This window comes from Suncus etruscus, chromosome 16, assembly GCF_024139225.1.
Source record: "Suncus etruscus isolate mSunEtr1 chromosome 16, mSunEtr1.pri.cur, whole genome shotgun sequence".
Lineage (NCBI taxonomy): Eukaryota > Metazoa > Chordata > Mammalia > Eulipotyphla > Soricidae > Suncus > Suncus etruscus.
This window is the reverse complement of record NC_064863.1, coordinates 41358085-41430173: the sequence shown is the minus strand read 5'-3', so window position 1 is coordinate 41430173 and position 72089 is coordinate 41358085. Positions and strand designations below refer to the sequence as shown.

The 72089-nt window shown below is 36.6% G+C and overlaps 1 protein-coding gene and 1 non-coding gene across 2 annotated transcripts; one reads left to right on the top strand and one right to left on the bottom strand.

The window, feature by feature from the left end:
* Positions 1–22838: 22838 nt before the first annotated feature.
* Positions 22839–22945, bottom strand: LOC126033011 (U6 spliceosomal RNA). Its single transcript, XR_007504168.1, has one exon. It is a non-coding gene; the product is annotated as a U6 spliceosomal RNA (small nuclear RNA).
* Positions 22946–30415: 7470 nt separating this feature from the next.
* Positions 30416–58484, top strand: CNGA1 (cyclic nucleotide gated channel subunit alpha 1). The gene is made up of 9 exons (XM_049790158.1): positions 30416–30528; positions 33650–33760; positions 34664–34726; positions 38304–38345; positions 38742–38846; positions 39292–39294; positions 41955–42062; positions 54042–54148; positions 57070–58484. Exons 1-9 carry the CDS (start codon positions 30419–30421, stop codon positions 58482–58484), a joined length of 2064 nt encoding a protein of 687 aa, XP_049646115.1. The 5' UTR covers positions 30416–30418.
* The last annotated feature ends 13605 nt before the right edge of the window (positions 58485–72089 follow it).

Sequence of the window (72089 nt, the reverse complement as noted above, 5' to 3'; positions counted from 1 at the left end):
AAGCAAAACTACAATCCTAAGTGGGAGGAGCAGACTGGAGAGACCCAAGCCCTCCTCCCCTCTGCCTGGGGTGTGTTTGACGTCCGTGGTAACCCCCGGACCTCACCCTTTACCCACTTGTTGACGTTGACTACTGGCCGTGAGTCATTAGAAGCAATTTCCGCAGACGAACCCTGGGAATCTCCCACCACCGCACCTAGCATCTCAGCATTATTGGCCCGACCCAGGTGTCCCCGGCCCCTGCCCTCTGCAGAGCCTGGTATATGGTAAAAGCCAATAAACACTTGCTGTTGGACAGGCTGAGTGAATGAATAAATTCAGAAATTAATACATTACACACAGTTCTAGTAAAGCCTCATCAAGTTTTTCCATCCTATAGAATTTGAAGTCAGTGTTACAGAATGCTTCTTTAAGGATGCTCTAATGAAAACTATAGATTTGTATGTCAGATGATACTTCAGAAATTCATATATTTTTCATATATATATAAAACCTAATTGCATGAGTAAATGGTTTAAAAAAAATCTCAACTATCTGGTGTCTGTTCAGATTCTTACCTGGTGGAAACTGCCAGCCATCCTTTGGTTGGGTTCATGAAGAAATGGTTTTAAAAACTGTGCTTTTTATATTCTGTGCTGTCCTTGTGTATCTTATTGATACACATTCACTATTCATTTGATACTTTTAAAACCTGAATTGCCTTTTTGTGTTAAAATGGAAAAAATATAAATCTAAACAAATGTCTTCTCCACAATGAAAAAAGAAAGAAATTAATGCATTAAGAGTGGGTGGGGTGCATCTAGAGTTCGCAGACCGCCTCCCTCTTCTCATCACCACCCAGAAACTTGCTTCCCAGTTTTGGAGGCAGAATCTTACCTTCCTGGCAGGGCTCTCCTGGTGGCAGCTTCACCTGGAACCCCATGGTCCCCAGACGGGGCTTCCAGGGTCCGGGCGCTCACCCTCCTGGATTTCTCCACCGCCCCATGGACCCACGCTCCGGCGCGACTCCCAGTCCCGGATTCGGGCGATCGACTCCGCCCTCTTGACACGCTCGACCAATGAGAACTGTTGGGCCGGGCCTCGGCTCAAGTCCCGCCCCCTGTCCAAAAACTGGGCGTTTAGTCTTTTAGTTTCCAAGTGCCTGCGGCAGGTCCGCGTGGCTCAAGGGATGGGCAGGAACGCCGACTGCCCTTGGGGTCCGGGTCTGAAATGTCACAGGACTCTGCATAGGATAAATACGTCTTTTGGAGAGTAGAGAAGGAAGATAAAACTCTGGGGAAATTTAAGGGTTTATTTATTTTATTTTTTAAAGGATTCTTTTTTAAAATTTATTTTTTTTATTTTTAATTAAATATTCTTTATTTAAACACCGTGATTATAAACATAATTTGAAGTTGGGTTTTAATCAAGATAATAATAGTAATAGTATTAATAATAACAATAATTTAAGGGTTTAAAGGCTGACAGAGACCACTTTCTGGCTACTCTGTGAAAGTGACTCTAGAGCCTTTGTATTCTCAGGGTCCTGCTTTGAAAATTAGGTGACTTGTTTGTTTGTTTTGTTTTTGGGTCACACCCGGCAGTGCTCAGGGCTACTCCTGGTTCTATACTCAGAAATCGCCCCTGGCAGGCCCCAGGGGACCTTATGGGATGTCAGGATTCGAACCACCGTCCTTCTGCATGCAATATGCTATCTCTCTGGCCCCCAAAGTTAGTTGATTTGTAGGGAAGTTATTTGTCACTGAGATTCTAATTTGATTACTATGATAAATTTATTCTGAGGCTTTAGAGCAGACTTTGTAGTTTTTGAGCTTTTATCAGCTTTCCCCATTGTTCCTCAGTTTAAAACACTCCCCCATGCTATAGACAATATAGTTATTGTCAGTTATAGTATAACTTTATGTGTATCAGCTCATTGTATCTTAATTTTTAGTTTTTGTGTCATATATGGCAGTGCTCAGGTCTTCTTGCTCTGTGCTCCTACGATCACTCCTGGTGGTTCTTCGAGATACATTATGGGGTGCTAGGAGCTGAAGTTGGGTTGGTCGAGAGCAAGGCTAATGTCATGCTCACTACTGTCTCTCAATACCCAGTATATTAATTGTTTTTAGTTATTTGAGGTTGATTTTTTATAGTCTAGGTCTAGGTAATAAGGTTATAATAATGTATTTATGATATTTATGTATAAAAGTGTTTCTCACTTATTTAGTATAGAAATAAAAACAACTATGAGATATCTCACATTAGAGAGAATGACCTATATTAAAAAGATTAAAAATAACCAGCAATGAAAGATATGGTGGAAAAGGTGTTGGTGGGAATGTTGCCTGGTCCAACCTCTATGGTAAACACTATAGAGATTCTCCCCAATATGTAAGAATAGAGCTCCCAATATAACCCAGTTCCTCTTGGCAGCTATTTCCCCCACCCCAGACATAAAATCATGAATTTGGAAAGATAGATGCATACTTATGTTTGTAATACTCATAACAATAGCTAGTTTATATATACAAGATATTCACTGACAAATGAATTGATAAAGTTATGTAAATCATATAAGGAAGTCATATAACACAATGGAATACTACTCAATCATAAGATGAAATCTTTTTTTTTTTTTTTTTTTTTTGGTTTTTGGGCCACACCCTGTGACGCTCAGGGGTTACTCCTGGCTATGCGCTCAGAAGTTGCTCCTGGCTTCTTGGGAGACCATATGGGACACCGGGGGATCGAACCGCGGTCCGTCCTAGGCTAGCGCAGGCAAGGCAGGCACCTTACCTCCAGCGCCACCGCCCGGCCCCATAAGATGAAATCTTATAGTTTGCCTCACAGTTGATGGAAGTGAAGGCTATCATGTTAAGCAAAATAAGTTACTGAATTTAAAAACGCTTGCATTTTAAAATAAAATCCCAGTTTACAGTGGAGGGATCAGAATCAAGAATTGACTTAACTCCATGATAGAAGACTTGACAGCAGACCATTGCAGAAAAATGATTATAAATTCTACTAAAACTCTCATGCAGAAATAGAATGTTGTATACTCTACTATTTTAGTATTTAGAAAGTACTCTGCCTGCTCATTTGACCTTGCTTTACATAATCTTGTGAGTAGTGCTTTCACTACCCTAAGAGTTCATAGCAGGAAAAATCTTGATTTTCTTGTTTTGAGGCTGATGAGAGAAGAGTTAAGAACAGTCAATATAATCTGTGGCACAAATGTTCATCTGTGAAGGCTTAGTGGAGGAGTAGCATTGGGAGAGGAATAGGTGAAAGTTGAAAGGGAAGAAGATTAGACTAAATTTAAATAAGCTTTAAAACATATTTTTCAGGGCGGGGAGATAGCATGGAGGTAAGGCGTTTGCCTTTCATGCAGGAGGTCATCAGTTCGAATCCCGGAGTCCCATTTGGTCCCCCGTCCCTGCCAGGAGCAATTTCTGAGCCTGGAGCCAGGAATAACCTCTGAGCACTGCCGGGTGTGACCCCTCCCCCCAAAAAAAACAATCAGTTTTTGGGTCGGTGAGGTGGCCCTAGAGGTAAGGTGTCTGCCTTGCAAGCGCTAGCCAAGGAAAGATCGGCATCCCATATGGTCCCCCCAAGCCAGGGGCAATTTCTGAGCGCTTAGCCAGGAGTAACCCCTGAGCTTCAAATGGGTGTGGCCTGAAAAACAAAAAAAACAAAAACAAAAAAACAACAACAACAAAAAACAAACAAACATATTTTTCATTTAAGATTTTATTTACTATCAGAATGGAACATTTGCCTTTATCAAAGATTGAAGGTAGAAAATGCAATCTAAAGTATTATTTAACAGATACTCACATAGCATGTAGATTGGCAAACACTATCTTTAGCACTTTATATTTACCTTTTAAATTATCACAAATATCTTACAATAAATATTACTAATCCCTAGTTTACCAATAAGGAAAGAAACAGAGATTTATTAACTTGCCTTTGTACATGTAGCTGGTAAGTGGTGGAACTGGGATGATAAGAATTCCTGCTTCAGTCTACTTTTAATTCATTTGCTAACTTTAAAGTGGAAAAAAAGTTTATTTTGAAGGTGTGTTTTGTGAAGTGTATGTGGGCTACCTTCACTTATGCTATTCACTCTGATAATTTCTTATTTTAATGTCTGATATTAATATAGTTAAATCAACTGTTTTGTGATTAGGGTTTATATGTTATATCCTTTCTTGTCCCTTTATTGAATTTTTCATTTAAAACCTTTCTTATTAAGGGCATATAAACGTGTTTCCTTTTTACTATATACGTATGGATAGATATATATTTGTTTGTGATTTGGGGCCATATCTGGTGATGTTAGAGTTTACTCTTGACTGGATATACTAAGGGACATTTCCTGTGATGCTCAGGATCATGTTGTGACAGGCATCAAAATGAATGCAAAGCATTCACTCAACTCATTGATAAATTTCTCCAACCCCTGAACTTCATTTATATTTATTTGGTTTGATTTGGTTTGGGGCTCACAGCCAGCAGTGCTCAGGTCTTACTCTGTCAGGATTGTTGGTATAGCTGGAGAAACCATAAGGAGTGCTGGGGATCAACCTGGGTCAGCCACGAGCAAGGCAAGTGCCCCACCTGCTGAATCATCTCTCTGGCCCTGCACTGAAAATTAAACGTCAATATCTGCTTTTAATTTGCTTGTTTAGTCTGATTACATGTTTTCTAATTATTATTGTGAATGGCTTAAGGGCTAAGTCATTTTAACATTTCTTAGAATATAGATTAGCTACAAATAAGGTCTTTACACTTTTGATTATTTGAAAAATATTCTTAACTTTTTTTTGGTGGGGGGTCACACCTGGTGACTCTCAGGGGTTACTTCTGGCTATGTGCTCAGAAATCGCCCCTGGCTTGCAGGACCTTATGGGACGCCTGGGGATAAAACCACAGTTCGTCCTAGGCTAGCTCTGGCAAGGCACACACCTTACGCCCTGTGCCACTGCTCTGGCCCCAAACTTCTTAATTTTTTAAAGCAATCTTTCCTAGGTCACATGCTCAGTTCTGTTTAGGAACTATTAAAGGAGTTTGAGCCCCAAAATTCTCCTCAGTAGTAGTGCTCATGACATATACGCAGTGCTTGGGATCAACCAAAGTGCTGCATGCCAGGCAAGTGCCTTACCTCAGGTACATATATTTACTAGTGTGAGCTTCCTTATATGAGCTAGTAAGAACAACAGTAGACCCACCCACACATGTGCAATAACAAGTTACAGTTGTCTTTAAAATTTTGCCAAGTTTCAACCATATTTAAAGCAATCATTTTATAGGTCTTTTTCTTTTTGTTTGAAGGCACATTTTTCAAAGTGAGAACAGAATATAAATAATTTATTAGTCATTTAAAAATTTAGGCATGTGGTATGTGTAACTTCTTTTTCTTTTGACCCAGTGTAGATAGGGCTGGGTTCTGTGGAGAAGTGGCAGCAGCAACAAAATAGAATAAACTAGATACTATAGAAGATACTTAAGATCTGAGATATCAGAAGCCAGTCTATTTTTTTTTGGTGGGGAAGAGGTGGTAAGCAATTCTATTTCTTCCTTGTAAAGTCTGCAGAAATTATAAAACATAATTAAGACACAAAGTGTGAAGTATTTTATTTTATTTTGGTTTTGGGGCCACAGCAGCAGCACTCAGGGGTTATTTCTGGCTCCGTGCTCAAAAATCACTCCAGACAGACTTTGGGGGGGGGGCACATGGGATGCCAGGGATCAAACCAAGTCCATTAGTGTGCAAGGAAAAACACCTCTACCTATTGTGCTATCGATCCAGGCCCTTGAAGTATTTTTAAGTGAGTTTTTTCATTCACTACCAAGTTTTTCAGTTTCAGTGTATTTCTGTTTGAAATTTTACTTATATCTACTCTTATATACTTGAGTCTTTTTGTCTGTATATTTCCATGGGTTTCTTTGAGTTCTTAGAAACATCCTCAACATTTCTTCTCTAAAGTCTTTATCAGAGAGGCTTATATATGGTGCCGATACTAGTTGGGCCTTCAGTATTACCACCTTCAATTACTATATGGTGAAATTCTAAATGCGTTTCCCCATTGTGACCTTTGCATTTTTTTTAATTTGTTGTGGTGGGGACTCATTGAATGCAGAGCCAGGAATAATCCCTGAACACTGCTGGGTGTGACTCCAGAAGAGCAACAATAACAACAACAACAGAAACAAATGAGAATGAAGACATAAATTATCTAATTAGTGGGACATAGCAAAACTGATATACAAGGAAAATTCATCAAAAAGGAAGGTAGGGCCTACATAACTAATTAAATGGCACAGCTTAAGAAAATGGAAAATTGGGCCCGGAGAGATAGCACAGTGGCGTTTGCCTTGCAAGCAGCCGATCCAGGACCAAAGGTGGTTGGTTCAAATCCCGGTGTACCATTTGGTCCCCCGTGCCTGCCAGGAGCTATTTCTGAGCAGACAGCCAGGAGTAACTCCTTGGCAACACCGGGTGTGGCCAAACCAAAAAAAAAAATAAAGGGAAAATTTCCAACAACTTGAGCTGAAAAATGGGCAGAAGGAAGAAAATAAAAAATTTAAGCTGGGCACCCCAAAAAGAGAAAAGAAACTTATTAACTGAATCAAAAATTAAAAGTGAGGGGATGTTATTATAGTTACTACAGAAATTCAATGGTAATCAGAGGACTACTTTGAGAATATTTATGCCACAAAACGAAAGAACTTGGAAGGAAATGGATAAATTCTTGGGCTTCTATAGCAATCACACAAGAAAAAGATATCAAGAGCAACTAGAAAGAAAAGGGAAGAAATCAAGCTCTCACTGTTTGCAGATGACATGATACTATATTTAGAAAATACTAGACTACAAAAAAGCTTCTAGAAACAATAGGTTTGTATAATAAGTGGCAGGCTACAGAATTAAGACACAGACATACACACAAATCCATGATTTTTCTATATACAAATAATGAAAGAAAAAAGATATTAAGAATACAATTCCAGGCCCGGAGAGATTGCACAACGGCGTTTGCCTTGCAAGTAGCCGATCCAGAACCAAAGGTGGTTGGTTCGAATCCTGGTGGTCCCATATGGTCCCCCTGTGCTTGCCAGGAGCTATTTCTGAGTCAGACAGCCAGGAGTAACCCCTGAGCAACCGCCGGGTGTGTCCCAAAAAAACATAAAACAAAAACAAAAAAAAAAGAATACAATTCTATTGATAAATTTGTGCCTCAGAAAATCAAGTACCTCTAGAGCTTCCATATGATCCTAGCTCTTCTAGGAATATACCATGGAAGTTCAAAAACAAAATGCAGCAAAGCCCTTTGTATTCTTTCTTTATTTCAGCACTATTAACAATAACTAGAATCTGGAAACAATCCAAGTGTATAAAAAATAGATGAGTGGCTAAAAAATTGTGGTACATCTATGCAATGGAATATTATGTAGCTGTTAGAAAAATGAAGTTCATGATATTTGTTATACATGAATAGATATGGAAATGATGAGTGAAATGAGTTAGAGAGACATAATATGATCACATTCATATGTGGGATATAAAATACTATATAGCATGTTAATAATATCCAGAAACAATAGAGATCTAGGAAGCTTATCACAAATAGTGTGGGAGTACAGTTAGGTCATAGACGAAACCATTATGATAATGATATTGAAAATAATCACTCTGGACAAGAACTGGGTGCTGAAAGAAGATTAAGTGATATGCATAATACCATTCAGTAACAAAAATAATAAAAACAAAAAAGCAATAATGTTTAAAAAGCTATAATTAAAATAATGAATAATACAAAGAAAAATCTAAAATAATCTATGGTTCCATTTTCACTCATTTCCTGCATCTGTCCCCTCAATTAACTAATCTTACTGCTTCTGTTCATAAAAACTTATTCTTGGGACCAAAGAGATAGTACAAACAGATAAGGCTCTGCTAGTTCTTATTTTGATTCTAGGCACCACATAATTTGCTTAACACTGCCAGATGTAGCCCTAAAGACTAGAACCATTAGGGTGCTGTGCACTACTAGGAGCAAGAAGCACAGCAATTTTGGGCTCTGGGCCTCTTAAGTAGGACCATTTCTTCAGTCAAATAAAATATCCTCTTCTTACCAGCTTCATTTCAACTACCCTGGTCTCTATGACTGCCATCTCTTGCTGCATTACTTTAGTAACTTCTAACCTAACCCTTTCCTTTAAGATCTAAATCCTATTCTCTCTTAGCTTCCTTAAATTTTTAGCTATCACAAAGCTCCTGATTCTGAGCTTTTTACATGACTTATTACAAGATAGAATCTTCCCCATAAAGTGGGCATGGCTAGCTCTGCTACTGTATTCAGGTCCCTGCAAAATTTCTCTTGTCTCACCATTCCTAAATAATTTTTCTCCTCACATGAACCAGTCTTGCCTCACCCTCACATCATTTTAAACTTTTGTTAATCATCTGACTTTTTCTATTTCCTATTTTGCTTATATATTTTCTTTTCCATATGAGTTCACGACCTGTGAGGTCAGGAATTTAATATTCTTAATTTTTTTTTTTTTTGATTTTTGGGTCACACCCGGCAGCGCTCAGGGGTCACTCTTGGCTCCACGCTCAGAAATCGCTCCTGGCAGGCACGGGGGACCATATGGGATGCCGGATTCGAACCAATGACCTTCTGCATGAAAGGCAAACACCTCACCTCCATGCTATCTCTCCGGCCCCTAATATTCTTAATTTTTATTCCATGACACTAGAAGCTTAATGGCAAATAAATAGCAAATTTAGCCACTTATTACTATTAAATATTAATATATTAAATAGTGGGTGTTAAAGATGTTGCACCAATTATCCATGGCGTTGAACCAAACAGCACCGATATCTCTAGATACAAAGGTCTGATTTTATCACCCAGGACGAAGCTGAAGTCTTCCATACACCACAAAAGCACCAAGAGGAGAGTAAATGAACCTGACAGGAGTCTATAGTTAATCCCATGATAATATACTTCAAGGTGGAGAAACCCTGTATCTCCTAGGCTGAGGGAATTCCTTTTCGAATGACCCCAATATTTACAGTGCCTGTGCAGGAGGGAAGAAAAAAAAGGCAAAAAAAAAAAAAGAACAAAACAATTTTTTTAGTTATTTATCTAGTGTTTGTTGATTTCTTTGTTTTGGTGTGGTTATTGAAGTTGTTGTCTCCATTTATATTTATTTATTTTTCTTTTCTTTTTTTTTCGTTATGTGCTCTGCCATGTTTTTTATCTCAAGACCATGGCTTTTATGTGGTGCTTATCTTTATTGTTGGAGTGCTCACTGGATATTTTACTTGACACTTCTTTTTGTACAGTTGTGGTGTTTCACCTTCCTTTTCCCCTTCGTCTCTCAAACCTAGGATGAGAGCCTCCAGAAGGACTCTGCCCATTTTCGGCATATTTGATTTTTTTCCTCCAGTTTAGTACCTTTCTCTTCTTCAAACAAAACCACATAACTTGAACTATCTAGTTTCACCTTCCAATTAGAGCGGGAAATAAGGGAGATACCAAGACCAAACAGGTGTAGGACCTTTAATTAGTAAACTAGGCACAGAAGGGACCACTTATTCTAGTTGCCCCGGGGATGAGGGAGGAGAATATGGGAGGTAGGACTGGAACAGAGGTGGAGGGAGGACAATTCAGTGATGGGAACTCCCCTATTTTTATGTTAATATGTACCTAAAATATTATCGTCAATGATATGTAAGCCACTATGATTAAAATAAATATTATATATATAAAAAAGAAAACACAGACACATTCTTTTTCTCTGTAGTTTATAGTTCTTATAGGGGAGTTTACAGTTCTTACATAAAACAATTATAAGGCATTTAATTATTATGTTTTTAAGCTGAGAAAACATCATCAACCACTCTGGCTAAAGGTCTTAATGTATTATTGCAAGAATTATTGCCTATTTAATAACTAAGAGTCAAGAGTTAAAATCTTTCCAATCAGTATCAGATTGGATAAAATAAAATGAAAATAAAAATAAAAAATAAAAATGAAAATATTCAATGTCGTGCAAATGCATACCTGTAGCTAGAGGCTATTTAAACAGGATTATGAGGATTTGTCAAGAGCTGACAAAGCAAGACTGGGAACCAGACTAAAAGTAGCTTATTAAAGAGATAATCCAACTTGATTCTGTTCTTCCCATCAGTCAAGGTTACTGTAAGTATCAGGAAAGAAAGCCAGAGATGGACTGCCTGGACCAAGTTCATCACATGTTGGAGGGAAAAATAAAACAACAAAATCACTCAGGTCTTTAAAAAATTTTGGCCAAATGAGAAGAAAAATATCTTTGTGTATACATTATATATATTAAAAGAAAATTTCTACTTATCTTCAATTTCAGCCAAAAAAAAACTTTTTCCCTGATGATGTTCTCCAATTCAGTTTCTTCTCTCCCCAAATCTTAAGGGTTTTGTATGTATTTTCTTAGTTCTTTATTTTACTATAATATAATATCTCTCTTTTTTTTTAACTTACTTTCCTCCTGTGCACTAAAGAAAATATTTTCTTTAAAAAGTCTTCAAAAGGCTTGTGTGTGTTCTTAGGATAGCACTCAGCAAAGCAGAGGTGATCAGGAGTTAGATACCTAATGAATGTACATGTGAATAAATTCTGTGCTTTTATTAAGGATTGTTATTTTGCATTAAGTAGTTTATACACAGAAAGTAAATATTTCACTAAAAATTGAAATGCATTATTAAACTTGGCCACTTTTTGTGAGAATTATAGTTCATGAGTTATTTAGATAGAAGGGTATAAACAATGACTCTTTATTTTTACACATATTAATTTTTTAATAACCATATATATTTGATCTCAGTAGTCCTATTATAACATATCGAGTACAGGAGAAGCCTCAGCAATGCACTCCAAAACTCTATGCTTGGTGCTGCTTAAAATCTTAAAGGAAAGGGAAAAGAGGAGACAGACAATTACATGTTCTCCTATGTGCCGATGAAGTGTGTATGCCAAGATCTTGCTCCATTTCTATTCATAAGAACCAAATAATGAATTATTATATATATATTATATATATATATTGGGTGTTGCTGTTGTTCTGTGGCCACACCCAGTGACACTCAGGTATTTCTCCTGGCTCTGTGTTCAGAAATCACTTCTGGCTTGGGGGACCATATGGGACACTGAGGGATCGAACTACGGTCTGTCCTAGATTAGTGAGTGCAATGCCCGACCGCTATGCTATTACTCCAGACCCTATCTTTATATTTTTTAAGATGTGAAATTAAGAAAAGGTAAGTCACTTTTCTTCCGAACAGAGAATTAATATTAGTCTAAGGAATTAATTGATAATTATTAATTATAATTTTGGAAAGGAAAAATGCAAGGAGGAAATATGGGAACTAGTGAAGGAAGATGCACCTGTGATAAAATGAGCTGAGTCATTCTGTTTGGTTTTTTTGTTTTGTTTTGTTTTGGTTTTGGTTTTTTTTTTGTTTTTTGTTTTGGGGTCACACCGGCAGCACTCAGGGGTTACTCCTGGCTCTACACTTAGAAATTATTCTTGGCAGGCTCAGGGGACCATATGGGATGCCGGGATACGAACCACCGACCTTCTGCATGTGAGGCAAATGCCTCACCTCCATGCTATCTCTCTGGCCCCAAGCTGAGTCATTCTGAACAGGTAAGAAGTATGTGTTTATGATTTATTACAAAAGGAGCTGTTTTATAATGACAAGCTCTATGAAATCATGGCATTCAGGAATTCAGAGGAAGAAAGTTATTAGAACAATCATTCCAATAACATTATTTAAATAATTTAAGAAATATCCAAATTAAAAACAAACCATAAAAATGAACAGGATGAAAATTTCTTGTTTTGTCTTTTCTTTTTTTTTAATAATTTTTATTGTGACCAAAATAAATTATGAATCTTTCACAGATGTGGTATTTCTCTAACTCATCACTCTTTGTGGTGAGCTTCATGTCGTAAGCTGGAACTTTCAGGCCTCCTCTTTTGTCTCTGAAAATTATTGCAAGAGTGTCTTTCATTTTTCTTAAAACCCATAGATGAGTAAGACCATTCTGCGTCTTTCTCTCTCTCTGACTTATTTCGCTCAGCATAATAGATATCATGTACATCCATGTATAGGAAAATTTCATGACTTCGTCTCTCCTGACAGCTGCATAATATTCCATTGTATATATGTACCACAGTTTTTTAGCCATTCACCTGTTGAGGGGCATCTTGGTTGTTTCCAGAGTCTTGCTACATTGAGAACTATACTAACAATGAAAATATATGAGGGAAATAGAAAGCTTGTCTAGAGTACAGGCGGGGGTGGGGTGGGGAGGAGGGAGATTTGGGACATTGGTGATGGGAATGTTGCACTGGTGATGGGGGGTGTTCTTTACATGACTGAAACCCAACCACAATCATGTTTGTAATTAAGGTGTTTAAATAAAATATTATTTAAGAAAAAGAACAACAACAAAAAAAAGAAAATGAGGGTGGTATTTCTCAAGCTTAGTAATAATTTCAAACAATAGTTGCAAACATATATTTGGCCTAATAAGTCTCCCTGCTGCCATGTTAAATATGTTATAGTTGAGAATTTAGTACATACAAATATGACTTTGATTAAATATCACTTTACCTGGAAAAATCAGCATCAGGAGAAACATAAATATCACTTTGTAATTCTCAAAGTAAAGTTAGTCTTTAAAAGGTACTCTGCTCACTCAGATGAAAGGAAACCTTTGTAGGAACACCTGGAAACTTGTTAATCTTTTAATTTATATCAGAATTGACACCCGAAGTCCAGTCTAGGAGTAAAAACCTTTGAGACGTTAAAGTTTGCCCTTAGATAACAGAGAAGCCTCTGGTTCAATTACCCCTCTGTCTTTTTGTTTATTTTTTGTGCCACACCCAGTGATGCTCAGGGATTACTCGTGGCTATGTGCTCAGAAATTGTTCCTGGTTTGGGGACCATATCGGACGCTGAGGGGTTGAATCGTGGTCTATCCTAGGCTAGCGCCAGCAAGGCAGAAGCCTTACGGCTCCGTGCCACGCTCTGTGCCACTGCTCAGCCCCTCCATCTATCTTTTAATTGGAACTTAACATTCAGGAGATTTGTAACCCACACTAAAAGCCTGTGAATTATCTGTAGTGAAGAATTCTATAGATCAAACAGTATGTACTGTTAAGCTTGGTGCTAACAAGAAAGTACAATTTTTTTTTTTTTTTTTTTTTTTTTTTTTGGTTTTTGGGCCACACCCGTTTGACGCTCAGGGGTTACTCCTGGCTATGTGCTCAGAAATCGCCCCTGGCTTGGGGGGACCATATGGGACGCCGGGGGATCGAACCGCGGTCCTTCTTTGGCTAGCGCTTGCAAGGCAGACACCTTACCTCCAGCGCCACCTACCCGGCCCCGAAAGTACAATTTTTTTAACCTTTCAGGAAAGCGGATGTAGGCAGTCTCTCACACGTAAAATTCATGTTTAAATATACCCCTGTAGCATTCAGTAAACAGACACACCATTATGATCTGCCACAACTAAGTGTCCTTCCTTTGCTGAACCCTGCACCCACTTTCCTGGAGACCCAGAGAACTCCCTGAGGTGTCCAGACATAGAGGCTGTGGCATTAGAGGTGAAGAACATGCTAATAATAAAGTTAATAACAGCTATGGTAACCTTTGGTCACTATGTGAGTAAATAAGTAAATCAATAGATAAATATATTTATAATAAATGATTCATAATTAAAAAGTAAACAAGGAGTTTACAAATGGAACCAGCTTATATATGATCACATAGAATCATATAGAATAGTGGTTTATCATAACAATCATAACAATAGTGATTTTCTGAATATAGCTCTTTGTCACTACTCTTAAGATATGGCTGAAATAGTGGCGGGGCCCGAGTACTCATGGCCCTCTAGTTAAAAGAATCCAAGGCAGTGTTATGCTTTGGATCAGATGCTGAGAGATGGTATTATCACATCAAAAACAGAACACCTCAAAAAAGTAAAAAAAAAAAAAAAAAAGGTCCAGAGAGATAGCATGGAGGTAAGGCATTTGCCTTGCATGCAGAAGGACAATGGTTCGAATTCCGGCATTCCATATGGGCCCCCAAGCCTGCCAGGAGAGATTTCTGAGTGTAGAGCCAGGAGTAAGCCCTGAATGCTGCCGGGTGTGACCCAAAAACCAAAAAAGCAAAACAAACAAACAAACAAAAACAGAACACCTAGAGACTGAGATAGTAAAATGGGTAGGATGCACTCCTTGCATGCACACATCCTAGGTTCAACCCTCAGTACTGCTGAGTGTGGCCCAAATACCAACATCTAAACAATCCCTTACACACAAAGTAACCAGAACATCCAGTTAAATTTTACGTTAAGATAAGCATCAAATAGCATATTAGTATAATTTGATTTATGAATACTTGTAACACTTATGCAGAATTTTTATTTGCCTACAAGGGAAAGCAATAGTACAGTGGGTAAGGTGCTTGCTTTTCATGCACCTGACCTGGGTCTGATCTCCAGCATCTAATCTGGTCCTCCAAGCACCTCCAAGCATCAGAAGTAATTCTTGAGTGCAGAGCCAGGAGTAACTCTTCAGCATTGTTGGCTCTAATTCTCCCCTCCAAAATGAATAAGAACATTCAGGGCTGGATAGATAAATCAGTTGTTATGACACATGTGATGTATGTGACTGACAATGATTTGATCCTAGCACTACATGGTCTCTCTAACAACATCAGACATGCTCTGGAAGCATCTGAGTATTGCTGAGTGTGATCCTGTACACAACAGATATAGTATTAATAATCCTCAATCTATAGACCCTAAACAGAAGCAAATATTAAACCATTAGCAGGAAATCTCTTGGGAGTTTCTCAGTCCCCCATCCCAAAATAATAAGAATATGCATGTAAAATATTTTATACCAGAGAAGAATGTTCAGTATTGAATAATCACTAAACAATTTATGGTATATGGTAGGATATTTGCAATCTAAAAAATAATGCTTTAGGGACCAGACAAATAGCACAGAGGTATGGCATTTGCCTTGCACAAAGCCAACCCAGGAGATGGTGGTTTGATTCCCAGCATCCCACATGATCCCCTGAGCCTGCTGGAGGCGATTTCTGAGCACAGAGCACGAAGTAACCCCTGAGCACCACCGGGTGTGACCCAAAAACAAACAAACAAAAAGCTTTAGAAAACATTTTGTAATATGAATTGCTATTAATGTATTTCTAAGTATAATGGAAATTACTGAATATCATATTGCAATAATGATTCTCTCAGAATGTTCTTTATATTTGTATTCTTTCTGTGATATTTTATAAACATGTTTTATTCTATTATTAGAAAAGTATTTAAAATTCTAGAATCTAGAAATCAAAATTTAAAAGTATTTAGTATACACTAATTTTAGTTGCAAGCTATCTTGCAGAAGATGCTATCTTCTGAAATCCTCTATCTTCATAAGCAGTCAAAATTATTTAACCAATACAGTGAATGTTAACTGGCCTAGTCAACAGCCAATTATTTAGTAGAATAAATAATGGAAGTACTGTATATACTGGAGAAAAAAACAAAGCAGTTTTGGAATTGACTGATTAAAATGAAGGCGGTTTTGCTAAGTAGAGGCAATATTTATTTTATTCCATTTACATTTTCTACCACAAACAAATTTGGTTTATAAAATTTACTCTTTAAGAGGGGCTAGAGTGATAGCACAGCAGGTAGGGCATTTTCCTTGCATGCAGCTGACCAGGTTCGATCCCCAACATCCCATATGGTCCTCCGAGCCTTTTGCACATTTACCAATTAGTCTTTGAAACAAACTAAGCCTTGTTCTATTGTTTCTGGGTACTGGGGAGAACTCCAAGAAGTGTTCAAAGACCCTGAAACACCTCATTGGTGATTCTAGGCTAAATGGGCAGATAGTTTCTGGTAGGGCACCAGGATGTGTTGCTATTTAGGCACTATGGTGCTGGGGTTTTCAGGGCCACTCCAGTGATGCTTAAGACCTCCAGGACAAAAATTAGTAGGGCTTAGTATCCCCCAGAATAGCACCCTGGGATTCTTGGGGAGCATATAGTTCTGATGATTCAACTAGGTTCAGCTGCATACAAAGCATGAATCTTAAGTCTATTATCTTTCAGTCTCTTATTTTATTTCTTGACTAGATATGTTCCAAATAAATGTGAAAATAAAACCCAATTCCCCCTTGGTTCTTATCTTAGTTTAATATATTTGTGTTTTCAAGAAAGGGAAGTCAGTGAATGCAATTTCATGAAAGAGGGATATGATATAAGGGGGATTAGATATAAATCTAATCTTTGTCAAAATCAAAATTTCATTTTTTAAACTAATATATTTTCCCTTTCTTTAAACAAGCACAAATGTTTAGTTTTCTTAATCATCTCAGGGAAAGAAACAGTTCTGTGGCATTTACAAAAAAGGATTTTCATGAGTCCTTCACAAAAGACACAATAGGAACTAGAGAGATATACTGAAGGTAGGGTACTTGCCTTGCATTCATCTAACTGGTTTAGATCTCTGGCATTGAATATCAATCTCAAAGTACAACCAGGATTGATCCTAGAGTACAGAGTCAAAAATAAGCCCTTAGCACTGCTGGGTGTGACTCAAAACAAACAAAACAAATATGAATATGTATATATGTAAATATCCATATAAAGCAAATTAATATATGACTATAATATACAGGATATTTTATTAGTTTAAAATATGATGGCACTGCTTTATTTTTTAATATTTACTTTACTTAAGCACTGTGGTTGCAAAATTGATCATGATTGAGTTTTAGTCATACAATGACACTGCATTTCAAAATTTGTTCAAACCTTTTGTAAAATCCTAGACAGTGCTTTCAAGATTGTAATCTTTGGTAAAATTGACAGCATATGTCGATAATTTCAAAATTAGTGATGCAGTGATATATTTCAATAACTTTACTTTTAAATTTGTGAAGAGGTGGAATTTTGAGAAACCCCTTTATGTCTCTAATGTGCATGCATATTAATAAGTTGAACTCAGGTAAGACCTAATGATTTGGTTGCTGTTATTTGCATCTATTTATAAATCCACAAATCCAATAATGACTCATGAAAATCCTTCTTTGTGAGTGCCACAGAACTGTTTCTTGCCCTGGGATGATTAAGAAAAAGAATTTATGCTTGTTTAAAGAAAAGGAAAATATACTTATTAGTTTAAAAAATGAAATTTGAATTTTGACATATCCCTCTTTAATGAAACTGCATTCACTAACTTCCCTTTCTTGAAGACACAGATATATTAAACTAAGGTAAGAATCCAGTGGGTATTGGATTTTATTTTCACAAATATCTGCTTTGATATACTAATATATAAGCCTTTGCTTGTTTTTCTTGTTATTTTTTTTTAGTTGCAGTTGATTATTGCACTTAATTAACTTTTTTGTAATTTTGGAAGTAAAATGAACAGTTATATTTAGCTATAATATAAATAGCTAAAGCCTTGGAATATTATTATGATGGTTTTTATATTATATCATAATAAATATCACTTTTTGAACACTTTAAATTTACCTTTAGAAGCTGCCAACAATACCTGTGGCAGATAAATCTTGATCCAAAGAATGTATCTCATAATATAAGTTTTTTAATATTTGAAGATAAACACCATCAAATTTCTATAAATCTCAATAAAAAATTAACTTTAAAAAGTTCCAACTCATTGATACATTCTTGTGTTATTCACTTTGTATTATTATAACAAACTTGCATACCTCCTTTTAGAAATGAAAAGGCTGTTGAAAGACTTAGGACAACTTGATTATAATGCAATAGAGCCATCATTTAAAACACCATTTCTCTTTTAATTCTTCATAATAGGCGTGTTAGCACTTTAGGTTTATTTTAACTAAAATGATTAAAAGATATTAATGAAGCACAGTAGTAAAATGCTTACTTTGCATGTAGTTGGGCTGAGTTTGATCTCTGGCACTGCAAATAGTCTTTGGGCTTTCAGAAGTTATTCTACCATAGAGTTGGGGTAAGCCCTGTCTACCATAGAATGCCTCTCCAAAATAAAAAAAAATAATTACTATAATTATTTATTTTATTATTTGTTATTTATTTATTTATTTATTTACATTTTGAACCACACCCTGCTGTGTTTTGGGCTTATTCCTGGCACTCCTGGTGGGCTCAGGGTGCCATATGGAGTCAGGGATCCAACACTCATGCCTGCAGTATGTAAGGCAATCACCTTACTCACTATTCTGTCTCTGTCTCTGTCTCTGTCTCCCCCCCCCCCCCCGCATGGTCACTTTTTAAAATAAGTTTAAAAGTGCTATCAAGTTTTCTTGTGTTAGTGTTACATTATTTTAATACATATTTTAATTATGTATCAGAAAGTTAGATAGTATTAAGATTTTAGGGGCCAGAGCTGTGGCGCTAGAGGTAAGGCATTTGCCTTGCAAGCGTTAGCCTAGGACAGACAGCAGTTCGATTCCCAGGCGTCGCATATGGTCCCCCCACGCCAGTAGCGATCTCTGAGCGCATAGCCAGGAATAACCCCTGAGCATCAACGGGTGTGTCCAAAAATATTTTTTAAAGTCTGGATTAAAACAACTGTTTATATTTAAATTAATAAACTGGATTAGAAAATTAGTAAAGTGGGTAAGGTGCCTGCTTTGCAAATGGCAAAAACAATAATAGTCACAAAAACTCCATTACTTTTAAACCTGCCTGTTTAATTCCCAGAATCTCATTATGGTTCTCTGAACATCACCAGGAATGATCCTTGAGCACAGGAGCAGGAAAAACCTGATGAAGCTGGGTGTGGTTAAAAAGAAAAATGCTCCTCACCAATCTCAGTCATCAAAAACAAATTAGGAGGCCCAGAGTGATAGCACAGCTGGTTGAGTGTTTGCCTGCCTTGCACGCAGCTGACCCGGGTTCGATCTCCAGTATTCTATATGGTGCTCTAAGCACCACCAGCAGTAATTTCTGAGCGTAGAACTAGAAGTACCCCTGAGTACTGCTAGGTGTGGCCCCAAAACAGAAACAAGCAAACAAAAAAAGATAACCACAATTTGAAGAAACTAAAATTCTAAGCAAAAATTTAAAATGTGTTAAAGAAACACCTCAATCCTCCCCCATAATACTTTAACACTTATTTTACTTACAGTTTATTCAACAAATATTGTTAAATACCTGTTAATTTTCAGGCATTGTGTTAGGCAGCAAGTTTTTGTTCCCTCTTATAATTTTATCAGTGGGTTAAAGAATAAATCCATATAATACCAGAGCCTTCCATCTTAACTGGTTTTATGTTACAATGGGACTGCCATAATTTAAATTTTGGCTATGGCACTAATGATAGTATATTCCTATATAGCAGTGAGGAGAAATATAAAATATTTTCTCATTAGCAAACAACTTGTGTATCTTGATTTTGAATTATACTAATATAGGTACTCTATAGTTTGGTTTATATGCATATAATCATGCCAGTCTTAAATATTGTGGCTCAAAAGGTAATCGATAATATTTATCATCTGCTTTTATTTCTTTTTTTTGGAGGTTAGGATGGGAGCTTCAGTAGGGCTGTGTCTGGGCCCACCCTCTCTTCCAGAGATTGTCAACTTTCTGCTGTGTGACTCTTGTACCCATAATTCGTTATGATTTGTATTATATCACTTTTGAGAAATGAGTGAGTCTCTGGAGCTGGCCCAGTGCAAAAGGAAAGATATAATTGTTTTTTTGTTTGTTTGGTTGGTTGGTTTTGGTTTTGGTTTTTGGGTCACACCCGGCGGTGCTCAGGGGTTCCTCCTGGCTCTACACTCAGAAATCGCTCCTGGCAGGCACGGGGGACCATATGGGATGCCGGGATTCGAACCATCGTCCTTCTGAATGCAAGGCAAACACCCTGCCTCCATGCTATCTCTTAGGGCCCTGTTTTTTACTTACAGATTTTTTTATTACCCTCTCAAGTCCTGGACACTTTCTCAATATATATATATATACTTTTTTGGTTTTGGGGTCACACCCAGTGATGCTCAGGGGTTACTCCTGGCTATGCGCTCAGAAATCGCTCCTGGCTTGGGGATCAAACTGCGGTCCATCCTGGATCAGCCATGTGAAAAGCAAACACACTGCCTCTGTGCCACCGCTCTGGACCCAATTTTCTCAATATTTTATGCTTTATTTTTTACCCCTTACATTTTACAAGTTACACATACTCCACAAATGTTGAAAAGAAAAAATATTAAGTACAGATTAGACTATGGTAACTGCAAATTGTTTTCAAGTAAATGCATAAAACTTTCAATGTGGTCCTTTTAGGACAAGGAAAAAGAGAATCAGGAATAAACTATCCTTAGTGTCAAATACTCATTGTGACTGCAAAGCCTTTGTGGTTAGAGTTCAGGAGACCGAAATATGTTAGATTCTAAGTATTTATTTGCTCTATCATATGCTTACTCATCTTTATTATTATCATCATCATCAAAAGCTTTTTGTCTCAAAAAGAACACATTAAAAGTTTTATGCATTTACTTTAGTTAATAAAAATACCTATTAATTTTTATCATCTGTTTTATGAATTCTGAGTACTTTCTGATAAAAGGAAGAGACAATGTTAACATTAGGGTCTCCAACTATTATGGGAATTTGTTGTTGTCACTCTGATTAGTATAATATGCCTTTTTTTAAAATTTATTTTATTTTTAATCCCTTCTCCACCTCCCACCACTTTTCTTGTTGTTCTTGTTACTTTGTTGTGTTTCTGATGACTGGATTTTTTTAAATTATATAATAATTTTAATTTTGACCAAAGTGGATTACATATCTTTCACAGTAATATTTTAGGTACATATTAACATTGAATCAGGGGATTATTCACACTTCTTTTTCATTTTTTAAATTTTGACCACACCCAGTGGCACTCTGACTCTGCTCTCAGAAATTACTCTTGGCAGGCTTGGGACCATATGGGATGCCAGGATTGAATTGCAAGACAAACACCCTCCCACTGCACTATTGCTCAGGTCCCTTACTCACTTCTTGGAAGGGTTTGCAAACTTGCTTAATGTGTTTGCAAGGGAGTTACACTCTTTGATTGTGATATTCCTCCATATTTGGTTGTGTTGTCCTGGAGAGTTCAACATTTTTTTCCAGAAATATTTAACAGGTTTATTTATTATTATCATAAAGTTGAACTGCTGAACTTGTTCACTGAAATACTTTGACTTTCATTAATGCTTTATGTGCATTATCATAAATATATAGTATTTATAGAAAAAATTTACACACAAATGAAAATGCAAAACCACCAATACCTGATTTCTGTCCCCTATTTTTCCACTTTAAATTATATATTTATGTACCTTTGACCTCATCAGGTATGGGGAGAGAATCTAACACTCATAATTACCAATAATAGGAAGAAGAGGGGGAAAACTTTTTTAGAATAAAATATTTCCCATCATAGTGGGTTCTTAAGCACGTTCTCCACATAACTTTTGGTTTGAGTTAATAACTTTTGGTTTGGTGTGAAATAGAGATTACAGTATCTTTTTTTCTTTTGCATAAGGTTGTTCAACTTTGCAAATACTACTAGATAAAATGTGTGTTCTTATTCCACCTTATGAACCTAATTCTATTTTTATAGAATAGCTATCTATATGTCTGAGGTGTGCCACTGAGCTCTCAGTTCTATTCCAATGGTATGAGAGTCTATTTTTTTTATCCCATATCACAGTTTTTTATTACTATAGTTTTATAGTATAATTTAAAGCTAAAATGCAATACTTCCTATTCTTTTTTTTTTTTTTTCTTTTTGGATCACACCTGGTAACGCTCAGGGGTTACTCCTTACTATGCACTCAGAAACCACTCCTGGCTTGGGGGACCTCATGGGATGCCAGAGGATCGAACCAGCAGTCTGTCCTAGGTTAGCCACATACAATGCAAACACCATACCACTTGTGCCACTGCTCTGGACCCCATATTCTTTTTCCTCAAAATGTATTTAGTCATTTGAGAAATTTTTTGAGTCTACACAAATTTTAGTAATATATGTCTAAATCCTTAAAGAATATCAATGAAAGCTTTTAGGTAATCCTTTTATTGTATAAAACTTTGTTGTAGAAAGGTATAGATTTTGTAGAAAAGTATAGATTTTGACAATATTCATTATTCCAGTCTATTAACATAAGATATTTTCTGTTTCCTGATATCATTTATACAATAACTCTCAGTAGTTATTTACAGTTTTCAATGGAAATTTTTTTCATATCCTTTGTTGATTTCTAAGTGCATGCTCTATCTAGTACATGAGAATGCCATTAAATAGTTTTTTTCTAGTTCATTGTATTTAGAAATTAAACAGATTTCTATGTTCTGATTTTGTAGCCTGGTAGTTTACTGTATTGGTTTACTGTTTCTAAGAGTTTTTTTCAGTGAAGCCTTTATCATTCTCTATGTATAGTATCAAGCCAGGGAAATAGTACGTGCTTAACTTTCTTTCCAATTTGGATTTTCACAATACTTATGGAAATAAACACTGTAATGGGGACTTCAAAAATCATTTTTGAATAATAATGAAAAAGGTAAACATTCATGCTTTGTGTCTGATCTCAGTTCCTCACCATTCATTACAATATTGCTTGTAGGTTTATTGTATAGTCATTATCGTCTTGAGATATGCTCATTTTAGCCCAATTTTGTAATACTGTAATTAGGTGCATGAAAAACCATTATTAAGAGCGTTGTAAACACATATTATGCAAAGAAATTTTTTTAAAAAAATATGGAATGCTTCACAAATTTGCGAGTCATCCTTGCTCAGGGATCATGCTAATTTTCTCTGTATCGTTCCAATTTTAGTATATGTGCTGCCAAAGTGAGCACTGCAAAGAAATTTTTTGAAGAATCTTCCTTCTACACTCATTAACTAAAAAGTCAATATTTGTAACTATTGCAGAAAAATGATTATCAGAACTGCATATAAGCCAACTATGAATTCTGTGAAAAAAACTGAAACAGAACTAATATGCACCTTATATAGGATCTTTACAGATTGTGAAATCAATGGTCTTAAGAAGGTAAGTATTTCTCAGGAGAAATAATTTCACCAGAGAGGTCATTACTCATAATCATCACCTTTATAAACTAAATAAAAATTGAGGCAGCATCACAAAATAAAATTTTAGTTAAGCAAAAACCAATTAGAAAAAGTATCCAGTCACCAAATACATTTTCCAGTACCCTTTTTGTAAATAAAAATATTTTATAGGGCTGAAAGGCCTTTTTAACCTGGCCTAGGGCCGTGGTGCGAGACTTGGGTCACCCCAGCACCCCTCTACCTCTTTCCTCTGGAGCTCCAGGGCTTCCCCTGGGCCACATGCCTGGGCAAGCCAGCAAGGTGGGTTCCTGGGAGGAGCTAATGGGGTACCCTAGGCTTTCCCCACTCCCAAGCCGGCTCCAGAGGGAGGTTTAGGGTGCGGGCTTTGAACTTTCGGATCTCCTTCCTTCCTGGAAGCCGGGAGTCTAGGCCAGCATGGGTTTCGGCAGATCTCTGTTGTGCCAAAGGCCTTTTTTACACTTGGAGGAGCTTAACTGGGGGTGGCAGATAGTTGCTCGGCTGTACTCAGGCAGTCACTGGTAATTTCATACCGTCTACATGTTCCAAACCGCGCAGGGGCGCACAATATATATTAATAGTACTCCATATCCTTAAGATATGTTTTATGTATGCAGAATGTCCATTGCAAGTGTGAGAACCAAGTTAATTTTCTGCAGTCTCACATGCCGTGTGTGTGTGTGTGTGTGTGTGTGTGTGTGTGTGTGTGTGTGTGTGTGTGTGTGTGTGACAAAGCAGAATGCCTGCAAATTAAGGCTTTAAGCTTTAAGGAAGCATCTGGCTCCAAATGCCGAAGAATGCACCCTCTTAGGGAAGAATGAAGAAGCCTCATTGTTACAGGCAGGGTACTGTGAAATTAAATTAAATTCACAGGCCTTCTGTAAAATTAAGCCTTAAAAGAAGTCCTCTGAACTTCTGATTTGCACGGTTTTCTTCCAGCATCTGATACAAGAAATTGCTCAGGTCCGCAAAACAAATCCGCACATCTGGAGTGTAGCTATTTGTGATTTGCAGGAGGCAAGTGTGGCCTATCTGGTTAGCCTTTTTAAAGATACCAACCCGTGTGCTAGCCATGCAAAGTGTGTAACAATTATGTCAAAAGACATCCATCTAGCTATCAACAAAAGTACTAATGTAATGCTTGTTCTTTAAATAAAGTTAATTAAAAATAAAAGAAAATGTTGCAGTAAGTGCTGTTTAAATGTCTGCCTTCATAAGTAAAAGACTGTGATAAAAAAAATTGTATAGGGGCCAGAGAAATAGCATGGAGGTAGGGCATTTGCCTTGCATGCAGAAGGACAGTGGTTCGAATCCTGGCATCCCATTTGGTCCCCGAGCCTTCCAGAAGTGATTTCTGAGCACAGAGCCAGGAGGAACCCCTGAGTGCTGCTGGGTGTGATCCAAAAACAAAAAACAAAAAAGCAAAAAAAAAAAATCTGTATAAATGTAAAAAATTCTGATTTGACATTAAACATTCAATATACATGAGATAATTTGAGTAAAAATACCTTTCTTATTCTAGCAGAGGGCAGCTGTAAGGGTCAAGAGTGAATGCCATACTTATTGCCCGATGCTAGAAAATTTGTCCTGCCATTTAAAGAAGCTCCTTTCATGCTTCTTGCTAAATGGGGTATAAGACCATAAATTTTCTTCAAATCTGAATGACAATCTAGCTGGCTTCTAAGAATCTAATATACTATTCCTTTATATGTAAGTTCCTTTTTTAATTTTAACTTTGTTTTGTTCTTGCTACTTTCAATCTCTGTCTTTGGATTTTGTCATTCCAGGTAATGTGTTTTTGGAATTTTCCCAGTTGAGTCAATTTTTGCTGGGACCTTTGTAGATTTTTATATTTGATGGCCTATGTTCCTCAACTCTAGAAAATTCTTTACTATGATCTCTTTATTTATTGGTGCTTCATCAAATTAGCCTCTGGTTCTCAGAGACTCATATAATTCTTATATAGTTACTCTTGAATGTTATCACATAATTCTCTAGTGTGTTGATTCATTTTCAGACTTTTTCTTGTTGTTTTCTAGAGGTTTCATCAATCTCATGTGGAGCTTCTTTTTTTTTTGGGGGGGGGCATACCCATTTAACGCTCAGGGGTTACTCCTGGCTTTGCGCTCAGAAATCGCTCCTGGCTTGAGGGGACCATATGGGATGCCAGGGTATCAAACCGCAGTCTGTCCTACGCTAGCACTTGCAAGGCAGACACCTTACCTCTAGCGCCACCTTCCCGGCTCCTTATGTGGAGCTTCTTGATCTTTTTCTCATCTGCTATTACTCTGCTGCTCACAGCTTCTGAGGTGTTTTTTTTTATATCAACTACTATATTCATCATATCTGACAGTGATTCTCTTTTCTTTTTTTTTTTTTTTGTGAAGGCATAGTATTTTTTTATATTTTTATGCACATGCATATTGGTTTAAGTTAACATCAAGGGCCTGGAGAGATAGCATAGTGGCGTTTGCCTTGCAAGCAGCCAATCCAGGACCAAAGGTGGTTGGTTCGAATCCCGGTGTCCCATATGGTCCCCCCCGTTCCTGCCAGGAGCTATTTCTGAGCAGACAGCCAGGAGTAACCCCTGAGCAACGCTGGGTGTGGCCCAAAAACAAAAAACAAAGTTAACATCAAAAGTTTAAGAGGTTTTTTTAAGGGTTAAAGTCAAAGGAGCACAGTAAAAATGGTGTTAGAGTGGCAAATATTGTTTGTATAGGCCTACCAAAATATGGGGGACATGGAAAGGAAAAGCCTTGGTCTAAAAACAAGGAGACCCTACCCCTGAAGTTTCTTGGCATAAGACCAACTCTAGGCTCCAGGCAAACTAGTTTGTTCAATTCAAGTCATTGTGTGATTCTCTTTTCATACCAAACAAGTGAGGCTCCTCTGAGTCTCATTTATGACTTGGATCCGACCTTGGGCTCTGTCCTTAATCCACTTTGCCTAGTTTCAGCAAGAATCCTGCACAACTAGTTGAGTGAAAGCCCCCAGCTTTGGCCTGATCACCCTTCACATGAGATCCAGATCCTTGTTCCTTTGGTATCTTTTTGCCCTGGCTATCTTCAGTGGTAAATCCTTTCTATTGGATCAGCTTAGCCTTTCTGTCTCCTCTTAATAACTACTTCCCATCTCTGACACCTTAAATCACTTCCCCACCTTGCTTATAAATCTCCACATATTTTGCTGTATTAAGAGTTAAGATTAAATCCTCCTTCTGCAAAACCTTATTATAGTGGCAACTTTTCCATGTCTTCTCTATAATTTTTTTTTAACAAATGTCATAATTTATTCTCTCTTTTTGGTCAAAAAAAGTGCTCAAACTGACTCCTGGGTTTTTGCTGTAGGATCACTCTGTCCAGTTTCAGGGAACAATATGAGGTGCTGGGATCAAGCCTGGGTTATCTGTGTGCAAGTCAAGTGCCCTTCCCACTCTCCTATCACTCTAGCCACTTTCTTTCTTCATTTATTAGTTAATCTTAAATTAAGTTTTGAGGTGCTGTGAGCTCTGTATCAAGGTTTTTGTATGTCCCCTTTAAATTTAATTTATTTGGGGAGAGAGAATTGGATCATACATGCTGGTGCTCAGGGAGTTTTTCAGGTGTGCCCTGGTATGCTCAGAGGTTATACACAATGCCAACGATTTGACTTGGACTCAATTGTGTTCAATACAAGTACCTTAAATTCTGTCATATTTCTCAGGTCTTCTTCCATTTTTTAAAACTTAAATTTCCTTGTTAGCACACTAAGGGCTATAACATTTTCAAGTTCCTGAAGTGAATGTAATTGAACAGAAATTGAATTTGATATTTTCTTGGTGACAAATAGATTTCTAGATGAATTGTTTGTAATTTCTGATTTCTTGAGATTTTCATGACATCTCTGGTCTCTGGTTAAGGAAGACAGTTACACTATTCACCCAATACCCATCAGACAAAGGACTAATATCAAGATATACAAGTTACTGAAATAACAAGATAAAAATATCTAACCCCATAAAAAATGGGGAGAAGAAATGAACAATTTTTCAAAGAAGAAATACAAATGGCCAAAAGGCACGTATGTTCCACATAACTAATTATTATGGAGATTCAAATCAAAACAACAATGAGGTACCATCTCACTCCATAGAGACTGGCACACATCACAAAGAACAAGAACAATCAGTTTTGGTGGAGATATGGGGAGAAAGGAACTCTCATTCACTGCTGGTGGGAACGCCATCTAGTCAAGCCCTTATGGAAAACAATATGGAGATTCCTCAAAAAAATGGAAATCGAGCTCCCATATGATCTAGCTATACCACTCCTAGGGATATACCCTAAGAACACAAAAACAATACAAAAATTCCTTCCTCACATCTATATTCATTGCAACACTATTTACAAAAGCCAGACTCTGGAAACAACCAAAATGCCCTTCAAAAGATGAATGGCTAAAGAAACTGTAACATATATTACAGTTTACAGTATACTGCAGTATACTGTAATATACACAATGGAATATCATGCAACCATCAGGAAAGATAAAGTCATGAAATTTTTCTATATATGGATGGACATGGAAACTATTATGCTGAGTGAAATAAGTCAGAGGGAGAGAGAGACAAACAGAATAGTCTCACTTATCTATGGGTTTTAAGAAAAATAAAAGACATTATCATGATAATGTCCAGAGATGAGGGCTGGAAGGACAGGCTCATGATATAAAGCTCACCTCAAAGAGGGGTGAGTGCAGTTAGAGAAATAATACACTAACAACTACCATGAAAATGTTAATGAGTGAGAGATTTAGAATGCTTGTCTCGGGTCCGGGCGGTGGCGCTAAAGGTAAGGTGCCTGCCTTGCCTGGGCTAGCCTTGGACGGACCGCGGTTCGATCCCCCGGCATCCCATATGGTCCCCCAAGCCAGGAGCAACTTCTGAGCACATAGCCAGGAGTAACCCCTGTGCATTACCGGGTGTGGCCCAAAAACCAAAAAAAAAAAAAAAAAAAAAAGAATGCTTGTCTCGAATACAGGCAGGGGTGTGGGAGGAGGGAGATGGGGGGGGGCGTTGGTGGTGAGAATGTTGCACTGGTGAAGGTGGGTGTTCTTTTTATGACTGAAACCAACTACAGTCATGTATAATCACAGTGTTTAAATAAAGATATTATTGAAAAAATATCAGGTGACTTAATTTACACTTTACCAGAATGTCCTTTCTTTGAATGTCCCCCATCATGTTCCACCATGGTAAGTCAAATACTGTAGACCAGTTCTCAAGTTATGCTGCCTTTGGAATTTGTTGTTCCCTTACTATGTTTATTTATATCCCACTTATGAGAAAGATCATTGTGTATCTATCTTCCTTTTGCTCTAGCTTCACTAAACATGATACTCTCCAGATTCATTCATATAGCAACAATTTGGCATAATTTCATCTTTTCTGATGAAGGAATAGTATTCCATTATGTACACCAGTTTATGTATTCAGTCATCCATCTATTCTTGGACACTTAGATTGTATTTAGATTTTGGATGTTGTGAATAGTGTTACAATGAGCATAGGGGTGCAAATGTCTATTTTGAATAGAGTGTTTGGAACTGCTGGGTCATAGGGAAGCTCAAGTCTTAATTTTTGAGAAATTTCCATATTGTTTCCCAAGGAAGTTGAACCAGCCAACAATACATGAGCAATATATGAGGGTTTTCTTTTTTCTCATTTCCATTCTAATTCTTTTTTTAAAATATCTTCTTGGGTTTTTTCGATATGCATTTTTTCTGATTGTAAATATCACAGAGCATATTTATACCAGTTTGCCATCTGTATGTCTTCTTTAATGAAGTCTCTGTTTATCTTTTCTACTTAATTTTTTTATGGGATTGATTGTTTTTTTCTTGTTAAATCTGCAAATTCGTTATATATCTTGGATACTATTCCTTTTTCATATGAGTGGTGGGAAAGTATTGCCTTTTAGTCTGTGGGATTGCAAGATAATTTTTTTGTGAAGCTAAAGAGATAGTGTAGTAGATAAGATGCATATTAAACCTAGTTTCCAGCATATATGATACCCTGATCTCCCTCAGGAGTGACCCCTGGGAGCAAAGCCATGTTACTCCTGAACTACTTATGAATATGGCTTCAAATCTAGAAACAACAAAAATAAAAAATGAATAATTACTTCATATAACTAGAAATAATATTGTTTTTCTACATGAATATTTATCTAAAGAATAAAAATAAGATAGATACACCCCATGTTAATTTTAGCATTATTCAAAACAGAAAATGGGAGCAAACTAATTTACTCCTCTATGGATAAATTATGTACACACACAGAGAAATACAATTAGAAGGAAAGTTTGTCATTTTTAACAATTTGAATGAAGAAACTTGAGGGCATTAAGTTAAGTAAGTCAGAGAAAAAAATTATCTCACCATTTATGAGATTGATAAATATAAAAACAAGCAAATGACAACTTTTATCTAAAAACAAGCTATTTATAGACACAGAAAACTTGTTTATGTTGCCAGGGGTAGAGAATTAAGGTGAGTGGGTAAAAGTAGGTGAAAAGGTACAAACTTCAGATAAAAAAAAAGTATTGGGTGTAATAAGCAGATTTACTAACTACTACTATAATGTAATGTGGAATATGTAATACTATTGTATGGCTTAACTGAAAGCCTTTTGAAAGTTCTCAGACCACAGAGAAGGACGAAGGGGTTGGACAACCTAGTATGCCTGGAGCCTGGAGTAGGTCTTTTGCCAAAATACTTCAGGGTAAAGGTCTCTTTGTTTTAAGGCCAAAGTCTTTCCTTCTAAATTCTTCCATATTTTGCTGTGCCTATGCAAGAACAACAAATGCCTTTTTATTTTCAGTGTATCTTCTATCTTAAAAAAATTGTACTAAACCTTCTGCAATTGTATTAATGACTTTATTGGTGATACAATAATTTTCATAAATATAACTGCCAATAAACCCTCCTCTTCTTTTTCCAATTATTTTTCTTTTCTTTTCTCTTTTTAGATTTTTCTATTTTCTTACTATTTTTAATAACTTTGCTTTCTGTAATCCTGAATAATTATATTATGATAAGTTATGTGAGCTATGTGATACATTTTCTTTAAATTAATAAATTAAAAAAGTTTTCACCAAAGAAAAAAATGTTATCAGAGTCTAAGAAGAATGTAGAGTAAAATTTTTGATTAGACATATAAATTTATAAGTATTCTTACTTCTTTGTTCCAGATATCAGCCTAATGATGAAGAAAAATATTATCAACACACAGTATTCTTTTATGAAAATCCCTAATGTGGTTGTACCAGATATTGAAAGGGAAATAAGAATGATGGAAAACGGAGCATGCAGGTATTTTTGAATACATTTATGTCCTTTTGCATACTTCTTTAATGCCAGTCACAGTTCTTATATCAAATTAGTTTTAATTTTGGCTTACTTTTGTTTGTTGTGGAGCCAAACTTGGCAGTGTTCAGGGCTTGCTCCTTATCCTGTGCTCAGGCATTATTATTGGTGTTGAATCAGGGACCATATGTGGTACAAGGCTTTGAGCCAACTTTATGCAAGGCAAACACCTTACCACATGCACTCTTTGACTACTCAGTTAAATATTTATATGTACTTTAAAAGTAATTAGTTATTAAGGGATCTACCATGCAGTGACTGGGAGGCCCAGGAACCCCTCCATGCAATTTTTGGCCAAACAAGCCAGCAGTTTAGTATAGAGTCCTGTTGATGTGGACCCTACTGCTTAGGGTTTATGTCAGAGTTAGGATATAGGTTTAGCTATGTTTAAAGGTGATAACTTTCACCTTTAAATAACTTTCAGTTATTCATGTATAGTTAGAAAATTATTAGATAGGCCTAGGCTACTGTAATATTTGTAAATGTTTGGTATCACTATTTGTATTCACATTAAGGACTGTTTTTGGTAAAGTCCACAATTAAAAATAACATTTCGTATAGAGAGTTTGTTCAATTTATGCTAATAAGTAGAATTAGGCAGAAGCTAGGGTAAGTTCAGTATAGTGTTAATATTCATGTTTGGGTAAGCGTTATTAAAGTTAGGGTTCATATTAGAGTTAGGTATTTGTTTAACTATGTTTAAAGTTGAAAGTGAGTTAGGTATGATTGTTCTATTTAGGCTGATTGGTAAAGTTTAGGCCCTCGACTCAGGTAAGTATAAGTATAAAGATAATGCTTGGGGGCCGGCCTGGAGGTAAGGTGTCTGCTTTGCCAGCGCTAGCCTAGGATGGACCGCGGTTCGATTCCCGGCGTCCCATATGGTCCCCCAAGCCAGGAGCGACTTCTGAGCGCATAGCCAGGAGTAACCCCTGAGCATTACCGGGTGTGCCCCCCCCCCAAAAAAAAAGACCAAAAAAAAAAAAAGATAATGCTTGAATTTGATTTAGGATTGGGTTAGGGTTAGAATTAGAATTTGTATTAAGGTTATAAATTAGGTTCTTAAAAAAAAAATTAGGTTCTTTATGGCCACACTTGAAAATGAAATTTAAGTGTAGGCAATTGATAAATTTAGGCTAATTTTTAAGGTTTAGCCGAGTCTAGTGTAAGGTTAGTAAAGAGTTAGGGCTTTTCTTTTGGTAGGGTAGTGGAGTTAATGTTAGGGATCATCTTAGAGTTAAGGTGTATGTTTGCTATGTTCAAAGTTGAAAATGAAAGTTTGGAGCATAGCAATGTCTAAATTTAGGGTAATAGGCTCAATAGGGCTTAAACCTAGACTAGGGTACATTGGTATAAGATTATTGTTGGGGTTTGGGTTAGTAGTTCATGTCAGAGTTTGGATACAGGATTTGCAAAGTTTAAAGTTGTAAGCTAAAGTTATATATAGAGCAACTGTTAGATTTATGCTGGTTGTTAGCTCTAGGCTTAGGCGATGGTAACATTTGTATATGGTTAAGATTAGAGATAGGGTTTGGAATTTGTGTTAGGGTTAGTTTTCATGTTCAGGGTCAGAATTAGGTTTCCTTATGTCTAAAGCTGAAAATGAAAGTTATGTGTAGGTTATTGTTAAATTTATACTAATTGGAATGTTTAGATAGAACTAGGGTAATATTAGTATAAGGTTAGGGCTTGACTTAGTATAAACTAATGGTTAGGGTCATGGTTAAGTTTCTTGAGCATATTAATTTGGTTATACTCAAAGTTGACAATGAAAGTTCAATGTAGGGCGATTGTTAAGTTTAGGCTAATTTGTAGGTTCAGGTCTAGGCTAGGGTATCTGTTCATATCAGTGTGTTTATGGTACAAAGGGTCTTCCAGGACAGTACTCAATGATGTTCAGGTTATCATATGATGCTGAGGATAGAACCAAGAATGGTCACATTAAGGCATGTGCCTCAACCCCTTTACTTTCTCTCTGGCTCCTGTACTTTTTATTTTGCTATTTTAAATATTTTATGTATTTATTAATATAAAATAAATTAGTAAATTAGAGGTACAAGCTATATACTTATCTGATAAATAAATATAAATGTCATTGCAGTTATTATTTCAAAGCACCTATGCCAAATACTTTTCTTCATGATTGTCAAAATCTTTCAAAAAAAAAAAAAGGACGGGCGGTGGTGCTGGAGGTAAGGTGCCTGCCTTGCCTGCGCTAGCCTAGGACGGACCGCGGTTCGATCCCCCGGCGTCCCATATGGTCCCCCAAGAAGCCAGGAGCAACTTCTGAGCACATAGCCAGGAGTAACCCCTGAGCGTCACAGGGTGTGGCCCAAAAACAAAACAAAACAAAACAAAAAAATCTTTCCTGATAAAAAATAAATAGAATGAAATGACATTTCTTTTTTGTTTGTTTGTTTGTTTTGTTTTTTTTTGGGTCACACCAGCGGTGCTCAGGGGTTACTCCTGGCTGTCTGCTCAGAAATAGCTCCTGGCAGGCACGGGGGACCATATGGGACACCGGGATTCAAACCAACCACCTTTGGTCCTGGATCGGCTGCTTGCAAGGCAAACGCCGCTGTGCTATCTCTCCGGGCCCATGAAATGACATTTCATTAGATCAATCTTTTATCTATACAGTATAAAATGTGAACACTTTTCTAAATCATAAAGTGTGTATACTATGCATTATAATGAAAATGTATGTAAAGTAGTTAAAGTTACCTTTAGTAGAAGAAAATTATATCATAAGTTGGCTCAGCTCTATAATATGGTATAAAATACAAATATCATACTTTATGTTTGATAAACATAATAGTAACTCATGTATTTAGCATTCAAAATGTGAAGCATTAAAGTAGTAAATGATTGCATTCATTTTAACTAAATCATGAATATGTTCCTATAATTTTATTTATTCTATATACATCTAATTTTATCCTAATTAAAATGGTTGTTTTATAGTAGCTTAGTAGAGAAGTGATGAAATAATGATTTTCCCAATGAGAAAGGCCCTCTTTATAATGTTATAAAACATGGATCTAATTCACCTGTCTTTTGTTGGACTAAGTTCTTTTTCTGATGATGACAACACCTCTATATTTGAAGAATCAAAGAAGGAAAATGCTTATGCAAGAGATTTTTTTCAAAATGCTGCACACAAAACTGGAGAATTCCAGAGGTGAGTAATTGTCAGAGGATTTATCCTTCTAAATATGTATTTAAATTATGATTTAAATGAAAGGCAGTTATTCTCCTCACTAGTGACTTGACAATTATTTCTGCAATTCAGTCATTACACAGGATTGCTGGAGTACTTTGTCCCTTCTTAGTTGTTTTGTTTTTGGGTCACACTTGGCAGTGCCCAGGGGTTACTCTTGGCTTTGCACTCAGTGTCTCTATCACTCTTAGAGAATTTTAGAGGACCGTATGGAATGCTGGTGATCAAACCACGGTTAATCATGTGCAAGAAGCCTATCCATTATCTCTCCAGCAGCAGTAACTTGTCTATTTGATTCCTTAACATTGTTTCTCATGAAACTGCCACACCTGTTGATTAGTCATGGCTAAGTAACTGGAACGACTGGCTCAAAGAGAAATGCCAGAAACCTTTAGGAGGAAATAGAGTAGTCATGGAAGCTTTAAATATATAGAAGGAGTCTGATGTTGATGTGGATCAGGGGCTCCCATTCTATGGAATACATTAACTTTCTCATTGCTTTTTTCTCCTTCCCTTTCTCTTTCCTATTTCTCTTCTAGCTGACTCCCTTAAGTACTGTCATTATTTTCATTAGTGCTTGCATCTCTTTCTTAGTTTTTTTTTACTGGAGCTAACGAAATCTATGGTAGCTCACTTAGGGACAAATAAGATCCAAATTTTTGATGTGAGTCCTGATAAACTGGCATTTATTCATTATTTTGATTCGTGTGCTGAAAATCAGCAGCTCAGACTTCATGGAGGTTCTATATTTTCCAAAATGGTTGTGTCATAAGTGAAATAAAAAATAGATTTGTTTCTGAAGATTGTATGCTAGCCTGGGTATTATATATTATTATTTAACTCCTTTTTTTTTAAATTTATCAGGAACCAATACCTGCCTGGGGCCATTGCACTTTTCAATATTAACAACAGCAGCAATAAGGACCAGTAAGTACATTTGTAATAGAAAACTAAAGTTTGTTTTTTAAAACATACAACTAAAAAGATAAACATATATCTGAATATGGTATAGAGTACATACACAAAATTAGGCAGTGACATTCTATTGGCATCTAATTATTTTGTTGTTTATTCAGTACTAAAAATGTATCTATCCATTTTAAAATATCAAAAGATAGGGACCAGAGAGACATTGATCTGGTTTGGTTCTATATAATCCCTGGAACCCACTGAGCACAGAGCCAGGACTAATCTCTGAATATGGCTGGGTTTGTAATACATGTAACTAATCAACTAGAATAGTAGACAACTCAAATACAGTGCACATGCACTTTCTTTTTGTGGTTAGTGTGCCTGCAGAAGATAAAGGAAATGTTATGAATTTCTACATTTCAAGCCAGTGGGTGGTAAGTGAAATTCCTCGGACTCTAAATAGAGTTTTTTGTGTTACAGAGGTTCTTTGGAAGTATTCTCAGGACCAATACTTAAAAAAGGAGTTAAGAGTGCAGGACTGGATAGGAGAGGTATAACATCAGACAATAAAGTTACATGTTACCTCATGGCATGGTCTGGAGCAGGAATAGTCCTTTAGGGTTATTTCATACTTAGGTAAACAGGGTTGGGTTTTTGCAGCCATTTGTAGTCAGTGAATGAAGTGGAGTGATTATGGACTTCATGCAAAGCTAATCATGAGAGAGGACAAAAACTGCCAGCAATCAATTATCTTGGGAGGAAAATAAATACCTGCCTTCTATGTAACAGTACATCTGTGCAGCACATCTCATTGCACTGTTCAGAGCTTTTTCTTCGCATAGAACATTCACCTCATTTGGAAATACCTACTTGATTCCAATTTACCTCCTGGAGAATCTTTTAATACGAAGAATAATGACATAATCTATGATCTCTGACAGCTGAAGCAGGTCTTAAAATTTTAATGGAAACAATCTATAACCTTCTAGAATGAGTTCTGTCAATCTACACCAACACTTATGTAGGCCTAGTTAACTTACATTGTGGAATTAATGATGTTTATCCTCATCCATAAAGGATCTGCTCTCTTGGTCACTATAGTTTTTTCAGATCATAGCTGCTATATTCATTTATCACTAAAATTAATATGGCAATACAAAAAGACATCACAGTATTATCTCCTGGGTCACTCTTCACTCACACTATTTACTTCTAATGATTAAAGTAAATTTCTTTTACTATATTTACTTTTCTTTACTATATTTAATTTCTTCCTTGACAATTAATTTATTGTTAAGAAGGACCAGAGTATCTGGGAAATAGCCATAGCTTATTATTTAATGGGACTGTAAGTTTGAAGAACAATAACCCTCTGAAAATCAAGACTTTTATATCTATATAAAGCCTAACATTGGGTTTATATCTATATAAAGCCTAACATTGGGTTTATATCTATATAAAGCCTAACATTGGGTTAGAAGGACTCTCCCTATGTAAGTGATTATTGCTTTGAATACTTGGTTCCTAGACACATGCATTTCTATAAGCACATATATGCTTATGTACATATAGATAGATTTATACATATATATGTATGATATTATGGAAGAAGAAACTTCGTTTTTCATATATCTAATCTCAGTTGTGCCTTCAAAAGGTAGTAACTCTAATAGATTACCAGGGTCTGAGTGCAGCCAGATAGGGCCATGGGAATCCATTTTTAGTGTCCAATATTTCATGTCTCTTATTGTAAAGTTGGTCCAAAGAGGTGTTTTGAAGTTTTCTGTTTTAGAGAATCATATACTATACATTCCTGGAAAGTGGTCTGACTAAGATCTTGTGGCAAAGCGAAAACAAAACCAGACAAAATTTGTGCCCAAAATATGTATACGTTTCATGGTAAAAGGAAATCAGTGTTCATTTTATTAAATGACTACCTCTTTCCTCAACCAATGTTGTACTTTTTATGGACTCTTAGTACTTTTATCTGTAATTGAGATGTTGATCATCCAAGATTGCCTTGGAAGAATAGTTGCCCATAATTTCAGGCTTCATAAATGGCCTCCATCTTTGTCGTCATGGTTACTTCATAAACACTGACATTGTGTCAGTATTGGAGATTAATGACAGAGGTTGTTGACTCTGTCTGTTTGACTATGTTGTATCATCATGATATATGGTCTGTATGGGCATTAGCCTAGATACAGCATTTTCTAACTTTATGCTTGTATTCTGTCTTTCTGTTCTCTAGAACTATGTTTTTCTTTTTTGCTCTTTTTCCACTAGGTTCTTTCCATTTTGTTGCATTTTATTTTTAGATTACACACACTGGTTCTCAGAGCTTATTCCTGGCTCTGGGATGAAATCATTTTTGAATAACCACTAACTAATCTTGTAGTCTCAAAGTTGTTGTTTTACTTGAAATATGTTTTCTATTTTCTTAACTTTGTCAAGACTTTTTTTTTTTTTTTTTTTGCTCCTCAGGAGCTCTTAATGGTTACTCCTGGCAGACTTTTGGGGCCATAAAGAATGCTGGGGATTGAACCCAGGTCAGCCACCTGCAAAGCAAAGTCCTTTTTATTGCACTGTCACTCAGCTCCCACTTCTTTAAGTCTTACTCATAGTTTAAGGCTTGGTTTAAAACTATTTCCCATTAAATCTTTACTGATAAGGCTAGTGCTTAGTGAGATGCCTGTTCATTCATGTCTAAATAATAAAATTTTCCAATATCAAAATCAACTTTCCTAAGATCTGCTGTGACCTTGACTCTTTCTGACTCCAAAATCCATTCCTTTAATAGATATCATTTGTAGAAAATGGTCATTATACACAGTCCATGCTCTAAAAAATTTTATATAGGAAAAAGGTAGTATCAAATGCAGTAAATTATTCTAAGAAATTTATTTCCTTGTGTTACCACAGAGCCTTGTGAAAAAGTGCTTCACCCAGACTGGTAATATTTTCTTAAAATTCTTAAAATCCTTACTGGAAGACAAATACAAATGTTGTCAAAAATTTAACTTTTGAGCCCAGAGAGATAGCACAGCAGCGTTTGCCTTGCAAGTAGCAGATCCAGGACCTAAGGTGGTTGGTTCGAATCCCGGTGTCCCATATGGTTCCCCGTGCCTGCCAGGAGCTATTTTTGAGCAGACAGCCAGGAGTAACCCCTGAGCACCGCCGGGTGTGACCCAAAAACAAAAAAAAAAATAAATAAATAAATTTAACTTTTGCATAACTATTTTAAATATACATTGAGAGTTTGAAACTGTGCTTTATTGGAAATTTTTGTTTAATTCCTCTCCTTAAATTTACCACCAATAAGTTAATCTTCATCTACATTATCTTACTTATCCCCCCCATTTTGTTAATTATAGAATACAAAAGTTTGCTTTATTACCTGGATACATATTTATTTCTATTTTATTTTATTTTATTTTTTGTAGGAATTCTCAGAAGTCTACAGATTTCTGGTTGTGAAACAAGTCCAAGTCACTGAACTGAATCAGATTTCTTGTTCAGTGGAGAGAAAAATGAATAAAAATAAAAATTAGGAAATAATTTAATTATGTAACAGTTATTATTTCTTCCTTAGGCAATCAAAGGAGAAAAAGAAAAAGAAGAAAGAAAAGAAAAGGTAAATTAGATTTTTACATGCATAATTCCACATATTTCTGGTCAAGGCCTATATATATTTAAGTATAAATATATATATAAATTTCCTTTAATAATATTTAAGAGGGCAAAGATTTATACAGAAGGAAGGAATTCTCAGTTGTGAGATCCCAGACATCATGGGACTCTGGCAAAGGAGAGTGAAGTAAAGACTGCCAACACTCACACCACCTTGGGCAATGGCCTCCACAAGAGCCTTTCTGAAGGTTCAAAGCTTCACCACTACTCCCAAAAGTGGGCTGCAGGAGGAGTTCCCCCTAGGCCCAAGCCTGGGGTGTTCAAGGTCACCTGGATCATGATTCTTGCCGAACAGTGGTTAGGCCTTTACATATGTTAACTACATATTTCACTTTTTCAGCAAGTCAGATGATAAAAAAGAGAATAAAAAAGACACACAGAAGAAAAAGAAAGGGGAAAAGGACAAAGAGAAAAACAAAGAAGAAAAAGGCAAAGATCAGAAAGAGTAAGTAAAAATACTTTTTAAAAATTTATTTATTTTTAATAATATTTATATATATATATTTTACTGGCAGTGAAATTAGACTTGAGTTGTGATAGGTTTGGAAAGGATCATGTTTTGAAGTTTCGTAGTCAAGAAGACCCATATAAAAACCAAGTAAATTGTTAGCAAAATTTAATTTTAAATTGTATTTTATATCATTAAAATTAACAATAGTTGGGGCCCGGAGAGATAGCACAGCGGGCGTTTGCCTTGCAAGCAGCCGATCCAGGACCAAAGGTGATTGGTGATCCAGGACCAAAGGTGATTGGTTTGAATCCCGGTGTCCCATCTGGTCCCCCGTGCCTGCCAGGACCTATTTCTGAGCAGACAGCCAGGAGTAACCCCTGAGCACCACCGGGTGTGACCCCCCAAAAAAAAATTAGCAGTAGTTTTGGAGACAGGAGAGAGAGTATAATGGGCAACCTTGCCTTGCAAGGTGGTAGTCCTATGTTTAATTTCTTTTTTTTTTTTTTTTTTTTTTTAGGTTTTTGGGCCACACCCGTTTGACGCTCAGGGGTTACTCCTGGCTATGTGCTCAGAAATCGCCCCTGGCTTGGGGGGACCATATGGGACGCCGGGGGATCGAATCACTGTCCGTCCTATGCTAGCGCTTGCAAGGCAGACACCTTACCTCTAGCGCCACCTTCCCGGCCCCCCTATGTTTAATTTCTAACACCCATATGTTCCTCCTATCTCTACCAGGAGTGATTTCTGAGCACAGAACCAGGAGTAAGCCCTGAGCACAAATATACATAAGTACTATTTTTATCACCTAGAACATATTACTAGCATAGTTATCTCCCACAAGTACTTGAGAAGATCATCTTATTACTGGGAGCTATTTAGGTTCCTAGGAGAAGTGGATTCCAGGATCTTTAAAAGTTGAAATAAAAGCTCAATAATCTTATTAACGTTTTAAGTGGCATGTACTTAGATGAATAATCCAAAGAATTCCTACTGAAAAAAGGCAAGACTGGGGCCGGAGTGATGGCACAGCGGTAGGGCGTTTCCTTTGCACGCAGCTGACCCAGATTGACCGGCAGACCATGGTTCAATCCCATATGGTCCCCCAAGCCAGGAGTGATTTCTGAGAGCATAGCCAGGAGTAACCCCTGAGCATCATCAGGTGTGGACCCAAATTTAAAAAAAAAAGGCAAGGCTAACATTTGAGCACGAATGTTCTGAAAACATCAACCATTTTGAATATTTACTTTTTTTTGGGGGGGGGGGGGCACGCCAGGTGGCGCTCAGGGGTTACTCCTGGCTATGGGCTCAGAAATCGCTCCTGTTCTGGGGGACTGTATGGGATGCCAGGGAATCAAACCGTGGTCTGTCCTAGGTTAGCAAACACCCTACCACTTGAGCCACTGCTCTGGCCCCAGAATGTTTAATTTTCTAATAAAAATTTGAAAATTATGGGCCCGGAGAGATAGCACAGCGGTGTTTGCCTTGCAAGCAGCCGATCCAGGACCAAAGGTGGTTGGTTCGAATCCCGGTGTCCCATATGGTCTCCCGTGCCTGCCAGGAGCTATTTCTGAGCAGACAGCCAGGAGTAACCCCTGAGCACCGCTGGGTGTGGCCCAAAAAACAAAACAAACAAACAAAAATTGAAAATTATAATTTGACAAGGGTAATTCTGAATGATGTTTGCAAAGCTATTTTAAAATCTTGTATTCTTTCTTTCTTTTTGGGGGGAATGCCCAGTGAAGCTCAGAGTTTACTTCTGGTTCTGCACTCAGGAACCATAAGGGAAGCTGAGAATCTAACCCAGGTTGGCCATATTTAAGGCAAATCTCCCTCATCTGTACTATCTCTCTAGCCTCATACAAAGCTTTTTTTTTTTTAAACACACACATTATTTTTATAGAAGTCTAAATTTTTCTAAATATTTAAAGACAATTTTTACCAAACAATGGTGCAATTATTTGTGGCTGTTAGAAAATTGCTGGCTTGGATTAAGATAAACATTCTGGAGCTGGAGCAGTGGTGCAAACAGTAAGGTGTCTACTTTGCCTGCACTAACCTAGGACGAACTGCAGTTCAATCCCCTGGCGTCCTGTATGATGCCCCAAGCCAGGAGCGATTTCTGAGCACATAATCAGGAGTAACCCCTGAGCGTCACAGGGTGTGCCCCCCGCAAAAGATAAACATTCTTTAAAATATAGACTAGAAGACACACAGTATACAGTGGACAGTATTATTGTATTGATCCCTATGCCTCATATGGCTTCCCCAGTCTTGCTGGAGTGAAATGTATCTATATGTTTAGATATAAACACATATGATTATGTATATTAAATATATAATATATATAATTTTATATATTTGTATATATTTTTTGTTGTTAACAGGTAGGAGGCTAGAAAACCCAATATTCTCTACTCCCACATCTGATCCCTAAAACCTACAAATATGATCTGTAGAATGTGCAGAGTTTGATGTGATCAACATAATTATTTGTTCACAGTAATAGGAGATAGAAACATTTATACTGGCAACCTGGGAGGGGAGGCAGGAAGCGGCATGGAATGCACTCTAGGAACAGGTTGACATTGGTGGTTGGATTGGCCCTGAATTTTGTATGTCTGAAACCCAACTATGAACAACTTTGTAAATCATAATAGTTTCAATAAAGTTTATATATTTTTAAAAATGAAGCAAACAAAAAATAAGGTTTTAAAGAATTCTGGTTTATTTTCACAAAAGTGTGGTGTAAGTATAAATAGTTACCCCTCATAAATCATCAGTTTCTTATAATTATAATTCTATGTCAGAGCGGTGATGCAAGCGGTAGGCATCTGCTGTGCACGAGCTATCCTAGCACGGACTGCAGTTTGATCCCCTGGTGTCCCACATAGTCCCCAACCAGGAGCAATTTCTGAGTGCATAGCCAGGAGTAACCCCTGAGTGTCACTGGGTGTGGTCCAAAAACCAAATTAAAATAAAATAAAAGAATTCTCTGTCAATCTAATCACATTATTTAACTTACTCCTATCTTATTCATTGTGGGTGATGGCCATAGTCATATGTGATATTTGAAGAAATGTCCTCATTTATTTTTGTTGCTAGGGTGAAGAAAGAAGTCATGGTTATTGACCCGTCAGGGAACACATATTACAATTGGCTTTTCTGTATCACCTTACCTGTTATGTACAACTGGACAATGATTATTGCAAGGTAGTTGTATAATTTTATGAGTAATCTTCTCTTCCTCCCCCACCTCTCCATCCCTACTTCCCTTCCTCCTCCTTTTTCTCCTCCTTCTCTTCCTTAACTAAGAACCACATATGGCAGCGACACTTAGGAGTTAGTTACTCCTGGCTCTGTACTCAGAAATCACTCCTGCCAGGCTTGAGGAACCATATGGAATGGCAGGGATCAAACCGGGTCAGCTGCATGAAAGGCAAACACCCTACCCACAGTGCTACCACTCTGGCCTGAGTCTTCATTTCTAAGTTAACTCACTAAACAGTTGGTGTTGTGTGATTGTTGTAATAATGTTTTTGCCTGTCATCCCACCTGGATCTTCCAGGTGGGGGTGATTAAGGAAACAAATAAATAGCTTGTTGGGGAGGCATAGGGAGCTCTTTTGCCAGAACTGACGGCTTGTTCAGTTTGCTTTTTGGAGCTGGCTGCAACTGACAAAAGACTTTCTTTGCTGAATCTTTGGTCCCCTAATCTTTTGCATTCGTTGATTATTCACGTCGGATATTATTATCAAAGTCTCCCCCAAAAGGGGGGACAGAAGAATGGGATTCAATTTATCTTTTTGGGAATCATTCTTTGACTTGGAGACCATCAACAAGGGGTTTGACCTCCCCCCACATTTGGCGCCCGGAACAGGTGAATCTGGACCCTCTGGAACTGTAAGTGAGATGTTTCATTGGAAATTACCTCTGGAGATCCTTGGCTGGTTATTATGGATACTCACACTCACTATGCCATCTGTTATTAAATACATCGGTTTGGCATTACTCAAGTGCATTACTCTACTTGGATATAAACCACTTGGTTTGATACTAGTAAATATCATTGTCGTTGGATGGCTGCTGCTTACAATTCAATCAAAAATTTCTACTCCAATATTTGCATTGCTTGAGTGGTCTCCATTAGTCATAGTTTGTGGAATTTCTGTGTTGGCTAATATGACTACCATATGCATAGGCATTAGCTGGTGGTTAGGAAATAGACAATGTGGAAATTGTAAAGTGATGACTAGTATGGACAATAAAAAAATTTTTCCTACGAAAATTCAGACTAAGATACAGGCTGATAAATCTGACACTGGCAGCAAAAAAATTGCCGGTAAAAAATCAACTCGGACACGTAATTTAGATACTCATAATCCAAATCAAGATCTTGACACTGATGATCAGCCTCCAGTGCTAAGTCCACAAGAAAGTCCTGATTCTGTTCACAATATGGACTCACATGTTAGTGCCAACTCAGACAATGAACCACATTCTAGTATCCCACACCTCAGAAATCAGAGTCCTGTGCAAGGTACTTCTGCTAATCCGGCCTCAACTCCATTTCAAACAGTATATGTTTCAAGTTATGAACCTCTCGAAATGGAGGATGTGGAACGGTTTAAGAAATCATGTAAAGAATTTGGGGCTACCTCTCCATATTGTCAGGAGGTACTAAGCATGTGGTGTCAAAAATCAATTTGGACTCTGCATGACTTTAAAAAACTTGCTGAAATATGCCTGCCATCTAAACAGCGAACTGAATGGGAAATGTTATATGTAGAGGGTGTGAAATCCAAACTATATAGTCCAGATGGAACCAAAAAACGAGTGGCAGGGGTTAATCTCTCATATGAATTATTAATGGGAGAAAATCAATATTCAGATATACAGACACAAGCAGCTTTACCAAAGGAAATCTCAAAAATAATTAAAGACATTGCATTATCTGCATGGGAAAGAATTGATACTAACATTACTGGTGAGGGAACCTTTTTAAGAATCATCCAAGGTCCCCAAGAGCCTTATGTAGAATTTGTGGCTAAACTCAAAGATGCTTTAAAAATACAAGTTAAAAATGATGAGGTGAGGAAATTTCTAGAAAAATGTTTGGCTTATCATAATGCTAATTCAGCTTGCAAATTGGTATTGGCTCCATTGCAGGAAAAAGCTGATTTAAATGAATTTTTATATGCCTGTAGGAATGTTTATGATATACCCCATTCATTAGCAAATTCAGATCAGGTGCAAACCTTTGCAATTACTAAAGGAAATATACCTCTTTACCAAAGGGGACAAAAAGTTGCCCGAAAACCAGGTCTTTGCCCAAAATGTAATAAGGGTTACCACTGGGCGAAAGACTGTAGATCTGGAAATCCCCCTAATAATAACATAGGAAGAGGTTTTAATACAAACCCTAGGAGACAATTTGCCTGTTACCATTGTGGAAAACAAGGGCATATTAAAAGAAATTGCCGTCTTTTGTTAAATTCAGTTCCTCCAGGATCTACAATTAAAAAACAGGGAAACTCCTACAGGGCCAATCCCCAGGCCCTTACAAATCAGGGGCAAAGTCATCAAACCATAATTCTCCCCAGCCCAGCCCAAGAAGATTAATCTCAATTAATGAATTAACACATGCCACTGTGGGCAGTGCTGGACTTGATATAACTTGCCCAGTGGACATTACAATTTACCCAGGAGAATGCCCTTATATGTTACACACAGGCATAGTGGGACCACCACCTCCAGATACAATGGGTTTGATTCTGGGCAGAAGTTCCCTTAATGTAAAAGGTATATCAGTAACCACAGGTGTTATTGATTCAGATTCAAAGGGAGAAATTATTGTAGTTATCAATGTGCCAGTTACTTGGACTTTCAAAAAAGGGGAGACGATTGCCCAAATAGTAATAATACCTTATGTTAAATGTGGGACTTCAGATAAAATAAGAACTGGAGGTTTTGGAAGCACAGATCCAGGGGCTGCCAAAAACCCATTAGTGGCTCTGATTACTAAATGTAAAGATGAAAATCCAATGATTAAACTTAATATAGAAGGGCAAGTCTTTAATGGCATGATAGACACAGGTGCTCAAGTCACTGTAATTTCTGATAAAGAATGGCCAAAAAATTGGTCTCTGCAAGAAATTCCATATTCGTTAAAAGGAATAGGAGGCCTGAGTTCTTGCTTGTTAAGCACAACAACCATGGTATTTTATGGCCCAGAAAATCAAAAGGCTATAATCAGACCTCATGTGGGCCCATTCTCACCATCCCTATGGGGCCGTGATTTGCATAAACAATGGAAGGCAGAATTTCATATTCCATTAGCTCAAGGTGAGCCTGAACCTTCTTCTGAATTAAAAACCCAAAATTTTTGGTAGGGGCCACTGCCAGAAAAACCCCAGCACCAATAAAAATAAAATGGAAATCTGATGAACCAATTTGGATAGGCCAGTGGCCCCTTAAAACTGATAAATTAAAGGTGCTGACAGAATTAGTGGAAGAACAGCTAAAATTAGGACATATTGAGCCTTCGTTTTCTCAATGGAATTCACCTGTATTTACCATAAAAAAGAAATCTGGTAAATGGAGATTGCTAATGGATCTGAGAGCTGTGAATTTATCTATGGTACCTATGGGAAAATTACAGACAGGTTTACCATCACCTGTAGTAATCCCTAAGGAATGGCCACTAATTATAATTGACCTAAAAGACTGCTTCTATCATATTCCTATTCACCCAGATGATAAACACCGTTTTGCATTCTCAGTTCCTTCTATTAATAATACTCACCCTTGCAGGCGTTTTCAGTGGACTGTTCTCCCTCAGGGCATGCTAAATTCACCAACTATGTGTCAATATTTTGTGGACAAAATTTTGAACCCTGCTCGTGAAAGATTTCCCCAAGCTATAATTTATCATTACACTGATGATATTTTAATTACAATGAATAATGAAACAGATTTACAGAAATTATATGCTTATGTGATCAATTGTTTGCAAATGGCAGGACTGAAAATAGCTTTAGAAAAAATACAGACCATGCCACCATATCAATACTTGGGCTTTATTTTGGACAGAAAATCAATACGTCCACAAAAAATTTCCATAAAAAAAGAGAACCTTAAAACGCTTAATGACTTTCAGAAACTTTTGGGTGATGTAAATTGGCTCCGCCCAGCGCTAGGAATCTCAAATGCAGAGCTGTTTAATCTGTTTAAAACTTTGGAAGGTAATCCTGCATTAGATAGTCCCAGAAATTTAACACAAGCTGCTAAAAATGAATTGGACATTTTCTTGAACAGACTGCAAAAATCATTTCTCTTAAGATTTATCCCTGGAGAGAAGGTATTTTTATTAATTTTCCCTACAAAAGAAACACCTACTGCGGCTTTAATGCAACAGGCTGGTCCTTTGGAATGGGTGTATTTACATAACAAACAGCCTCAGTCTGTGATATCTTACCTGCAACTAATCACAGAATTGATTATCAAAGCAAGACTCAGATCAATATTTTTGTTAGGTTTTGATCCAGATATAATAGTATTGCCAATACCAAAAAAGGAAATTGAGTTAATATTGCCTCTTAATGAATCTCTACAAAGGTCTCTCTCGGATTTTACAGGAGAGATTTCTTCTCATTATCCAAAAGGAAAGACCTGGGACTTTTTGAAAAAGACTCAGTTTGTTATCTCTTCAATTGTGAGGGATTCCCCTATTCCCAATGCAAAAGTTTTTTATGTAGATGGATCAAGCGGGGGACGGGGCGGAATAACCGGAGAAAATATGAATATAACGATAGAAACCAAATATAAGTCTGCACAGAAAGTTGAATTAGCAATGTTAATTTATCTATTAGAAAATGTATCTGAAGCCATGAATGTCGTTTCTGATTCTTTATATGTTGTAAATTTATGCCCAGTGATAGCCACTGCCTCCCTCAATTCTCATAGTCCTATTATACAGAATTTATTAAAAAGGTTACAACACATTATTCAAAAAAGAACTGAACCTATCGTCATCACACATATTAGAGCTCATTCAGGCCTTCCAGGGCCAATGGCTCAAGGAAATAAAACTGCTGATTTGTTGGCAATGCCTATATTTAAATCACCTGTAGAGGAACATTCAGCATTACACACAAATGCTCGTCATTTACATGTAAATTATCAAATTCCATGGAAGCAAGCGAGAGAAATTATAAAAAGATGTAACATATGTGCCCTGCTAGCACGAAAGACTCATATAGCAGGAGCAAATCCAAGAGGCTTGCAGTCTAACGAATTGTGGCAAATGGATGTAACTCAAACAGACTTATTTCCCAAAAAACCATACCTTCATGTGGTAGTGGATACATATTTATTTGGGCAATTCCTATGTCTTCCCAAAAATCTAAGGCAGTTTGCAGTTTTCTTTTACAATGTTTCTCTGTTATGGGTATTCTGTATTCTATTAAGACTGATAATGGACCTTCTTATATAAGTAAAACTTTTGAATTTTTTTGTAATGAATGGCAGATAAAACATCTTAAAGGAATTCCCCACAATTGTCAAGGACAGGCAATTGTGGAAAGAGCCCATAGAACTCTGAAAACTCAATTGCAAAAGAATAGAAAAAGAGGTTTAATGCCAACGGAGCTCTTATCTTTGACTCTCATTACACTAAATTATCTAAATTTACCTCAGGGAGAGAGCTATACAGCAGGGGAAAAACATTTTAAAGAAGATAATCAGAGACAAGAAACAACAAATATTCCAATTTGGATAAAAGAGGATAAAAAATGGATTGCTGGTTATCTCCTCTTGAGAGGGAGGGGTTATGCTTATGTTTCTACAAATGACAACCCTCCTAAGAAATTTTGGGTCCCCTTGCGTCTCGTTAGAAATCGGACTGGCACTGATGATCAAGGTCAGGTTGCTGGGACTATAGACTCCTCCCCACATCAAGTACAGACTGCTCAAGATATTGACAGTTGTGGTGCTGCTGAGGTGACTGGGAAAGTAAGTGAGGGATTAACTTTCATACCTCATATTCTCAGTGAATCTGACAAAAGTGAAAAATCCTTACAGTTTGGACTACATATAGAAAAACAGAAACCTGTTTTCACTGGATTACAAAATTTGGGTAACTCATGTTACATGAATTCAATATTGCAATGCTTGTATAATATTACAGACTTGACTCAGTATTTTTATCAAGATCATTATAAAAAAGATATTAACAGAGAAAATCCAAAGGGACATAAAGGTAAATTAGCAGATGAATTTGGTCATCTTATCAAAATCATGGGAAATGGATGCCATAAGTATTTCAATCCTGAAAGCTTCAAAACAACAATAAGTTTACTCAATGACCAATTTGCTGGACACAACCAACAGGATCCTCACGAATTATTAATGTTTCTTATAGAAGGATTACATCAAGATTTGCTTAAAAATTCAATAACAGATAAAACTGTACACTTTATAGAAAATGATAAATATGAACAATTTAGAGCTTGCAAATCTATGATCTATGATACCTTTCAAGGACAGTTTAAATCTATACTACAGTGTCTTACATGTTACCAAAAGTCTGAGGTTTATGAAACATTTGTTCAGTTGTCCCTGGCTGTCAAGTCTGCAGATAAATGTACTTTACAGGAATGCCTTGTTGAATTTTTTAAAGAAGAAGATTTGAGAGATAACAATAGAATTCACTGTTATAACTGCAACACTCAAAGAGATTTTTCAAAGAAAACATATTTATGGAAAATACCTCCCATATTGATAATTCATTTGAAACGTTTTGCTTTTGATGGAAAACAGATTAAAAAATTATACACTTATGTGGATTTTCCTTTGGAAGACCTCAATTTAGCAGAATTCACTCAAGAAGATAATAATAAGATCAAAAAATATAATTTATCATCAGTATCAAATCATTTTGGTCAAGTTCATTATGGACATTGTACTTCATATTGTAAAATTGCCACAGAACAGTATTGGATCAATTTTGATGATAAGAAGATCAAGAAAATCCCTATTGCATCGGTAAAATCTACAGCAGCATATATCTTGTTTTATATTTCTCAGAGATCTACTATGAAGACTTAATGATCATTTCCTTTATTTGTCGATTACCATTGATGTTTTACTGGTCATTTTTTAGGTATGATTCCTTAATAGGAATGAATATGATGAATCCCCATTGTGGTTGTTTGTATGATGTATTTATGCCTTAATTTTAGTATTGTTTTAGGTTACTATTAATTAGAAGATTTTGCAATATATTGATGTTACTTAAGACCTATATGAAAGAAAGATTCTTAATCATGTTAATGTTGCTTTATGATTGTGTATCGATATATATTCATTTGGCAACTTTTGACTTTTCATTGTAACATCAGTGTTTTATTGCTCTCAACATAGATTTTGAGATGGAGGTATAATTATAGTTTTGATATAACCATAATTTTGGGTAGACTCTGTTCACAGTGCTCATTATTGATGACTGATTATACTATATTTATTGTTTCATATTTGCATTATGGAATTTTATGGTCATGTTGCACATGAAATTCTTGATCATCTAGATTTAATCGACTTTGATTTAAAAAATTTTTTTCGTTACTATAATTTTTTGTTATTTTGAAATATTCATTTAAACAGTTTTTTCATTATTGTATTTTCAAAGTGATTTTTTTTGATTCAATTCAAATTTTTTTGGCTTTATTTTGATTCCTGTCTAATAGATATTTCTGGCAATTATAAATGAGTGTTATTCCCATAATTTTGTATAGTATGTATTTGTATGTTTATCGGTTTTGTAATTTTTGTTTATGGTTTTCTTTTCCTGACACTTTATGCCTTAATTTATTATTTCTCACAATTCATCTTTTCTTCCTAGTTTTTAACGTTTTATTTGTAGGAATCTCATCACAATTGCAAGCCTCCTAATATCGAACTGAGGAATACATCATTAACTGTTCCAGTGCTGTGTCCTATATCAAGTTACAACTCGTCTTTCCTGATTCATCAAATGTCTTTGATTGGACTTTTAGGAGTTCTATACTCCTTATTTTTTGAGAGTAACTTTGAACTTAGTAAAAAAAAAAAATTTAATTTATATATTTGTATTTTTTATGATTAAAATCTTTTAAAGTATATTTCAATTATGATTAGTGTAATTAAATGTTTTTAATTAATTGAAATTAATGTTTTTAATTTTATAGTATTTAATATTTCATTAAAGTTTTGTAATTGTAATTATGTAGTGTTGTATTGTATTGTATATTATTATTGTATTGTATTGTATACTATTATTGTTTGCTTACAAAAAAGGGGGAATTGTTGTGTGATTGTTGTAATAATGTTTTTGCCTGTCATCCCACCTGGATCTTCCAGGTGGGGGTGATTAAGGAAACAAATAAATAGCTTGTTGGGGAGGCATAGGGAGCTCTTTTGCCAGAACTGACGGCTTGTTCAGTTTGCTTTTTGGAGCTGGCTGCAACTGACAAAAGACTTTCTTTGCTGAATCTTTGGTCCCCTAATCTTTTGCATTCGTTGATTATTCACGTCGGATATTATTATCAAAGTCTCCCCCAAAAGGGGGGACAGAAGAATGGGATTCAATTTATCTTTTTGGGAATCATTCTTTGACTTGGAGACCATCAACAAGGGGTTTGATCTCCCCCGTCAAGTTGGACCTGCAGCTCTTCCTCAATCATATTTCCTCACAAAATTGTAAATTGAGGTTGCATTATTTTCTGCAGGCTTTACTAAGATCAGGTATAAAGGCTTTGGTTCTTAATACACTTGAATCTCCAGTACAAAGTGTTATATATAACAAGGCACTGACAGAAATTTACAAGAAAAAAACATCTAATCCCATCAAAAAATGGGGAGAAGAAATGGACAGACACTTTGACAAAAAAGAAATACAAATGGCCAAAAGACACATGAAAAAATGCTCCACATCACTAATCATCAGGAAGATGCAAATCAAAACAACTATGAGGTACCACCTCACACCACAGAGAATGGCACACATCACAAAGAATGAGAATAAACAGTCTTGGTGGGAATGTGGAGAGAAAGGAACTCTTATCTACTGCAGGTGGGAATGCCGTCTAGTTCAATCTTTATGGGAAGCAATATGGAGATTCCTCCAAAAACTGGAAATCAAGCTCCCATACGATCCAGCTATACCACTCCTAGGAATATACCCTAGGAACACAAAAATACAATACAAAAACCCCTTTCTTACACCTATATTCATTGCAGCACTATTTACAAGCAAGACTCTGGAAACAACCAAGATGCCCTTCAACAGATGAATGGCTAAAGAAACTGTGGTACATATACACAATGGAATATTATGCAGCTGTCAAGAGAGATGAAGTCATGAAATTTTCCTATACACGGATGTACACGAAATCTATTATGCTGAGTGAAATAAGTCAGAGAGAGAGAAAAATGCAGAATGGTCTCATCATCTATGGGTTTTAAGAAAAATGAAAGACATTCTTGCAATAATAATTTTCAGACACAAAAGAGAAAAGAGCTGGAAGTTCCAGCTCACCTCAGGAAGCTCACCACAAAGAGTGATGAGTTAGAGAAAATTTTCTCATACAATTATTTCTCTAACTAAACTCATCACTCTTTGCGGTGAGCTTCCTGAGGTGAGCTGTAACTTCCAGCTCTTTTCTCTTTTGTACATTTTGAACTGTCCTAATAATGAGAATGTATGAGGGAACTGGAAATCCTGTCTAGAGTACAGGCGGGGGTCGGGTGGGGAGGAGGGAGATTTGGGACATTGGTGACGGGAATGTTGCACTGGTGATGGGTGGTGTTCTTTACATGACTGAAACCCGAACACAATCATGTATGTAATCAAGGTGTTTAAATAAAATATATTAAAAACAACAACAACAACAAAGTGTTATATATAGGGGCCAGCGAGGTTGCGCTAGAGGCAAGGTGTCTGCCTTGCAAGCGTTAGCCAAGGAAGGACCACAGTTCGATCCCCCAGCATCCCATATGGTCCCCCCAAGCCAGGGGCAATTTTTGAGTGCTTAGCCAGGAGTAACCCCTGAGCATCAAACGGGTGTGGCCCAAAAATCAAAACAAATATAAGAAACAAAAAAAAACCAAAGTGTTATATATAAATACATTTCCATAAGATTATTATCTTACTAATCCTACTCTAATCAATTATTGTACACACCCTAGGTGTGACCTGGTGATAGTATATTGGATTATTCCTTACTTGATATTCGGCTCCCAACTTAGGTTGGTACCTGATTCTTGTTTATCACCAGGTCACACCCTAGGGTGGAGCACAATTATTGATTAGGGTAGGATCAGTAACCCAACACAAAGTTTGAGAAATATGAAAGAATATTTTCAAACACTTAATACTCAACAACTTAGCTATGTGAGAGTAATTTTTGTTTTCTTTGATTTTTTTTAAAAAAGTATCTTTTTGTAAAAACAATTTTTATTGTGACCAATGTGAATTACAAATTTTTTACAGTAATATTTAAGGTACATAGTGACATTGAATCAGGGGCATTCCTACCACCAGTGTTGTCCTCCCTCCACCCTCTGTTCCTAGCATGCATCCCATATCTCCCTCCTTTGCCACCCGGAATGCTAGTGTAACTGATCTCCTCTTGTACAGTTTGTTGTAGATTGGGTATCAATTCTGTTGTTATTGATTTTGGGTTCAGTGTTCAAGTCTGATAATTTTTTTTATTTCCATTCCATGATTTTTAAGGAAAACATAACACTAAGAGTAGAAAAGGGTCAAGGGTATAAGTTGAACTATATTTTATATTGTAGACATCTTAGGACCAAGGACCTAGTACTTAGTACCCAGGACCAAGTACAATCTCCTATGAATCAGATGGCTAGTATAAACCTAGTTCTCATTATGTTTCGCCCAACATTTATATTTTAGCTTTATCTTGAGATCATTTATTCCTTCTTAAAATATACCATAATAAAGTGACTATCTTTAAGCTTCACTTAATTTAATTAAATTTCTTAAATTTGGGGGAGACCACACCTGTCAGTGCTCAGGATTTGTTCCTGGCTCTGAATTCATGAATAACACCTGGTGGTGCTTTTGGTGGATTATATAGGAGGTTGAAAATCAAACTCAAGATAGTTGTGTCAAGATAAGCACCATACCTGCTGCGCTATACTTTATTTATTTTTTTTGTGCCACACCGGTGACATTCAGGGGTTATTTCTGCCTATGCACTCAGAAATAGCTCCTGGCTTTGGGGAACCATGTGGTACGCTGGGGATTGAACCCAGGTCCATCCTGGGTCAGCCATGTGCAAGGCAAATGCCCTACCACTGGGTTATCACTCTTCCCCCTTTTTTTGCTTTAATTTATAACTGAGTGGAGGGCATAGATATTTTCCAAATATCTCCTGTGTATTCAAATTTTCTTTCCTGTTGGTAATTCACACTCCCAGTGGCCATTTGTTATAATTGATGAACCTATTTTTGACATATAGTTACCATCTTGAGAAACATGAAAGAATATTTTCAAACACTTAATACTCAACAACTTAGCTATATGAGAGTAATGTTTGTTTTCTTTGATTTTTAAAAAATACCTTTTTAAATATTTTTATTGTGACCAAAGTGAATATAGCTTACATTATAAATAATTATTTAATTTTTTTGGTGGAATCAGATATGTGACCAGGTTTTATTTATTTACTTACTTACTTACTTATTATTTATTTGGGCTACACCTGGCTGTGCTCAGGGGTTACTCCTGGCTCTGAGGTCAGAAATCGCTTTTGGCTCAGGGGACCTATATGGGATGCTGGGATTCAAATCAGGTCCGTCCTGAGTTGGCCGCATGCAAAGCAACTGCCCTACCGCTGTGCTATCTCTCCGGCCAAGTTACTTATATAGCCCAGATTATTTTTTCTTATTTGATACCCTCACAAAAGCAACAAATATAATGGAAATAATGCTGAGATTCAGAAGTGGAAGTGATCCTGATTCAAACACATGGAAATATCCAAGGAAACCATGACTGACTAAATGGATGCTAAGATGGCTTCTGGTTTTAAGAGGTCATACTTTTCAATGTGGTTAAAAATTTACACAAGATTATTGACTGTACTTTAGCAGTACCCTATTTTATTTTATTTATACAGTTTTTCTTTTATAGATCTTGTTTCGATGAACTTCAGTCTGATTACCTGAAATACTGGCTCTTTTTTGATTATGGTGCTGATATAGTCTATCTTCTTGATATGTTTGTACGAACAAGAACAGGTAACTGTGTTCACTTTGGGATATTTTGTATATTCATACTTTGATTCCTGTTCTTTTTCATTTATTAATGTGAGGGTTTTTTAAAATGTAAACAATCAAATATCTGTTTAGAGGGAAACGAAACATTGAAAGCATGAGTACTATATATCCACTCACTAGCTTATTTATCCCAACTGATTCAGAAAGATGTTTCTAGACAACCTTTTAAAATGAATTGGTGATTTTCTTATAGTATCCTGTGTGTTGAGTTTATGCCAGGTCAGAGGACTAGAGTGAATGTATATATTCTATTGACTGTGTGGGACAAAGGAAACTTTATACCTAGTGGTGACTTAGCTTAAAGGTGTGTAGAGAAAATTGTCATTGTATTAAAAAGAGTTGTCAAATAAATATAATATTATATGTGCCCTTAAATCAATGTTATGGTGTTTGGTGGGTCATTATTAATTAGGAAGCAGGGTATTGAAGTCCCCTACTAGAGGCAGGTTATATACAAATATAGCCAGTAAGGATAGAATAAAGCTTTAAGAATCACCAAATAGAGCAGTGGTTATGGACAGCAAGCTACCAGATTTCATATACTATGGATTTAATGGTTTCATGCAGAAATTAGAGGGAGCAAAAACTTCAGATGCCTATATCCATAGAAATTAAGGTTGCCAGAGAAGCACCACCTATGATATTTATCATCATAAACAGATTCACTTGTTCCTACTGTGTAGACTCTGCTGGGAAAAGTCATGTCATATGACAAGAGTCCCCACACACCCAAAACAAGGTCTGCCCAACTCAATGCTGTGCCAGAACATCGTAACACTGATTGTTAGAGATGGGCGTGAGGGCTCTCTATAGCTGCTCACCCTCTACATGGCTTCCTAGCACAGGAAAAAGTGAGCCCACCCCACAATTCTGCTTTGCTTTTTCACATAAACCCTCTAAATTTTCTTTTCTCGATTCTTTATTTTCCATGTACCAGTCATTTGGGCCACATCTAGCAATGACTCAGGAGCTATTCCTGGTTCACTGCTCAGTGGTCTCTTTCAGAGGAGCTCCAGGGACCATGTGATACTGGGTCATAGAAACAGGCCTCATTCATGCAAAGCATGTGCTCCAGCACTGCCATTTTTTTTTACCTGAAACACTCTTAACATAACTCTTAACAAAAGAGAAATATGTGAAGACATTATATAATTTGTGTATGATATTCTCTGGGCCTATCTTAGTACATTCAGCATTGAAATGATTGTTGAAAGACATAGTGCTGCTCTAGTTCTAGGTCCCTACACTCTCTCACAACAACTGAACTTTGGGTATAGAAACCTTTCTGAATCTGTATGGGACTAAGGTGCATGCAGTGAAGGACTTGGAATCAAATACCATAATGATTTTGTTGTCTGGCAGTAAAAAGTTAATGGACATTACTTAAAATCTCCAATCATTGGGGTAATTTATTTCAAAGGATACTTACCTCATTTTAGCTCTTTATTGAAAATCTGAGTAACTCTAAAGCATTTATTTTCCGCCAGGTACAAAGAGCATTTGTGTAGTATTTCATTTTAGACTGGTGGTTCTGTGAATGTAGCAGATATTTTTTCTCTTAAAAATTGTATGGTTTTCCATTATTAATCATTTTGATTGTGGAACAAATGATGAATAAAAAAATCTCAAAAATAATACAAAAAGTTTTATATGCTAAATAACAATGCACAGAAGCAATACTCCTAATATTCTGTCCTATTGGCAGTTCAGGCAGGCAGTACTAGAGGAAATTATTTTTCTAGTATAGTGCATGATAGTACAGAGATTCCAGATAAACACAAGTTTATGGGTAGTGGGGTAGAAAAAAGACCTCACTTAACTAATGAAGCTTGGAGGCCAAGAAATTAAAGTGTCATTTATATAACTTTGGAGGGGGAAAAGTGGTAGCACAATGGTAGGGCGTTTGCCTTGCACATGGCTGATCTAGGACGATCACCCGTCCTGGATCTGGGTTTGATCACCAGCATCCCATATGGTCTCCTGAGCCAGGAGTGATTTCTGAGTGTAGAGCTAGAAATAACTCCTGAGCGCTGCCAGGTGTGGCCCCAAAACCAAATAGGTATATCTATATCTATATCTATGTATATATGTATGTACATATATGTATATATATACAGTAGGACATGTACCAAATATGTGTGTATATATGTGTGTGTGTGTGTGTGTGTATCAGGACAGGTACCTACACTTTAATCATAAGGCTGGGACTCAGTCATGGGTATGGGAGGGGGAACAGATGCGGTGTAATGGGTATTCAAGAAACTTGTCCAGGAGATTGTTTTAGTTTTTTGTTTCAAGTAGGGACACAAGCAGCAGAGCTCAGAGATCCTTCATGGCTCTTCACTCAACTGGGGATTGAATCAGTTTGGCCATATGCAAGGCAAGAGCTCTACCTGCTGGCCAGAAGGTGTTTTCTTTTTCCTTCTGCAAAAGAATATTTCTCTTTTGTGTCTGAAAGTTATTATTGCAAGAATGTCTTTCATTTTTCTTACTTCATCTCTCCTGACAGCTGCATAATATTCCATTGTGCATGACTGAAACCCAAACACAATCATGTATGTAATAAAGTTGTTTAAATAAAAAAAAGTATTTAATCAAGAAAAACTCAAAAAAAAAGTGTTCTTGGGTAATAACTCACATATATGTGAAGTTAAAGTAAGACTGACTATATATAAAATAAATGAATTAAAACACTTCAAAAAAAAGAATATTTCTCATAACCATTTGGTGAAGGGCAGTTTTATCTTATTAAACTTCTAAAATCATGTTTATTGGGAATGAATTCTTGTGCTGAACTCATTGAAATTCATTGAAAGTTACTTTAGAGAAATAAATAGCATTAAAAAGCAAAAAATATTGAATTGTCCTTTTTTCTCTTTTAGGTTATCTAGAGCAAGGATTACTGGTGAGAGAAGAGCTTAAGCTCATAGAGAAATATAAATCAAATGTGCAATTTAAACTTGATGCTCTTTCAATGATACCAACTGATCTGTTGTATTTTAAGCTGGGATGGAACTACCCAGAAATTAGATTAAATCGATTATTAAGGATATCTCGTATGTTTGAGTTCTTCCAGAGAACAGAAACAAGGACAAACTACCCAAACATTTTCAGGATTTCTAACCTTGTCATGTATATTGTTATCATTATTCACTGGAATGCATGTGTGTACTACTCTATTTCAAAAGCTATTGGATTTGGCAATGATACCTGGGTCTATCCTGATATTAATGATCCAGAATTTGGCCGTTTGGCTAGAAAATATGTATATAGTCTTTACTGGTCTACACTAACTTTGACCACTATTGGTGAAACACCACCTCCAGTAAAGGATTCTGAATATATCTTTGTGGTGGTTGATTTCTTAATTGGAGTCTTAATTTTTGCTACAATTGTTGGTAACATAGGTTCCATGATTTCCAACATGAATGCAGCAAGAGCAGAATTCCAAGCAAAAATTGATGCAATCAAGCAATACATGCATTTTCGAAATGTAAGCAAAGACATGGAAAAGAGAGTTATTAAGTGGTTTGACTATTTGTGGACCAACAAAAAAACAGTTGATGAGAAAGAAGTCTTGAAGTATTTACCTGATAAACTCAGAGCAGAGATTGCCATTAATGTTCACTTAGATACATTAAAAAAAGTGCGTATTTTTGCTGACTGTGAAGCTGGTCTGTTGGTGGAATTGGTCTTGAAATTACAACCCCAAGTGTATAGTCCAGGAGATTACATTTGTAAGAAAGGAGACATTGGAAGAGAAATGTACATAATCAAAGAAGGCAAACTTGCTGTGGTGGCAGACGATGGAATTACTCAGTTTGTGGTATTGAGTGATGGCAGCTACTTTGGTGAGATAAGTATCCTTAATATTAAAGGCAGCAAAGCAGGCAATCGAAGAACAGCCAACATTAAAAGTATTGGTTACTCAGATCTGTTCTGTCTTTCAAAAGATGACCTCATGGAAGCACTAACTGAGTATCCAGATGCCAAAGCTATGTTAGAAGAGAAAGGTAAACAAATTTTAATGAAAGATGGTCTACTAGATATAAATATTGCAAATTCTGGAAGTGATCCTAAGGATATTGAAGAGAAAGTGGCCCGAATGGAAGGGTCAGTAGACCTTATGCAAACAAGATTTGCTCGGATCTTGGCAGAATATGAATCAATGCAGCAGAAACTAAAGCAAAGACTAACCAAAGTTGAGAAATTTCTGAAACCAATTATTGACTCAGAATTTTCAGCTATTGAAGGAGCTGAGGTTGACAGCGGACCCATAGACACTACACAAGATTGAAATGCTGGCTATTGATTGGACATAAATTATTATCTTTTTCAGTGATGCAATTAAGCAACTGTAATTTGGAAGAGCAATAAAGAATTCCAGTTGGGGAATTTTTTTTTAGAAAAGGTGTTTTTCAGTGCAGGCCACCAGGACCACACATTCACTTGGAGATGCGATAATATTCTTCATACCATGAAATTTTCCACAGTGGATATGAACAGAAATGTAGCCTAATTAACTTGCCAATTTCTCTATTTTTGATTTTTTCACAAATTCTCCTTTTATGTTATAATACTTATAAAAATGAAAAAAATATTGCTCACTTTTTGTCAACTTATGTCATTAAAGGGTACCTAGGAATTGTCATGTACAATTTATTCAGAATTCTATTATATATATTTTGTGTATAATATGCCATTTATTATATATAAGGATTTTTGGGGGTTTGTTTATGGTTCTGAGGATCAGAAGCAAGGCTTTACACATTCAAGGCAAGCTCTCTATCACTGAGCCACATTCCTAGCCCAGGACACTACTTCAAAAGAATTAGAACACAGTAAAATAAAATAAAATTTAAGATTAAAGTAAATATAATTTATTTGATACTTCCTGGAATGTTTTGACTCTGGTAAAGTTTTAGGGCCATTTTAAGGACACAAATCACTGTATCATTGTATTCTAGGACTTAGGAAAGATGGACTAGAGGAAATTATTACTAATAAAAGCATGGCAAACCAGATTATACTATACAACTACACACATATACTTATAGCTCAAAATTACATATCAAAATATATGAAAATATCTTCATATAAGATTAATTTTTTATAATTATTAAAATCTGACAGCACTGATTATAATGTTTCTTATCGGACTGTCCAGCAGTAAGCAAAAGGACTAATGAGAATAATATTGTTGGATATTTTTTTAATTTTATTTAAACACCTTGATTACATACATGATTGTGTTTGGGTTTTAGTCATGTAAAGAATGCCACCCATCACCAGTGCAACGTTCCCATCACCAATGTCCCAAATCTCCCTCCTCCCCACCAGACCCCCACCTGTACTCTAGACAGGCTTTCCAGTTCCCTCATACATTCTCATTATTAGGACAGTTCATAATGTAGTTATTTCTCTAACTAAACTCATCACTCTTTGTGGTGAGCTTCCTGAGGTGAGCTGGAACTTCCAGCTCTTTTCTCTTTTGTGCCTGAAAATTATTATTGCAAGAATGTCTTTCATTTTTCTTAAAACCCATAGATGAGTGAGACCATTCTGTGTTTTTCTCTCTCTCTCTGACTTATTTTACTCAGCATAATAGATTCCCTGTACATCCGTGTATAGGAAAATTTCATGACTTCATCTCTCCTGACAGCTGCATAATATTCCATTGTGTATGTGTACCACAGTTTCTTTAGCCATTCGTCTGTTGAAGGGCATCTTGGTTGTTTCCAGAGTCTTGCTATGGTAAACAGTGCTGCAATGAATATAGGTGTAAGACAGGGGTTTTTGTATTGTATTTTTGTGTTCCTAAGGTATATTCCTAGGAGTGGTATAGCTGGATCGTATGGGAGCTCGATTTCCAGTTTTGGGGGGAATCTCCATATCGCTTTCCATAAAGGTTGAACTAGACGGCATTCCCACCAGCGGTGGATAAGAGTTCCTTTCTCTTCACATCTCCGCCAAGACTGTTTATTCTCATTTTTGTGATGTGTGTGATGATGTGAGGTGGTACCTCAGAGTTGTTTTGATTTGCATCTTCCTGATGATTAGTGATGTGGAGCATTTTTTCATGTGTCTTTTGGCCATTTGTATTTCTTTTTTTTGTCAAAGTGTCTGTCCATTTCTTCTCCCCATTTTTTGATGGGATTAGACTTTTTTTCTTGTAAATTTCTGTCAGTGCCTTGTATATTTTGGAGATTAGCCCAGTATCTGATGGGTATTGGGTGAATAGTTTCTCCCACTCAGTGGGTGGCTCTTGTATCCTGGGTGCTATTTCCTTTGAGGTGCAGAAGCTTCTCAGCTTAATATATTCCCATCTGTTAATCTCTGCTTTCACTTGCTTGGAGAGTGCAGTTTCCTCCTTGAATATGCCTGTAGTCTCAATGTCCTGGAGTGTTTTGCCTATGTGTTGTTCTATATGTCTTATGGTTTCAAGTCTGACATCAAGATCTTTAATCCATTTGTATTTTACCTTCATACATGATGTTAGCTGGGGGTCTAAGTTCAATTTTTTGCAAGTGGCTAGCCAGTTGTGCCAACACCACTTATGGAAGAAACTTTCTTTGCTCCATTTGGGATTTCCTGCTCCTTTATCAAAAATTAGGTGATTGTATGTCTGGGGAACATTTTCTGAATATTCAATCCTATTCTACTGATCTGAGGGCCTGTCCTTATTCCAACACCATGCTGTTTTGATAACTATTGCTTTGTAGTACAGTTTAAAGTTGGGGAAAGTAATTCCTCCCATATTCTTTTTCCCAATGATTGCTTTAGCTATTCTATTCTATGGTGTTTATTGTTCCAAACAAATTTCAAAAGTGCCTGATCCATTTCTTTGAAGAATGTCATGGGTATCTTTAGAGGGATCGCATTAAATCTGTATAATGCCTTGGGGAGTATTGCCATTTTGATGATGTTAATCCTGCCAATCCATGACCAGGGTATGTGTTTCCATTTCCGCATGTTCTCTCTTATTTCTTGGAGCAGAGTTTTATAGTTTTCTTTGTATATGTCCTTCACATTTTTAGTCAAGTTGATTCCAAGATATTTGAGTTTGTGTGGCACTATTGTGAATGGGGTTGTTTTCTTAATGTCCATTTCTTCCTTATTACTATTGGTGTATAGAAAGGCCATTGATTTTTGTGTGTTAATTTTGTAGCCTGCCACCTTGCTATATGAGTCTATTGTTTCTAGAAGCTTTTTGGTAGAGTCTTTAGGGTTTTCTAAGTAGAGTATCATGTCATCTGCAAAAAGTGAGAGCTTGACTTCTTCCTTTCCTATCTGAATTCCCTTGATATCTTTTTCTTGCCTAATCGCTATAGCAAGTACTTCCAGTGCTATGTTGAATAGGAGTGGTGAGAGAGAACAGCCTTGTATTGTGCCAGAATTTAGAGGGAAGGCTTTTAGTTTTTCTCCATTGAGGATAATATTTGCCACTGGCTTGTGGTAGATGGCTTTAACTAGATTGAGAAAGGTTCCTTCCATTCCCATCTTGCTGAGAGTTTTGATCAAGAATGGGTGTTGGACCTTATCAAATGCTTTCTCTGCGTCTATTGATATGATCATGTGATTTCTATTTTTCTTGTTGTTGATGTTGTGTATTATGTTGATAGATTTACGGATGTTAAACCATCCTTGCATTTCTGAGATGAAACCTACTTGATCGTAGTGGATGATCTTCTTAATGAGGCATTGAATCCTATTTGCCAGGATTTTGTTGAGGATCTTTGCATCTGCACTCATCAGTGACATTGGTCTGTAATTTTCTTTTTTCATATTATCTCTGTCTGATTTAGGTATCAAGGTGATGTTGGCTTCATAAAAGCTATTTGAAAGTGTTTTCATTTGTTCAATTTCATGAAAGAGTCTTGCCAGGATTGGTAGTAGTTCTTCTTGGAAAGTTTGAAAGAATTCATTAGTGAATCCATCTGGGCCTGGGCTTTTGTTTTTGGGCAGACATTTGATTACCGTTTTAATTTTATCAATAGTGACAGGGGTGTTTAGATATGCTACATCCTCTTCCTTCAACCGTGGAAGATTATAAGAGTCCAAGAATTTATCCATTTCTTCCAGGTTTTCATTTTTAGTGGCATAGAGTTTCTCAAAGTAGTTTCTAATTACCCTTTGAATCTCTGCCATATCAGTAGTGATCTCTACTTTTTCATTCCTAATACGAGTTATTAAGTTCCTCTCTCTTTTTCTTTGTTAGTTTTGCCAGTGGTCTATCAATCTTGTTTATTTTTTCAAAGAACCAACTTCTGCTTTCGTTGATCTTTCGGATTGTTTTTTGGTTTCCAGTTCATTGATTTCTGCTCTCAGCTTTGTTATTTTCTTCTGTCTACCTATTTTGGGTCCTTTTGTTGAGCACTTTCTAGTTCTATTAGCTGTGCATTAAGCTCTCAGGTAAGCCCCTTCTTCCTTCCTGATGTGTGCTTGCAAGGCTATAAATTTTCCTCTCAGTATTGCTTTTGCTGTGTCCCATAAGTTCTGATAGTTTGTATCTTTATTGTCATTTGTTTCCAGGAACCTTTTGATTTCCTCCTTGATTTCATCTTGGACCCACTGGTTATTGAGCATGAGGCTGTTTAACTTCCAGGTGTTAAAATTTTTCTTCTGAGTCCCTTTGGAATTCACAAATAATTTCAGAGCCTTGTGGTCAGCAAAGGTAGCCTGCAAAATTTCTATCCTCTTGATATTATGGAGGTATATTTTATGTGCCAGCATGTAGTCTATCCTGGAGAATGTCCCATGTACATTGGAGAAGAATGTGTATCCAGGTTTCTGGGCATGGAGTGTCCTATATATATCCACTAGGCCTCCTTCTTCTATTTCTCTCCTCAGGTCTAGTATATTCTTGTTGGGTTTCAGTCTAGTTGACCTATCCAGTGTTGACAAAGCCGCGTTGAGGTCCCTCACAATTATTGTGTTGTTATTGATATTATTTTTCAGATTTGTCAACAATTGTATTAAATATTTTGCTGGCCTCTCATTCGGTGCATATATGTTTAGGAGAGTTATTTCTTCCTTTTCTACATACCCCTTGATTAATATAAAATGTCTATTTTTGTCCCTTACAACCTTCCTGAGTATAAAGTTTGCATTATCTGATATTAGTATGGCCACTCCAGCTTTTTTATGGGTGTTGTTTGCTTGGATAATTATTCTCCAGCCTTTTATTTTGAGTCTATGTTTGTTCTGACTGTTCAGGTGTGTTTTTTGTAGGCAGCAGAAGGTTTGATTGAGTTTTTTTGATCCATTAACCCACTCTGTGTCTCTTAACTGGTGCATTTAGTCCATTGATATTTAGAAAAAGAATTGTCCTGGGATTTAATGCCATCTTTATATCGAATTTTTTTTGGGCCACACCCGTTTGACGCTCAGGGATTACTCCTGGCTAAGTGCTCAGAAATTGACCCTGGCTTGAGGGGACCATATGGGACGCCGGGGGATCGAACCACGGTCCGTTCCTTGGCTAGCGCTTACAAGGCAGACATCTTATCTCTAGCGCCACCTTCCCGGCCCCTTTATATCGAAATTTGGTGTGTCTTTTGGTTAGTCTTGTCTTAAATTAGGTCTTTCAGTTTTTCTCTTAAGACTGGTTTTGAGTCTGTAAAGTTTCTGAGCTGTTTTTTTTTTTTTTTTTTTTTTTTAGTCTGTAAAACTATATATTCTTCTGTCAAAGCGGAAAGTGAGTTTTGCTGGGTACAGTATTCTTGGTGAAGCATTCATTTTATTCAGTCTATCACAATATCCCACCACTGCTTTCTGGCATTGAGTGTTCTGGTGACAGGTGTGCTGTAAATCTCAAGGATGCTCCCTTGAATGTAATTTTCTTTTTTGATCTTGCTGTTTTCAGAATTCTTTCTCTGTCTGTGGGATTCGTCATTGTGACTAGGATGTGTCTTGGGGTATTTTTTCTGGGGTCTCTTTTGGTTGGTACTCTTCGAGTATGCAGGATTTGATCACATATATTCTTTAGCTCTGGAAGTTTCTCTTTAATGATGTTCTTGACCGTTAATTCTTCCTGGAAATTTTCTTCCTGGGTCTCTGGGACTCCAATGATTCTTAAGTTGTTTCTGTTGAGCTTATCATAGACTTCTATTTTCATCTATTCCCATTCTTTGACTAAGTTTTCCATTGTCCATTTGCTTTAAGTTTTTTTTTTTCAATCTCTCCTGCTGTATAGAATTGTTATTTATCTCATCTTCCACAGCACCAAGTCTACTCTCAGCTTCTGATACCCTGTCCCAGAGCTTATCCATTTTGTCATTCCCTTCATTTACTGAGTTTTTCAGGCCTGTTAGTTGACATGTTATATCAGCTTGGAGTTTTGTGATTTCTGTCTTCATATTTTTTTGTTCTTATTAGTGTTCTTTTCAACTCAATCCATAGTTTCTTTGAGTTCTTTGAGCATCTTCCATATTGCTTGTCTAAAGTCCTTATCTGAGAGGTTGATTAGTTGGTTGGTCATTATCTGGTCATCAGAATTGTCATCTTCATTCTCTATGTCTGATGCTGGCCTTTGTTGTTTCCCCATTGTCACACTTGTATTGTGGGTTTTTCTACGTGTTGTGGTGGTATTCATTGGCTAAATGATGTAGGCAGCCACACTCCTCTGGCTCCGTCCTTTCTGGATGGGTCGACTTTCCTCCAAGGGAGGGGAGTCCTCCGTGAATGAAACCTCACACAGGATCAAATCTTAGGCCCAAGTACGCAGCAGAGAAGACAGTCCAGAGAGAAATGCAGGGCTTCAGTGACCCAGCACAGTTCTTAGTGTGATTTTTTTTCTTCTTGTTGTGATGGTGTTCTTTCCTTAGAAAGAGCACATGGCAGCGTAGCGAAGCCGAGCCAAAGTGCTGTTCTGGAGCCCCTATTTGGCCCACTTCCAAGAGGTTCACGCAAGAGGACAGTAGACAGACACACACAGGCAGCATTCACAATTTTTCATAGTCATCCCCACTGGGCAGGCGTAGTTTCATAGATTTTCCCAGCCTGACATCACAAGCAGGGGACCTGGCTTCTGCAAAGTACTACTTATAGCCGGTTTTCACGTTATGGAGCTGTTCCTAGGCGTTCCTGCCCTAAAATGGGCTTTTGGGAGAGCGAGTTTTCTTGAGCCTCTTTTGGGCCCACTCCCAAGAGGAGGTTCACACAACAGGACAGTAGACAGATACACACAGGCAGCACTCACAATTTTTCATAGTCGGGCCCCACTGGGCAGGCGTAATTTCGTAGATTTTCCCAGCCTGACATCACAAACAGGGGACCTGGCTTCTGCCATACTGTTGGATTTTTATATACCTAGTTTTTGTTTTTGTTTTTGTTTATTTGGCGGGTCACACCAGTGACGCTCAGGGGCTACTTCTGGCTTTGCACTCAGAAATCGCTTCTGGCTTGGGAGACCATATGGGTCGCTGGGGGATCAAACCGTGGTCCATCCTAGGCTAGCGCTGGCAAGACAAATGCCTTACCACTCTGTGCCACTGCTCCGCCCCCTAATATACCTAGTTTTTGTCATATCATAAAAGGAAACTTGAAAATTCTATGGAAAATCCTAGAATGTATGTATATGTTCCCCAACAAAAGTCTAGCTTTTACCTACCACTTATAATTGACACTTTTTACTTCATTTATCCACTTCCATCTGCATTCCACATTGGAAATGCTATTCATTCTCATAGTCTAAGAGTTTGTCTTTATTTATTTATTCATTTCCTTCATCTTTCATTATAAAACATATTCATACAGCATTTGCTTTCCCAACTTTTTTCACAGTCATCCCCACTGTGCAGGCGTAGTTTCATAGATTTTCCCAGCCTGACATCACAAGCGGGGACCTGGCTTCTGCAAAGTACTGCTTATAGCCGGTTTTCACGTTATGAAGCAGTTCCTTGGCGTTCCTGCCCTAAAATGTACTATCCTCTTAACCCATCTATATATTTGAAAATGGTAAGATTTCAGTTCATTTTATAATTGCAATTCCCGCCCTAAAATGTACTACCCTCTTAACCCATCTATATATTTAAAAATGGCAAGATTTCAGTTCATTTTATAATTGCAAAGCATTCTACTGCTTATCTATTTATTAACTTAAAACTCTCTGATTGTTTCCAAATCTTGAATAATGAGAAGAAAAGATTTTTTATTTCTAAAAGCCTTGAAATAACAATGTGATTAAGCTTCTTTCCATCAGGTGGCAATGTTGATTTACAATTATAATCTTTAAATCCCAGGACTTAGTTTTTTCTTTATATAAATGATAGTTTAAGGAAAGTACTTTTAAGTTGTTAATATTTTTACTATGAAATTTAACATAATATTTCAATGAAACAAAATAAAACTGTTCTAAAATAAAATCATGATCAAATAAGATTTTAAATGCAAATATAGTATACTAAGTAATAAGATGTAAGGGAGCATATAGATATTTCTTAATCTCAGGAAGTTTACCAAGGCAATAATGATAATTACATTACAAAGTTTTCTACTATTATGTGAGATACATATTGCAAAGTAGAAAATAGAATTTTTAAAAGGGTATCCATGCAAAAGATTTTTCTCTATTTTCATCTGTTCCCATTCTTTGACTAATTTTTCCATTGTCTGTTCATTTGCTTTAAGATTTTTTTCCAATCTCTCCTGCTGTATGGAATTGTTATGTATCTCATCTTCCACAGCACCAAGTCTATTCTCAGTTTCTGATACCCTGTCCCAGAGCTTATCCATTTTGTCATTCCCTTCATTTACTGAGTTTTTCAGGCCTGTTAGTTGACATGTTATTTCAGTTTGGAGTTTTGTGATTTCTGTCTTCATATTTTCTTGGTTCTTATTAGTGTTCTGTTCAACTCGATCCATAGTTTCTTTGAGTTCGTTGAGTATCTTCCATATTGCTAGTCTAAAGTCCTTATCTGAGAGGTTGATTAGTTGGTTGGTCATTATCTGGTCATCAGAATTGTCATCTTCATTCTCTATGTCTGATGCTGGCCTTTGTTGTTTCCCCATTGTCACACTTGTATTGTGGGTTTTTCTATGTGTTGTGGTGGTATTCATTGGCTATATGATGCAGGCAGCACACTCCTCTGGCTCCGCCCTTTCTGGATGGGCTGACTTGCCTCTAAGGGAGGGGAGTCCTCCATGGATGAAGCCTTACACAGGATCAAATCTTAGGCCCGAGCACACAGCAGAGAAGACAGTCCAGAGAGAAATGCTTGCTTCTGTGATCCAGCACAGTTCTTAGTGTGATTTTTTTTCTTTTTGTTGTGATGGTGTTCTTTTCTTAGAAAGAGTGTAGTGAAGTGGAGCCAAAGTACTCTGCTGGAGCCTCTTTTTGGCCCACTCCCAAGAGGTTCACGCAACAGGATAGTAGACAGACACACACAGGCAGCACTCACAGTTTTTCACAGTCGGGCCCCACTGGGCAGGCGTAGTTTTCACTCGCTCGCTGGGCAGCTTCAGAATGCAGTATTTTTGGGGTTCGCTTCCCAGGACTCTGAGGAGAGCTTCAAGAATTCAGGAAAGACAGAGAAGCACAGGACAGGGCTCCCTTTAGGTCCTCAGTTTCCTCAGAAGAAGCACAGCAGGGCAGAGACTCTGCAGGTAGAGCAATCAGCACTCTGCCTGGCAACTCCCACAGCCAGCCATTTCTTACTCACTCACTTGCTCGCTGGGTAGTTTCAGAATGTAGTTTTTTTTGGGGTTCGCTTCCCAGGGCTCTGAGGAGAGCTTCAAGAATTCAGGAAAGACAGAGAAGCACAGGACAGGGCTCCCTTCAGGTCCTCAGTTTCCTCAGAAGAAAAGATTTTTCTCTTACCAAGGACTGGGGAAGTAAAAATTGGGAATAAGTGTTTTTTTTTTTTTTTTTTTGCTTTTTTTTTTTTGTGGTACAGAGATTAAACCTAGGACCTCTTAACTTCTTGACAATTACTTTACCATTGAGCTACATTTTCAGTTCTGCAAGCAGCATTTATATTAAAATTCAATTTATGTTTAACTTAAAAAATTCTATTGTTTTAAAAGTTTGAAAACTATTGATATCTTTAAGGAGTGTTGGAAGTCTGCCACTGATCTAGGCTACATTTTTCCTTAGGATTATTAAATTATAATATTGAATGGTTTTGTTTCCAAACTTTACAGAATATAAAATACCAAACAGAAGACTTATAGATTTAGAAGAAAGTTTTATAGTCATTGGACTATTTATCTCTATGTAAAAGGAGAAAATAGGAAGGAAAAAATTCAAGGAAGGGAAGAAAAAAGCTATTATAAAATGCAACAAAATATTTCCTAGAACATCTAGTTTACCCTTCCTCACTTTACAAATATAGAAATAAAAATAAGGTTTTCCTAAAATCAGTTAGATTGAACAGTAAGAGCAACTGAGTGAGTGAGAATTTTTTGCTATAGATAGAAGAACAATACGCTAATATGTGACGGAGCCCCAAAGTTGAGTTAATTTAGTAAGTTACTCATTATAGCCACAGTTACTGAAAGTCTGCCATATCCATAGTGACATGTTGAGGAATATTTTTAATAATAAAATATTTAGAAACTGAGTCCAGGAAGGTAGCTCAAATGGTAGAACATACTAAGCATGTGCAAGCAAGACTTAAAATTGATCTCTGGCATGCAACATGCTCCCCTCTACCCCATAGCACTGCTGATTGCCCTTAAGTATCATTGGGTCTGAACATTATTGACCTGAGTTCTATAGAGATGACCCTTAGTTTTAAAAATGGGAACAGTCTAAAAGATATATTAAAATTATATAATTATTTAAAAGTATACATTATATATAATATAATGATTGCAATGTAATATTCTAACAATGGAATAGTATGAAACAATAGCAGATAATAGTTGTAGTTAAGTTTGTACCAATCTCAAATACTTTTTAGATTTCAATAATATTAATCTTCTGTTATAATTGAGAATTTATAAGATTAGTACCATTATGCTTTCTGTTTAATTGATGAGGAAATGGTGACACAGAGGGTTTTTTGTTTTGTTTTTTGTTTTTGATCTTTTGGTCTTTTGGTTTTTGGATCACATCTCGCTGTGCTTACTGGCTTACTCTGATAGTGTGCTCAGGGATCACTTCTGGCAGTGCTTGCATATTGGCTGCCAGGGATGTAACTATATTGGTTGTAAGCAAGGCAAGTAGCTTGCACCTTGTAATATTTCTTTTGCTCCAAGAGTTTAAATCATTTGCTTAAGACCCACAGAAAATAAGGGACCATAACAAGGAACTGAACCCAGAGAGTATGGTTAAGGAGGCCTGCTCTTAAGCCTTCATTTCTGCTATCTCATAAGTATACATAGTGTCATCTATACAAAAATGAGCAGTAAACACCACAATACTGAAAGATGTTATGGATTCTTGTCTATAAGATAATGACAAGCATGAAAATGTTAGCAGAACTCAGAGTAGTGGTTACTTCCAGGAGGGATAGAGAAACTGAGATGGGAGGAGGGTGAGAAATTTATGGAACGTTAAATGTTAGTGCTCTTTTACCCTTTAATAAAATCCTCAAAGAATTAAATATGAACATTAATATCTGAAAAGCCAACAAAGATATACACATGTTTACACTATGATTTCAATATATTAAAACTATTTCAATGGAAGGGAAAAGAGGAATTAAGGCTAAACCTATACAACTTGTTTAGTGACAAAGCCTGGACTTCCAACCACTGGCTCAGTGTTTATGTCCGTATGGGGCTGTATCTCATTGCTTTCTACAAAAGTGCTTTATAGAGTTTGACTTGGTGATAACATTCCTGCTATCTGTGTTTTTAAACTAGTCAGAATGCACATTAGGTATAATCAAGGATTTTACTTTCTAGGATTACTTTCTAGGATTTCATGTCTGGCTGTTAGTTTCTTGACAAATGGGAGGTGAACGAACTCATTTTTCATTGATTCATTCCTCTGAGATTCTGAAAATAGCAATTTACCACAAAATTACTCACCACCCTGACAATGTTAACATTTAAAAAGAGTTGATATTAGATTTCTTGTCAGATTACTAATTTCTCCTCTTTTCCAGTGAGGCTAATTTTGTTTTAATCTAGGTTGAGCTTTCATTATTCGGTTTTGGTCCAAAGAGCTACTTGAGTTTCTTGTTCAGGAGTAAGGAACCTCCTCCCTGCATTTGTCACAAAGATTCATGATGCTGGGGACCATGAGTTATAAAGTGGCACCAAAGTCCATAGTGTTACATGATGTCCCTCAATGACCTAATGGTTTACTTAAGCAAAAAGAGTGAAAAATGAACAGTTACTGAGTTCATTTGCCTTCCATAATCAGGGGTCCTATGAGAAGGATAGAAATTTCCCTACTCAGTTTAAAATGTAATAAACCAATTTCTTAGGTTTTTTAGTTTGCAAAAAAAAAAATACTGATAATAGTTAGATGGACATTACAAGTATTTCTACTGTTCCTTTCACATGTAACTCCAAAAAACTCTAAGAAGCCCAAGATTACTAAATTACTAAAGGAGAAATTACAAGTTTCAAAATTACAAATTACAAAATTCAAATTACTAAAGGAGAAAACTACAGTAAAGTGAACTTGCTTTGATTAATTATATTTTTTATTTATCAAAGAACAGAACATATGAAATTCATTGAAATGCAAAATTCTTTGATGATCTGACTGATGGAAATAATGCCCATATCTTTACTTTTATATAATAATTTATATAATAATTTAAATTAAATTTGTTTATATTCACCTTTACAGTTAAGACAATGATTCAGTCTTATTTCTTTTCTTTTCTTTTTTTTTCCTTTTTTGGTTTTAGGGCCACACCCGGTGGTGCTCAGGGGTTACTCCTGGCTGTCTGCTCAGAAATAGCTCCTGGCAGGCACGGGGGACCATATGGGACACCGGGATTCGAACCAACCACCTTTGGTCCTGGATTGGCTGCTTGCAAGGCAAACGTCGCTGTGCTATCTCTCCGGGCCCAGTCACCTTTACACTTAAGACAATGATTCAATCTCATTTCTATCTTTTACCTTGTTCTCCTGACTTTAAGTTAAACACAAAAACCATTACATCATTACAGTTTAATAAAAGTGCTGAAAACCGGGGGCCGGGCGGTGGTGCTGGAGGTAAGGTGCCTGCCTTGCCTGCGCTAGCCTAGGACGGACCGCGGTTCGATCCCCCGGTGTCCCATATGGTCCCCTAAGAAGCCAGGAGCAACTTCTGAGCGCATAGCCAGGAGTAACCCCTGAGCGTCACAGGGTGTGGCCCAAAAACAAAACAAAAAAAAAAAAAAAAAGTGCTGAAAACCAATCATTAGTTGATTAATCAGGGAATTAAAAACACATAGTATAGATAGCAATATTTCAAACCTTTATCAGCAATCAATTGGTAATATTAGATCATTTGCTTTTTGACCCTCAATAAGGTAGCTTTCTTCAAATTGTATGGTCCTCTCGGAAAGAAAACCATACAAAACAATTTATTTAAAATGTCAATATAAATTTAAGAAATAAATTCACAAATATCAACCTTCAAAATATAGTTACCATATAAAAAGGTGGTTTTCCAAAATCAATGAGATTTTGAATAGATAGCACATTAAGTGGAAAGAACAAATAGATTCTTGTAAATAAGATGGGAAGTCCCTGGTGAAAAGAATCATACTTGACAAATTTAAATTTAAATTTAAAATTTAAACTTGATCTTAAAAACAGTGGATAATTTCACTAAAGATAACTTCTATTGAATTATATACTTGGAGTAGAATAATTCAAATTATGCTTAATTCTAGATTAATTCCAAGAAATCAAATGTTCCACATGGGTTTTATAACATAATATTTCTAGTGATGATTACCAAAGGATCTCCAGAAGGTTGAATTTCATTAAAAAGTTTTAAGAGGAACTA

Coding starts and splice junctions, on each gene's coding strand:
- CNGA1 (XM_049790158.1), top strand. CDS start 30,419: ATGATGAAGAAAAATATTATCAACACACAGTATTCTTTTATGAAAATC. Junction 34,727..38,303: donor AACAGCAGCAATAAGGACCA/GTAAGTACATTT, acceptor TTTCTTCCTTAG/GCAATCAAAGGAGAAAAAGA. Junction 54,149..57,069: donor GTTTGTACGAACAAGAACAG/GTAACTGTGTTC, acceptor TTTCTCTTTTAG/GTTATCTAGAGCAAGGATTA.